The 71,727-nt window shown below is 42.4% G+C and overlaps 7 protein-coding genes and 2 pseudogenes across 7 annotated transcripts; 2 read left to right on the forward strand and 7 right to left on the reverse strand.

The window, feature by feature from the left end:
• Positions 1–18,353: 18,353 nt before the first annotated feature.
• Positions 18,354–22,439, reverse strand: LOC149110069 (uncharacterized; annotated as a pseudogene).
• Positions 22,440–24,287: 1,848 nt separating this feature from the next.
• On the forward strand, positions 24,288–25,200 carry LOC149110070 (uncharacterized). The gene has a single exon (XM_089292608.1). It carries the CDS (start codon positions 24,303–24,305, stop codon positions 25,134–25,136), a length of 834 nt encoding a protein of 277 aa, XP_089148734.1. The 5' UTR covers positions 24,288–24,302; the 3' UTR covers positions 25,137–25,200.
• A 559-nt stretch (positions 25,201–25,759) lies between these two features.
• On the reverse strand, positions 25,760–28,078 carry LOC149110071 (uncharacterized). The gene has a single exon (XM_089292540.1). It carries the CDS (start codon positions 28,074–28,076, stop codon positions 27,579–27,581), a length of 498 nt encoding a protein of 165 aa, XP_089148666.1. The 5' UTR covers positions 28,077–28,078; the 3' UTR covers positions 25,760–27,578.
• A 270-nt stretch (positions 28,079–28,348) lies between these two features.
• On the reverse strand, positions 28,349–29,101 carry LOC149110072 (uncharacterized; annotated as a pseudogene).
• A 2,185-nt stretch (positions 29,102–31,286) lies between these two features.
• On the reverse strand, positions 31,287–32,625 carry LOC149110073 (uncharacterized protein F54H12.2-like). Its single transcript, XM_089290824.1, has one exon. It carries the CDS (start codon positions 32,610–32,612, stop codon positions 31,287–31,289), a length of 1,326 nt encoding a protein of 441 aa, XP_089146950.1. The 5' UTR covers positions 32,613–32,625.
• Positions 32,626–34,979: 2,354 nt separating this feature from the next.
• Positions 34,980–36,385, reverse strand: LOC149110074 (uncharacterized). The gene has a single exon (XM_089292807.1). It carries the CDS (start codon positions 36,281–36,283, stop codon positions 35,192–35,194), a length of 1,092 nt encoding a protein of 363 aa, XP_089148933.1. The 5' UTR covers positions 36,284–36,385; the 3' UTR covers positions 34,980–35,191.
• A 961-nt stretch (positions 36,386–37,346) lies between these two features.
• On the reverse strand, positions 37,347–38,935 carry LOC149110075 (uncharacterized). The gene has a single exon (XM_089292593.1). The coding sequence runs from the start codon at positions 38,637–38,639 to the stop codon at positions 37,818–37,820; it is 822 nt and encodes a 273-aa protein (XP_089148719.1). The 5' UTR covers positions 38,640–38,935; the 3' UTR covers positions 37,347–37,817.
• A 3,166-nt stretch (positions 38,936–42,101) lies between these two features.
• Positions 42,102–42,899, reverse strand: LOC149110076 (uncharacterized). Its single transcript, XM_089292594.1, has one exon. The coding sequence runs from the start codon at positions 42,842–42,844 to the stop codon at positions 42,446–42,448; it is 399 nt and encodes a 132-aa protein (XP_089148720.1). The 5' UTR covers positions 42,845–42,899; the 3' UTR covers positions 42,102–42,445.
• Positions 42,900–44,440: 1,541 nt separating this feature from the next.
• On the forward strand, positions 44,441–48,482 carry LOC149110077 (uncharacterized; the record flags this gene model as incomplete). Its single annotated transcript, XM_089291555.1, has 5 exons — positions 44,441–44,740; positions 44,855–44,969; positions 45,320–45,356; positions 47,113–47,239; positions 47,601–48,482. Coding segments are annotated over 5 exons (1,095 nt in total), but the record flags the coding sequence as incomplete, so codon positions are not given.
• Between the last annotated feature and the right edge of the window lie 23,245 nt (positions 48,483–71,727).

Genomic DNA, 71,727 nt, shown 5'->3' on the forward strand with positions numbered 1-71,727 from the left:
AGCAAGTTGCCGACTTTCCTCGTCTTTCCTCAGGAAACGAACATGTCTACCCATTTTTGTGTTTTCCTCTTGCTGTCTTCTCTGATAGACAGGACCTATTGTTCTTCAGGTAAGATTCTAAAACTTTAGTTGCTTGATAATGTTCAGCTGTTAATGCTTTTAAGCAAGTGATGTGTCCAACACACTCTAAAAAATGTTATAAGAAACGATTTGGAAATACATGAGACAAGAAATATAAGTGATGGAAACCGAGGTTACATAATTAAAGATAAAAAGCAGTTTGTCAAGAGGCTAAGTTGAAGCGAATTTGCATAAAAGAGTACGAAGCTTATTACATGAATACTTTAGCACGAAGAGAGTCAGACTGTACTTTCAGTGCTGGTTTAAGATCTTGAATACAAGGCATTTTATTAACAAGGCAGTCAAATTTGTTCATGCATTTCTTGATTACATTGAAGCGTGCTAAGGAATTGGTCGGAACAGCAGTGTTATGTTCTTTGGAATAATACTTATATTTAGCACCCAAGCATGCATCTTTTATGATTTGTATCACAAGTGTTCCGCCGTTAGTGTGAGAGAAAAGTGTCTTGTATACAATAGAAAACGCGGACTACATTCTTGCTAGTTGCTTGATAGCATTCAACCGTAAAAAAAAAAGTCAAACATATATTAGAAAACACTTTAAAACATAATTCACTGAGAGAGAAAGTTTGTTTTCTTCTTTTTCCTCTTCTCTTTCCAAAACCTCAGAGAGAAAAAGCAATCTTATTTTACATGCCATGTCCGTCGACTCTTTCGAAACATGCAATGCTGGCGCTTAATTACGATTTACGATGTGTAAGCGACTATTAATATCTTTATAAAGGTGAATGAGTATTGCTACCGCTGCAGAAACAACCTAAAGAAACAATCACGAGCGAGGCCACTCTAGCTTAAAGTCTCACCTTTCAGTCCCCGCGCAATACAAGGATTGTAGCAATCTTATTAATTTAAACAAACTTGGTCGTGTGGTCGAGTGATTCCTCTCTTAACACTCCATTAGCTTTCACGAGCCAAACGTTACGTACATACATGTACGTCTAAAAGAACCATACCACCGTGTTCAATATTCCATTTATTTGGAGGAAAGGTGACTCGCCTGCCAACAAGCTTTCCTTGCAAGCTACAAAGTAAGTCACCTGGCCTGGGTTGTTCTAAAGGTGGATAACGCTACCCACCGGATAGATCACTATCCGGTAGATAGTGCGGTTTGTTTTGTTAACACATCGCACTGGATAGCGATTTATCTGGTGAATACCGTCCCTGCTGTTCAAAGGAGGAGGACGAACCTGCTGCTTTGAGACAACTTCCGAAAGCCGACGTTATCAATCGAAGTCACCTGTATAAGAAAAAGTTCCGCTTTCCATTGGAAGCTAATTTGAGCGAGCTAAGATATACTGCAAGGCTGGAATTAACTGAAAAGCACATAAATATACCGTAAAATCACTTTATTATACCGCTGATACAGTGTTGTATACTAGAATTTCGTATAATAATAGAAGCTTCCATTGTCTCACTCGCCAGGCTCGAAAATTATAAACTTAGTACAAGCGAAAAAAATGCCCATCAGCCGTATTAAACAACGTCCTGCTAAATGCAACTTCTCCGCATGGAAAATAAGAAGACTTCAACCTCTGAAACACTCGCAATAACTCACTTTGAAAAAGAGAGATGGCCTGGGACAAGGGTATCCGAGCGGGCGTTTATGGAATTACTTCGGAGACGCCATCAACAAACATCGTGAGACGATTTTTTAGAACTGACTACCGAACTCCAAGAGGAACGTTGAGTGCGAATGTGATAGTGATTTCAGGGTTGATTTTAAGGTACATTTTACGCCTATCGAGAAGAACTGAAGAACACCAATTTATAAACATCACCTTAAGCTTTTCATTTCTGCATATTAATGACACATTTTCGCCAAATTAAAATTGGTTACATAACGGTGTACCTCTTCATATTTAATGAATTATTGTAAGACATTTATTTTGTTTTATTTAACAAACTAGCCACAACAATAGAAACAGCTCTTTGTCTAAATTGCCAATGATGATCGAAATATTAGATAACGGCAAGCGAATATTAAGGTTAAGAGCCGACGTTTCGGCGTCATCGTGACACCATTAAGGGAGCTTAAGCAACGACGACGACGACGCCGAGGACGACGCCTTGTAAAAAATGAATTTATATTTGACCAACGAAGTTTGCAATGGAAATGCGAAAAATTAGCCGTCGCCGTCAACGTTCCTTTGACGCCGCAGAACTTGGCCGTCATTTCACGTTGTTGTTGTTGTTTTTGCAAAGAAATGTACAAAGATTATAATGCACGTGCAGAGCTTTCCAATAATTCTTCTCTGGCCTATTTGTTTCACCGTTCAAAAGGACTTTTCCCACTTAAAGCGCGCAAAATTTTATCGGTGAATTTTTCCGCCGGTGACGTCAATACACATTAACCAATGAACAATCAAGTACTGACTATACGTCATGACGCCGCGCGCGATCAACAACACAACTCGCAGAGCAAATGTCTGCTGAGTTCAAAAATCTTTTTCATTTAGCTTTTGTTCTCGGATATATACTTAAGGATATGAATTTTATGGAAGCAATTGAATATGGTCTATCCAACTTAATTTCAAGTCTTTGAAAGAAGGACAGGGAAAAGCAGTGGAAGGCTATTTATGCGACCAGTACGTGTTTGTTTAATTACGGACGCGATTTGAGCTCCTGCGTGATCCGGATCGTTTGAGAGAATTAACTAAGTTTGGACCTTTCAAAGAAGAAGAGAGCCGTTCCTGCAGTTTGTGTAATTGTTGCACTTTCAGTTAATTTAATGAATGACCAAGTTTCTTCTCTACAAAGAAAGGGCATCACAACAAATTTGCATTGGCCGTTTTACCGACTTAACCATGTTGAAAGCGATCGTCGATGGATGAAAGACTCTTGGGAACAGCGCTTTTATTCTCTCCCGTTCGTTGCGATTTCGATTCTCAACGTTATTTAATCAAGAGAGTTTTACAGAATTAAGGTTCTCCCCGACTTATTCCGCCTTCTTTAGTAAAATCGGATTTTTGTCGGTACAAGCTAGATCTACATGAGTTTGTAGCAATTGTCAGGCAGCTCTCTGTTCGACAGCTGGTTAATCTAGACTAAAATAATTTTCGATCGGTATAAACACGGTTTTGTCTCTTGAGGAGGGGTTACTCAATGGAACAGCTTTTGCCGTTTGTCTGCTGACTACATACTCCACATTACACAAATAAATTTATTTGAGTTAGGGAACAGTACTCGCACTCTCGTAAACTTTTTGATGGGATGCTTTCGCGACGATCGCCCGCGGAGCACATGGAAAGTGAAAAATGTCAATCATGTTTTTCGCGCCAAACATTCACGATCTGATTCACATCCCTACAAGTGAAACAAGTCGACCTCTCGCGACTTACGTCGCTCGCGCTCGCGCTCGCCCTCGCGACTTTGTCGCTCGAAGATTATCCTCTTGCTTCGCTCGAGGGAGATAAATAGTCAAGGATTAAGAAAAGGTCGACTTGTGGCAAGTCTAGCTTTTGTGTTTTTGGCTTCTAATTGCCGGTAGGAGGCGCGGTGGCCTTAGAATGTTTATTTCTCTTTTGTAGATATCTTAATGTAAATTTTCCCTTTCTTTCATAGCTTGGCTATTCTTCTTGTCTCGCAAATATTAATTTTTATGATTAATTGGTCATAAGACTTCGTGTGGTCCAATTCGGACTGTAATCATACTCGTGAGAAACAAATCGGACTCCCGCGGTGCGGTCGTCCGATTTTGTTATCACTCTTTTGATAACAGACCGAAGAAGAGTTCAACCTCCGAAACACTCGCAATAGCTCACTTCAACTGAAAGAGTGATGGCCTGGGACAAGGGCTTCCGAGCGAACGTTTATGGTATAATTTCGGGGAAACCATCCGAACACACATCAATCGTGGGAGGCGAAACTTTTAGGAGGCTACGGAACTTGCAGAGAAACGTTAAATGCGAATGTGATACTGATTTCAGGATTGGTTGTAAGTTGAGAGTACATTAAGAACCGACTTTGACCAGATTTTAAGGTCTGACCGAGGGATAACGCTGGAATTAAGATATGGCGATACATTTTGCTTCACGCCTATTGAGATAAGCTAAAGAATAGAAATTTAGATCATTTGAACCGGCACTTCATCACTGCATATTAATATAAAATTTTACCAAAATTGATTATATAACAGTGTACCTCTTGGCATGATATTTAATGAATTATCATTTGTTTATAAAGACATTTATTTTGTTTTACATAACAAACCAGCCACAACACTAGAAACAGCTCTTTGTCTAAATTACCAATGATGATTGACATATTATCAGCTAAATGATAATTATTGGCGATGTAAAACCTACAGAACTGGAAAATATTCATTCACCAACAAGTTAAAAATTGGCGCAGAGCTGTTTTGCAACTGGAAAGTACAAACACATCGGGTTTTTATTGAAAAGTTACAATTCGTGAACTTTTCTCGCGTGTTGGGGATGCAATTATGGAATTATTTCGGCAAAACAATCATAAAGCACACCACCGAAGGACCTCAGAAATTCAAGAGGAACGTTTAATTCCAAGGCGATTTCAGGGTTGAATAAGAGTTACGATAACATTATAAACCAAAGCTGACCAAATGTTAACGTCTGGTCAAGGAATAACGCTGGAAATAAGCCATGGCGGCGCATTTGTCTTCACTGACACCCGTTTAGGCAAACTGACGAACAGAAATTTATGAATAACAATAGTAATAATAATAACGAAATACTATAATATTCAATGATAATTATTGGCTTAAAGTTTTAAAGGTAGAAATTTTCAAGGTAGAAACATCAACTCGGAAAAGAATTCCGAGTTCCAGATAGGATTTGAACCCACGAGCCTCCGTGATCTAGTCGGATACTCTAACCACTGAGCTACTGGAGACTCTATGGTGGGCAAGGGTGAAATGTGGGTCTTTAACTGGAACCGCATCGCGCAGTCACAGCCAAATGATGTCTTGGCGCATATGAACTCACTAACTGCATCGCGCAGTCACTTTAAGGCGTTTTATTTATCATGTCCACTGCTTCCTTCTATTGTGTTTTTCTCTTGCTGTCTTCTCTGATAACAAGGGCCAATAGTTCCTCAGGTTAGATTCTAGATCTTTAGTCGCTTGACAAAACTCTAATGTTTGAAGACAGATGTTGTGTTCAGTAGCCTTTAGAGTCAAGTTATATATGTGGCAAAGAATATTAGCCTTTTCTACAAGAGAATGCTTTGCTTTGTCTTAATTATGACGAGACTTCGACGCTATACACTTGTCTGTTGAGTCGGTGGAGTCTCTCAGAATCCCTCGGCGAGCTTCGTTCATCAGTTCTGTTTTCAAAGCGCGATGCATTATTAATCTGTTTTTTCTGGTTCAAAGAAGACTGTCACCAACCTGTGTGACTTTTGCATGTTTTCTACTACAAAGTGATCTCGCCCGTTAGTGTGAGAGTAAAGTACCTCGTCTACAGAAAAATACACGAGTTAGATTCTCGCTAGTTGCTTAATTAAAAACAAATGTACAAAGACAGGTGAACTGTTACACAATTCATCAATATATGATTAATGAAAGAATTCTTTTTTCGGAGGTTTGTTTTCTTCTTAAACCTCTTCTCTTAACAAAACCTCAGAGAGAAAGAGCAATCTTACTTTGCATGCGTGTCGGCCGAGTCTTTCGGAACATGCAATGTTGACGCTTGATTATATGATTTCCGATGTTTAAGCGACTATTAAGATCTTTCATAAAGTTGAATGAGAATTCCTATCGCTGCAGTTTCGCTTACGAATGATTGACAGTTGTATTTCATGAGACCCAGAGTAAACTGTTCTGTCTAAAACTAAACAGCCCGGCATGAGGCCACTCTCCGTTCAAAGGCTCGACTTTCGTTTAGGATCAATACAAAGTGCAAACCATTAAATAATACAGACCATCGCGCGTCAAAACATTTTATATTTACGTTTGGCAGAACCATGCCACATATGCTTGGCAAATTAAGAATTAACGATTAAAGGCCTGCTCACGGCAACTTATATTGAAGTAATTCTCTCAGTCTTAAAACAACGCTATGAATAACCCATGGCGGTACATTTGTCTTCACGGTCGATGAGGTTGACTGAAGAACAGAAATTTATTAACATCACCTCAGGTAATTCACACTAGCTCATACTTGATTAACTGACACATCTTACCAAAATTGGTCATGTTAAGATACAGCCCTTGATATCTAATTAATGAGTTTTCACCTGCTTATCAAGACATATGCTGCTTTATTTAACTAACCAGCAACAACACTAGACAACTCTTTGTCTAAACTACCAATGATAACGAAGCATTATCAGTTAAATGATAGTTATCAGCTGAGTATTAAAACCTACGTGAGTGGAAACTTGTCACTGATCCGTTTTTCAATTGGAAACTTCCAGAAACGTATCGTTTTCTTTAAACGTAGCTATTTACTGACTTTAATAATGTTTCCTCAGGAAACAATCATGTCTACCGTTTCCTATTTTTGTGTTTTCCTCCTGCTGTCTTCTCTGATAGCGAGGGCCAATTGCTCTTGAGGTGAGATTTTAAGACTTGAGTTGCTTGATAACGTTTAACTTTAATTCTTTAGGGCAGGTGTTGTGTCCAGCACATTTTAAAGACAAGTTATATAGAAGCGGCTGGGATAAATCCCCTTTGTATGAGAGAATGTCCTATTTTGTCTTAATCACGAAAAGGCTTCGACGAGGGAAATTATCAATGTTATACACTTGTCTGTTGAGCCCTTTGAGTGTTTTTGGAGTCCCTCGGCAGGCGCTGTTAATCGGTCCTGTTTTCAAAGCTAGCATGAAGGAGATAAAGTAAATTAAGAGGAGCTTACTTCAAAGAAACCTGCTACCCACCCAAGCAGGCATCTTGTATTATTTCTACTACAAGTGTTCTACTGTTAGTGCGAGAGAAAAGTGTCTCGTTTACAATAGAATATAAAGGCTATATTCTTGCTAATTGCTTGATGGCATTCAACTGCAAAAAAAGACAAACGAATGTTTAAGGACAGACTATATATGTTTGGCAACACTAAAACATTATTCACCAGGGAGAATCCCTTTTTGAGATTTGTTTTGTTCTAAAACCTCTTCTCTGAACAAAACCTCAGAGAATAAAAGCAATCTTTCTTTACATGTTGCGCTGAGCGGGTCTCAGTTTCGGAATAATGCTGACGCTTATGGTTACGATTCCCGATGTGTAAGCGACTATTAAGATTTTTATAAAGGAGACTGAATGCTGCTACCGCTGCAGATTCGCTTACAAGTGATTCAAGGTTGAAGTTCATGAGATCTAGTCTAAAGTGTCCTGCGTAAAGAAACAACAACGAGGTCACTCTCGCTTAAACTCTAAACTTTCAGTTTCCTGAGCAATACAACAGCATAGCTGTGGCCGATCCATTCCTGTTTCAACGCTCCATTAGCTTTCACGAACCAAAAGTTATGTTGATACGTTTGGCGTGACCATGTCACACATTTTCAATGTTCAGTTAACTTGGGGGAAAGGTGACTTGCCTGTCAATAAGCTTTCCTTGTAAGCAAGGAAGTAACGGTTTCCTGGTAGCTAGGGTTACTGCGAAATAAATTGAGGACTCCATTTTGTTTATAATTTTTCCTTCAGCCTGTAAAAAAACAAACTAAGTGTCGGTTCCAACTAAAACGCCGTTCAAAGGGAAAAGGAACGCTTGGAAAATGTGGTGCTTCAAAGCACTTCGACTATCGACATTATTAATCGAAGTCACCTGTATAACAAAGTTTCGTTTTCCATTGCAAACTAAATTCAGCAATCTAAGGATATACCGCGAGGCTGACAAGGCCGAAATTTGCTAAAAAGGATTTCTTTGCTTGAAAATAAAATACAATGAAATCTCTTTAGTATACCGTTGGGAGAAGATAGTATAAGAATTTCGTATAATAACAGGGACTTCAATGGCGAGATTCAGAAAGTAATAATTTTTGAAGCGGAAATTGTATGACATATGGTAAGATGCTTCCCTCGCCATGCAGGCTCGATAGCTACTTACAAGCAAAAAAAAATACCCAGCCGTACAACGTCCTGCTAAATGCAACTTTTCCGCATGAAAAATGAGAAGAGTTCAACCTCTGAAACACTCGCAACAGCTCACTTCGACTGAAAAAGATTGATGGCCCGGGACAAGGGCATCCGAGCGAGTGTTTATGGTAATATTTCGGGGAAACCATCCGAACACACATCGATCGTGGGAGGCGAAACTTTTAGGAGGCTACGGAACTTGCAGAGGAACGTTAAATGCGAATGTGATACTGATTTCAGGATTGGTTGTAAGTTGAGAGTACATTAAGAACCGACTCTGACAAGATTTTAAGGTCTGACCGAGAGATTGAGATATGGCGGTACATTTTGCTTGACGCCCATTGAGATAAACTAAAGAATAGAAACTGACATCATCTGAAGCACTTCATCACTGCATATTAATAGCACATTTTACCAAAATTGGATATATAACAGTGTACCTCTTGATGTTTAATAAATTGTGATTTGTTTATACAGAAATTTATGTTGTTTTATATAACAAACCTGAGACAACAATTGGAAGAGCTCTTTGTCTAAATTAACAATGATGATCGAAATATTATCAGCTAAATGATAATTATTGGCTAAGTAAAACCTACGGAGCTGGAAAATATTCATTCAACGACGAGTTAAAAATTGGCGCAGAACTGTTTTGCAAATGACAACTTCAAATACATCGAGTTTTCATTGAAAAGTTCCAATTCCTGAACTTGTCTCGCGTGTTAGGGATGCAATTATGGAATTATTTCGGCAAAACAATCATAAAACACACCACAGGACGACTACAGAAATTCAAGAGGAACGTTTAATTCGAATGTGATTCCAGGGTTGAATAAGAGTTTTACGATAACATTAAAAACCAAAGCTGACCAAAATTTTAACGTCTGGTCAAGGAATAACGCTGGAAATAAGCCGTGGCGGGGCATTTGTCTTCACGGACACCCGATTAGGCAAACTGACGAACAGAAATTTATGAACATCACCTCAATATCAATAACACATTTTACCAAATTGGTTGTATATTAACGGTACATCCCTTGATATTTAATGAATTTTCAAAGGCCTGTTTATAAAAACTCGCTCATTTTGTTTTATTTAACTAACCAGTCATAACACCAGACAGCTCTTTGTATAAATTACCAGTAATAACGACACATTATCATATTCAAAGATAATATTGGCTTAAAGTTTTAAAGCCTACGAAATGAATCGTTATTTTGATCATGTCCACTGTTTCCTTCTATTGTGTTTTTCTCTTGCTGTCTTCTCTGATAACAAGGGCCAATTGTTTCTGAGGTTAGATTCTAGATCTTTAGTCGCTTAATAAAACCGGCTCTAATGTTTGAAGCGAATGTTTTGTTCAGTACTCTATAAAGTCAAGTTATATATGTGGCAAAGAATATTAGCGTTTTCTACAAGAGAATGCTTTGCTTTGAATTAATTATGACGAGACTTCGACGCTATACACTTGTCTTGTGAGTCGGTGAAGTCCCCGCTCAGGATCCTTCGGCGAGCTCCGTTAATCAGTCCTGTTTTCAAAGCGCGATGCATTTTTAATCTGTTTTTTCTGGTTGAAAGAAGCCTGCCGCCAACCTGAGTGACTTTTGTCTGTTTTCTACTCTAAAATGATTCACCGTTAGTGTGAGAGTAAAGTATCTTGTCCTCGAAAGAATGTACGGACTAGATTCTCGCTTGTTGCTTAAAAACAAATGTTCAGAGACAGGTGAAGTGTTCTGCAATACATAAATACATGATTCACTAAGGAAGAATACTTTTTTAGGAGGTTTGTTTTCTTCTTAAACCTCTTCTCTTAACAAAACCTCAGCCGGAGAGAAAAAGCAATCTTACTTTGCATGCCGTGTCGGCCGAGTCTTTCGGAATATGCAATGTTGACGCTTGATTACGATTTGCGATGTATAAGCGACTATCAAGATTTTTCATAAAGTTGAATGAGTATTGTTATCACTGCAGTTTCGCCCTATCCTCACTATTATGGTGCCGATAGTAGTTTTAGTAGTTTTACCCATTGGAGGTTTCTTGTAGCAGTCGGCAAATGATCGATTACGCAACGGCAGATCTGGCCATTTTTTTCTGTCGTTTATCAACTTCTTCACTTCACAGAAACGTTCTTTCAGTGCGCATGCTATGGGTTTAGTGTTCACATTTTCACCCACTTCTCTTAGCTCTTCAATAAATTCATTGCTAACTATCTCGTGTTGCAAAACAATAGCAAAACAGTTTTCTCCGCCGTTGCCTAGCGACCTGAGAGCTCACTATGTTCAATAAATGTTTGACGGAAAAGAATATTAATCATGAATGACCAATCATGAACGAAATCTTTATGTACGCATGGCCGCGCGTATAGAACATGACGCGTGCAGTTTCAATTTAGCTAGAAAATTTCCGTCGAGTTTAGTGCAAGTTCCTTTTGTTTAAGTTTCGGCAATGTGAAGATTATTCTGAAGAATCCAAATCCTACTTCGAACCTTTGACTTTTGCCCGGCTAAGATGTTTACTTAAACTTGAGTTTTTTGACTTTGTTTGTTTACATTTTAGCGAATTTTTCCCTGACAATTGTAGAAACCAGACTAAGCGTTTTCGTTAAACTTTTGGTCAACTAATTGTGGCGTGTTAGGATCCTAATAACCTTTGTTTTCCTTCACCGTGCATTGTGAGAACTTTGTAGTCAATCACAAATAAAACATGTTTTGGCGCACAAGTTGTTGTCACCATGTTATAAAAGAATTGATTCATGCTTTTAGCTGTGCGTATATCGAGTTATGGATGCACTTGGGAAGTTTGGTGAACACTCAAGAAGCTAGAGTTGCTTTTGTACTCACCAAACTGCCCGCGTGCATCCATAACTCGATATACGCAAGCTAAGCTTGAACCAATCCTTTACTGTATGTTACAATAAAGAAAATTATGAATGCGCGCAAATTAAAAATTAACGATTAGTAGGCCTGCTCACAGCCACTTATATTGAAGTCATTCTCTCAGTCTTAAAACAACGCTATGAATAACCCATGGCGGTACATTTGTCTTCACGGTCCATTAGGTTGACTGAAGAACAGAACTTTATTAACATTACCTCAGGCAATTTATGCTTGATTAAAAACACATTTTACCAAAATTGGTCATATAACGGTACAGCCCTTGATATCTAATTAAGAGTGCCTGCCTGTAAAAATCAGACAAATTCTTAATTTCGCGGCAAGGGTCGAAAATTCGATTTCGCTAATATTCTTATGGTAGATAGGCTAGGGCATGACAAAAACTACTGGATAGTTTTTTTGGCAAAATATCCTTTTATTTCAAAGAAATATGCAAATTACCAAATTCCGTTAAAATCGTCATTTGACGCACCATTTTATTAAGCAAGTTTGAGAGCCTCGCATGCAAACCACATCATTCTTCCGTCTTTAAAACACTCAAATATTTTTGTGCAATGTTTAAATGTGTACTGGGTTGATTTTAGGGAGTGTTGCGTTGTCTTTTTAGGTGCAATATAATTAAATTTCGAAGACATGTATTTCATTCACTTAAAAGTACTTCGTGAATATAATTAATTTTCACTATGTGCGAAACCTTCAAATGGATCAAGCATCTGGCGGTTGAATTGCAGAAGGATGGTCTACAGATTCCTGTAAAAATTTCTTTGGGCAAATGATTGTGAGCGACGCGAGAGCTTTTCAAAGTACGTCAAAATTGCAAATATTTGACCATCCGTCGTCAAATTTCAATTTACGGGTTAGACGTATATTTTAGCATGTGCCACACGACTTGACCTATAATAAATTGAAATAGACACAGAGCTGATTATTTCGAAATGTTCTAACCTTATTTGTTGTAAAAGGCAGGTCCAAAGCCGATTTGACGTGTTTCTTAGTAGTCGATCTCTCACCATTCGTCGCACTTAAAGCAGAAGTTCGCTTTTGTTTACACAAGGTTAATGTCCGATGTACATCGCCTACTGTCAACCTATTATTGGTCGAATACTATAAATCTGTGACCATCTTTCTGCGCTTATGAACATCACTGCATCTAAGTCTAAAACGGCTGAGTCATTTGTAGATAGTTGCTTGCTTTACGCTTCGCCAAAATATCGCTTTTGATCGATTGCTGACCATTGCTGATAAGCGTGTCGGCGCAGCACAATCTTACAGCCGTTATTTGTTCGTCACGCAATGCTGTCACGGCATATGCTGCACATTTTGATCTATTTTGTACAGAGTACTCTCGGCATAACCGAAACAATTTAATCATTGTTCATCTGTTTGTTCATATATATAATAATATGTGCATATTTATATAATCGCGTTCTATAGTGTACGTGGCGTCGGTCCACATCACGTCTCTTGTACGTTTTGACGTTTCAGACAACAGCTGATAAAGCTAGTGCCTGTACTCACTAGAATTTTAAGAAAATCGCCATAAGCAAATTATAGATCAATGCAGCAAGAACTGGCTGAAATAAAAATAGGAAATCACAACGTGTCTAATTCGTGAGAAAAACAGACTAAATTTAATTAGTAATTACGTGAGTAAATAGCCCTGGCCATGCCATTTTATTTGGCGTATTTTGTTTGCTAGTGGCGAGGCATTGGTATGTTGTTGTCAATACAGTCCAAAATTATCGTCAGTAAAATATTATAGATAAAACACCTATTGACCGGTTACCTCCGCGGCCACCATTTGGTCATTCCGATAAGGGTTTCATTATTGTCTTTACCCCTATTAAGCGGCCACCCAAAATTTAAGAACTTTGTTCTGGAAAGGGCGATGGCAGATAAGAGTCTGAAATTGAAGGTGCATGACGAGTGATAATTCAAACACACGTCTATCATGATTGTCTTGAATGTTCACCAAGTAATTTATAGCCCGACAGTGAAAAATTAAATATTCAAGGTACACCAACCTCTATTTAAGCGGCTAGCCCCATTAAGCGGTCACCATCCATTTCCCCGAGGGTAGCCCACTGTATTACATGTAAACCAAAAATAATTGCATAGCGCGAAAAGACCTAGGTATGAGTTTAGTGTTACAGTATTACGTAGGGCATGTAGGTAGCGGTGGTCGAGTAAAAGATAACAACAGGGGCAATGGTAAACTGTTCATTCTTTTCATTTCTTAATTCAATCTCTTCCTACTCAACGCGATTGTGTGCTCCCAGTGATTCCAAGCCTTACGGAGCCTTATGTATTAGGATAGAAATTGTCTTACCCCTACCCCCTAAAATGGGATGACAACATTGCGTGACGAACAAGGAACCGCTCCAAGCAAAGATTCAAGCCATCAAACCATGATGAACAAACGTAATATTTTGGTGTAGTGCAAAGTAAGCAACTATCTACAAATGACTTAGCCGTTTTAGACTTAGATGCAGTGGTGATCATATATGTCGAAAGAGGGTCACAGATTCTTGGTATTCGACCGTTAAATAAGTTGACAGTTGGCGATGTACATCGGACGTTATGTAAACAAAAGCAAACTTCTCCTTTGTGTGCGACGAATGGTGAGAGAAACACGTCAAATCGGTTTTGCACCTGCCTTTTACAGCAAATGAGGTTAGAACATTTCGAAATTATCAGCTCTGTGTCTATTTCAATTTAACATAGGTCAAATCATGTGTCGCATGCTAAAATATACGTCTAACCCGTAAATTGAAATTTGACGACGGATGGTCAAATATTTGCAATTTTGACGTACTTTGAAAAGCTCTCGCGTCGCTCACAATCATTTGCCCAAAGAAATTTTTACAGGAATCTGTAGACCATCCTTCTGCAATTCAACCGCCAGATGCTTGATCCATTTGAAGGTTTCGCACATAGTGAAAATTAATTATATTCACGAAGTACTTTTAAGTGAATGAAGTACATGTCTTCGAAATTTAATTATTTTGCACCCAAAAAGACAACGCAACATTCCCTAAAATCAACCCAGTACACATTTAAACATTGCACAAAAATATTTGAGTGTTTTAAAGACGGAAGAATGATGTGGTTTGCATGCGAGGCTCTCAAACTTGTGTAATAAAATGGTGCGTTAAATGACGATTTTAACGGAATTTGGTAATTTGCATATTTCTTTGAAATAAAAGGATTTTTTGCCAAAAAAACCATCCAGTAGTTTTTGCCATGTCCTAGCCTATCTACCATGAAAATATGAGCGAAATCGAATTTTTGACCCTTGCCGAGTTATTTTCCATTTTTATGGACAGGGACTCTTAATAAGTTTTCACCTGTTTATTACGACGTATGTTGCTTTATTTAACTAATCAGCCACAACACTAGACAACTCTTTGTCTAAACTACCAATGATAACAAAATATCATCTGTTAAATGATAATTATCGGTTGGGTATTAAAACCTACATGAGTGGAAACTTGTCACTGATCCGTTTTTCAATTGGAAACTGCCACAAACGTGTCGTTTTCTTCAAACGTAGCTATTTGCTGACTTTAATAGTGTTTCCTCAGGAAACAATCATGTCTACCGTTTCCTATTTTTGTGTTTTCCTCCTGTTGTCTTCTCTGGTAGCAAGGGTCAATTGCTCTTCAGGTGAGATTCTAAAACTTAAGATGCTTGATAACGTTATACTCTAATGTTTTTAGGCAGGTGTTGTGTCCGGCACATTTTTAAGTTATATAGAAGCGGCTGGGGATGAATCCCTTTTGTACGAGAGAATGTTGTATTTTGTCTTAATCATGAAGAGGCGTCGACGAGGGAAATTATCAATGTTATACACTTGTCTGTTGAGCCCTTTGAGTGTTTTTGGAGTCCCTCGGCAGGTGCTGTTAATCGGTCCTGTTTTCAAAGCGTGAAGGAGATGAAGTAAATTAAGAGAAGCTTAGTTCAAAGAAACCTGCTACCCACCCAAGCATACATCTTGTATTATTTCTACTACAAGTGTTCTATTGTTAGTGTGAGAGAGAAGTGTCACCGGTTTACAACAAAATATAAAGGCTATGTTCTTGCTAATTGCTTGATGGCATTCAACTGCAAAAAGACAAACAAATGTTTAAGGACAGACTATATATGTTAGGCAATACTAACACATAATTCACTAAGGGAGAATCCCTTTTCGAAGAGGTTTGTTTTGTTCTAAAACCTCTTCTCTTAACAAAACCTCAGAGAATAAAAGCAATCTTTCTTTACATGCTGCACTGAACGAGTCTCAGTTTCGGAATAATGCAGATGCTCGATTACGATTCCCGATGTATAAGCGACTATTAAGATCTTTATAAAGGAAACTGAATGCTGCTACCGCTGCAGATTCGCTTACAAGTGATTCAAGGTTGAAGTTCACGAGATGTAGTGTAAAGTGCCTGCTCAAAGAAACAACAACGAGGCCACGCTCGCTTATTTAATCTATCTAATCTACTCTAAACTTTCAGTTTCTGAGTAATACAACAGTATAGCTGTGGCCGAAAGACTCCTCTTTTGACGCTTCATTAGTTTTCACGACCTAAAAAATATGAAGATACGTTTGGCAGAACCATGTCACACATTTTCAATATTAAGTTTATTTGGGGGAAAGGTGACTCGCCTGTCAACAAGTTTTCCTTGTAAGCTGAGAAGTAAATTCCCTGGTAGCTAGGGTTACTGCGAAATAAATTAAGGACTCCATTTTGTTTATGGTGATTCTTCCATCAGTCTGAAAAAAAAAATTAACGAAGTGTCGGTTCCAACTAAAACGCCGTTCAAAGGGACAAGCAACGCCGGAAAAGTGTGGTGTTTTGATACACTTCGACTATCGACACTATCAATCGAAGTCACCGGTATAACAAAGTGTCGTTTTCCAGTGTAAACTAAATTCAGCAATCTAAGGATATACCGCAAGGCTGACAAGGCCGAAATTTGCTAAAAAGGATTTTGCGTGAAAAAAAAATGTAGTAAAATCACTCTATTTTACCGTTGAAAGAAGACAGTATAAGAATTTTGTATAATAACGGAGGCTTCCATTGCGAGATGCAGAAATAATAATTTTTGACGCGGAAAATTCTTTGATATATGGTAAGATGCCTCACTCGCCATGCAGGCTCGAAAGCTACTTACGAGCGAAAAAATACCCAGCCGTACAACGTCCTGATAAATGCAACTTCTCCGCATGGAAAATCAGAAGAGTTCAACCTCTGAAACACTCGCAATAGCTCACTTCGACTGAAAAAGAGTGATGGCCCGGGACAAGGGCATCCGAGCGAGTGTTTATCGTAATATTTCGGGGAAACCATCCGAACACACATCGATCGTGGGAGGCGAAACTTTTAGGAGGCTGCGGAGCTTGCAGAGGAACGTTAAATGCGAATGTGATACTGATTTCAGGATTGGTTGTAAGTTGAGAGTACATTAAGAACCGACTCTGACAAGATTTTAAGGTCTGACCGAGAGATTGAGATATGGCGGTACATTTTGCTTGACGCCCATTGAGATAAACTAAAGAATAGAAACTGACATCATCTGAAGCACTTCATCACTGCATATTAATAGCACATTTTACCAAAATTGGATATATAACAGTGTACCTCTTGATGTTTAATAAATTGTGATTTGTTTATACAGAAATTTATGTTGTTTTATATAACAAACCTGAGACAACAATTGGAAGAGCTCTTTGTCTAAATTAACAATGATGATCGAAATATTATCAGCTAAATGATAATTATTGGCTAAGTAAAACCTACGGAGCTGGAAAATATTCATTCAACGACGAGTTAAAAATTGGCGCAGAACTGTTTTGCAAATGACAACTTCAAATACATCGAGTTTTCATTGAAAAGTTCCAATTCCTGAACTTGTCTCGCGTGTTAGGGATGCAATTATGGAATTATTTCGGCAAAACAATCATAAAACACACCACAGGACGACTACAGAAATTCAAGAGGAACGTTTAATTCGAATGTGATTCCAGGGTTGAATAAGAGTTTTAAGATAACATTAAAAACCAAAGCTGACCAAAATTTTAACGTCTGGTCAAGGAATAACGCTGGAAATAAGCCGTGGCGGGGCATTTGTCTTCACGGACACCCGATTAGGCAAACTGACGAACAGAAATTTATGAACATCACCTCAATATCAATAACACATTTTACCAAATTGGTTGTATATTAACGGTACATCCCTTGATATTTAATGAATTTTCAAAGGCCTGTTTATAAAAACTCGCTCATTTTGTTTTATTTAACTAACCAGCCATAACACCAGACAGCTCTTTGTATATATTACCAGTAATAACGACACATTATCATATTCAAAGATAATATTGGCTTAAAGTTTTAAAGCCTACGAAATGAATCGTTTTATTGATCATGTCCACTGTTTCCTTCTATTGTGTTTTTCTCTTGCTGTCTTCTCTGATAACAAGGGCCAATTGTTTCTGAGGTTAGATTCTAGATCTTTAGTCGCTTAATAAAACCGGCTCTAATGTTTGAAGCGAATGTTTTGTTCAGTACTCTATAAAGTCAAGTTATATATGTGGCAAAGAATATTAGCGTTTTCTACAAGAGAATGCTTTGCTTTGAATTAATTATGACGAGACTTCGACGCTATACACTTGTCTTGTGAGTCGGTGATGTCCCCGCTCAGGATCCTTCGGCGAGCTCCGTTAATCAGTCCTGTTTTCAAAGCGCGATGCATTTTTAATCTGTTTTTTCTGGTTGAAAGAAGCCTGCCGCCAACCTGAGTGACTTTTGTCTGTTTTCTACTCTAAAATGATTCACCGTTAGTGTGAGAGTTAAGTATCTTGTCCTCGAAAGAATGTACGGACTAGATTCTCGCTTGTTGCTTAAAAACAAATGTTCAGAGACAGGTGAAGTGTTCTGCAATACATAAATACATGATTCACTAAGGAAGAATACTCTTTTAGTATTTTTGTTTTCTTCTTAAACCTCTTCTCTTAACAAAACCTCAGCCGGAGAGAAAAAGCAATCTTACTTTGCATGAGTAGTCATATACGCTTGTTGGGGCCGTAACCAATCAGCGTGCAGGGATTATACCACGTGACCACTTTTTTCCCATACATTCTCTTAAATTTGGAAATCCAAGATGGCCGCCAGGTAGGCAAAACATGGCGCCCGTGACGTCACAGGTCACGTGCATGCCCAAATAAGGAGATAGACAGGAAGTGAGTTTCAAAATTGATTTTTATTGACTACAGGAAGTAAAAATTACATTGGTGTGTATCCGTATGGAAACGACATGAAAGTGTTCGTGTCAACGACGCGTTTGTCGAAGACGCGTCCGTAGCGTTTAGTCCGTGTGATGACTTTGAGATGTTTGGTGGCTGGGTTTCTCCAGAAGAAGTTGGGGTTGACGACATTGATGTTGCGTCGTTCATCCTCGAGAGGTTGTGTGAGTTCGTCGAGTAGATTTTGTCGCATGACATCATAATTGAGTTGGCGTGATCCTCGTACATTGAGTGAGAAGCCTCGGACTTTGCAGCAGACTTTGCCTTGGTGGGTTCTGTAACCGTAATTTTTGGGTCCAGCGGCAGTGAAATCGACGATGAAATCGCCGTCGTCGAGTTCGTTGGTCATCTCGCCCAGGTAATCGCCTAACGGAACATCGGCTTGACCTGGTTTGTGCGAGTAGATGACGGAGTCGGTGTCAAAGTAGTGAACTTGTTGTTTTAACAGTTCCAGGTAGCTGTATAATTTGAGCCGAGCCCAGCAGGTGGTGAAAGCGGCGACGAAGATGTTGATTCGTCCGTTATCGGGTTGATTGTCTTTGAGTTCGGCGTGGACGACTTCTAGGGCTTCGTCGTTGGCGATTCTGACTTGTCGTATGTCGTTGAGGGGATTGGAAACGAGTTCGAAGAGTTGCGCTGCGCTGTAGACGACTTGGGTGGTGGGTTTGTGTAGGTTTTCGCCGAACTTGCCCCAGAAGGAGTTGAGCATGAGTTTGGCGGTGGCTTTGCGTCCTGGATTCTTCTGGATCATGGTCGGATCGAGAGCGATGCCTTCTTTCTGTTGGTATTGTTGCACGTAGCGTGCCTTGTCTTCGGGGGTGTGACACCAGTTCGGGTAGCCAGCGGATTCCTGTTTAATTTTTAGCCAGGTATTCACGTAATCGGCGAAGAGTCCTTTACGGCGTTGTTCTGGCGGGAAATGGTGGACTTCGTGTATTTTGTTGAGCGTGTATCCCACGGCAACGGCTTTCTGGATTTCGGGTGTGCACCAGGTCCCTCGTAGCGTGCGTTGCTCGGCCGTGTGAGGGCAACGATGCGATTTCTCTAGGAGTGGTTTGGTCATTTCGTGTTCCACGCACGATCGGCAGAGTGGGAAGGTGAGTTTACCTCCGTGCCTGAGGGGTAGAACGGGATGGTAAAGTTCGTGAGGTGGTAGTATGTCTACTTTGGCCATTCCGAAGTAGTGGTGGATGTCTTGATCTTCGGGGTTGACAATGACTTGCGGGTGTCCTACGGGGTATTCGCCTTCCTTGTTGGCCCAGGGGTAGAGCGACGTCACGTCGACGTACTTGGTTTTTTCTCCTTGGGCCACGTCGGTCACGTGATGCAGTTTGATGGCGTTCGTGCGCCCTCCGAAGAAGGCTTCTCTGGGTTGGAGCGGTTCGACGATTTCGAACGTGTCTAGAAACCGGCGGAGATCTGGGTCGGTTTTGACCTCCATGTCCCAGTCGCATTCCCACTTGACGCAGAGCTGGTAGCCTTGGCGACTGAGAAGGTCGTGTTTGCGTAGTGTGGATTCGTAGACTTCGTGTAGGGTTCTATCGGTGTGACAGATGGGATATCTATCTCGTTTGATCGGAAAACAGCGAGGACATCCGTGCCATAGACATCCGTGGAATTCGTAGACGGTTCGAGTGGTTGGATCGTATCCGTCCACGAGTTGATTGGCTAGTCGGATTTCACCTCCGTTTCGCACGGTGCGTATACGATCGCCTTGGTCGGTGTGTTGTAACGAGTGTTCTTGCCAGGCTAGCCATTTCAGGGCTTTGACGGACTGATTGGATCGGGCGCCGTGCCATCCTCGAGGGGGTCTGGAGGCGATGGTGTTGAGCGGGACGAGTTTCTTGCGCCAGAATCGGTTGCAGGCGGAGGCGATGGTGACGCATTTCTCCATGGGGTCAAAGTCCGCTTTTTGTTTGAACTCTTGCCGGAACTTTTGACAGCCTGCTTTGAGGAGTTTGACGTCCGACTCGCAGTAGGCTTCCATTTCTTGTCTTAGTACGAAATGGTAGTTGTCGTTGACTTTCTATTGGTACCAGTGTTCGAATTCGGCTTTCTTTTTGGCGGACATGCCGTCGGGATCGTACATGTCTCGCGGCGGCATGGGTCCTTCGTACTCTTGATTGTCTAGGGTGTTGAATTTGTGCGGGAAGAATCCTTTGCACAGTTCGTGGATTCCGAAGGTGGCTGGAAAGTTGGCCAGCGGGAACGGGAGAAAGCACAGGGAATCTTTGAAAGTCAGTCTGTCGGATTTTAGGGACAGTATCTTGGTGCCTACGGTGATTTGGTCTGTGACTTCTCGATGCGTGGCGTAACAGTGTTGCAGGATGAACATCCCGTCGTAGCCTTTGAGATTGTGAAAGAGGACGATGACGTTCCGATCGTCTCCGTCCACGTCGACGGCGAGGGATTCGAGGGGGTCGAACATGTCGGCGGTGCAGTTGGGACCGTAGAAGGAGCAGAATTGCTCCTCTTCATCGTCTTCCAGGCAGAGTAGAATGGGTGTCTGATTCCCTTCGGCGTCGGTGATGGCTTCGTAGTCGCAGTACACTTGAAGGGGCGGATCTCTGGCTACCCAGACTCGCGTGTCTGGATCATTGGGTTCGGGTTCTTCGAAGGGTCGCCCTTTGACTTCGTCGCGCGACACGCGTTTCTTTTTGGGCTCGTCTTCGTCTTCGGGGATGCGTTGGATGTAACATCGGTGCGTCGGCAGAAAGACTTTCTTTTCGCAGATGTGGCATTCGCCCCATCCGCACTTGTGATCGGGGGTACGACGGTCACCTCCTCGTCCAGTCCTGTGTTTTGATTCGTAGACGTGGCAACAGTCTGGGCACTTTTTGTAAGTGTCGCAGATGGATGGGATGTTGAGGCTCCGGCGTTGCAGGTGGTAGTTGTAGCATTGGGCTCCGGAGAATTTTCTGTGGCACAATCGACAGATCGAGGTGGGTGCAGGAAACTTGCCTCGTGCTAGGGGTCGTTTTTTTTCGATGAAATCGGGGCAGTCTTTTTGTTTGCAGGCGGTGCACCATTTACCGTTGCAGGAATGATTTTGAAAGTCATCGTGATCGTAGCCTCGATTGCATTCGTCGCAGAAGTAGGATTTGCTTAGGAACCCTTTAAACGAGTTACATCCGTCGTAGTGACTGTCTTCTTTGATGAGACGGATGATCTTGTCCGAGGGTTCGGGTCCCGCGTAGATGAGCATGTGTGGCGGATCGATGGAAAGGACTTTGAGTTGGTACCCAGGTAACGCGGCCTGAAACTGTTGCAGTTCGGGAATGCCACAAGGTCCTTCGGGGACGTTGGCTAGCCGGTGGAGTTCTTTGGCCAATCGCTCTTGGACGGGCCGCCCCTGTTTCAGATTGTGGTAATCTTGGTCTCGCGGATTCATGTCAGCGTCTACCAGGGCTTTCATGGTGACGATAGCGCGAGCGCAGCATAGATTGTCTTTGTTTTGGATGGTCACGCGCGACCGTTTGACGATTCCCCGTACGGCGGCACAACTCGGTTTGTATCGTTTTCCGTTCCCACGCCCACGACCCGGGGTGCGTATGAAGGTGGTTTCCATGGTAAACGTGTCGTCGGGGGTGAATTCTTCGTTGGAGTTGAGTTTGGCCGCTAGAGACTGGAGATAAGTGTCTAGTCTTTCACTCCCTTCTTCGAATTCTCGCACGGTGAAAGTGGTGGATTGAAAGGCGTGTGTGAAGGCACTGGACTGCATGGTGAAATGGACCGTGGAGTTGGGTGTCAGGGTAGGATCCTGAGCGATTTGTTGCTCGACGGATCGTTGAAGGGCCTGAGTCAATTCTTGGCCTAGATTGTCCGTGGGAGTCACGTCTCTGTGTTGTCTGAGCGTGGCTTCGAACCGTTGTTTGTTGAGGACGTTTCGCCAGTTACGTCGAGCGCCTACGGGTCTTAATTCAAATTCTAGGAGGGGTCTTGTACTACCACCTCCGGTTTGGATCATCACTCGGTCGAGAGCCGGATCGAAGATCCAGTCGTCATCGTCATCGTCGAATGGGAAGGCTTCGTCGTGGGTCCGTCTGTTCTGTGAAGACAATGAACACAACGTTTTTTATTGGTCAGTTTTTTACTGCCAGGTTTCCAAGCAAAGTGTCTGACAATAACGCTTTTTTACCTTCTAAGAGACAGAACACGTTTATGAAACTAAATCCTAAATAGAGTCTCCTTTTCTCGTTACGCTTGTTGACATAATAACCATAGAAAGCCGAGAAATGAGATCTGCCTCCGTAATTTGATCTACATGTGTATTTCTGTCTTTTAATTTGTATGTGGCCGTAGCCCCATTGTCTTTTCAGTTCGGCATAATCCAAGATTCTTCTGTGAAGTCGACTCAATGGTTTATTGTTCCTTCGATCGCGTACACACTGCCAGGTTGCTAGGTCAATCACGTAACACTTTAGTTCTTCCGGTAGCCTATCCCAGTGACTCTGTAAGAGAGTGGGAACGCTTTCTTAACCACCTATTATGAGCATACTTAGTGGAGCGATCAGGGTAGAGGAAAGTCTTTTCTATGGGGCCGCGTCTCTTGGCCTCTTTTATAGAGTCGGATAAAAACGTTTTTTTGGGTTTATCGTCAATGTCAATGTAACATCCGTATATTTTCATATATCTGCAATCACCTTCTCGACATTGAACTATCTTAATGTGCCCTATGCCCCATTGTTCTTTCAGTTTGCCGTATTCTACTATTTCCTTGAGAAGACGTCGTGAATTTTTTCTTCTTCTTCGCTCGAATAGGATTTGATTCCTGGCTAGACGCATGATGTAGCACTGTAGTTCAGGAGGTAGTCGATCCCAGTGACTCTAAAAGAGTGAAAGTCTCTTAACGTCATCGATGCGGTAGTAAGCACCGTTAAAACTGTATCCTAAAAAAATTTTTCGCTTGACATTTTGGGCGTCTCTGTAGAAACCCGACACGATCATATGCTTTTTTTGATGTGTCCCTGGAACCAGGGCTTGAGGGCAATGCTTCAGTTTACATGTCTCTAGTTTGACTTGGAGTGCCCCTAGTCCCCATCTAGCTTGGACCTTAGCAAAGGTTCGTATCTCGTTACAAAGCTCTCTCCACGATTCACGTTCGCGCCTCTCGATGAGGGACTGGGACTCCCGAAGTCGAACGATATGGGTCTGTATCTCAGTGGGGAGACGATCCCAGTGGCTCTGTAATCGGAAATGAGAGGTAGGGTATCAATCATGAGTTGCTTGAACGGGACGGGTCTCGGTCTCTCCAACCATTGGGAGAGTCTCATTTCTCTTTTGATTTCCATTATCCATTCACGGGTAAGTTGCGACTCCGCGAGTGAGATTATGTACACTTCGATCTCGGGCGGTAACCAATCCCAGTAACTCTGTGAACAAAGGCGTGACAAAAAAGATGCCGTCAGTTGTCTAGGGAAGCCACGAACGCACTTAGCATACACGGAGTGTGACAGATCTGGCAGTACAACTTTTCCTGGGTCGCGCCCTTGTTCACCATCTGATCATCGAGTGCCTGGACATAGCAATCGTAATGCACATATTAACGACAGCACTTGGTAAGGGCGCAGGTTTCGGTTCTGAGGATGACTTTCTTACATAGGGTACACGTTATACTCACTGCTTCTTCATGTTGATCCATCTGTTGGTTCATCTCCTCGTCGGTCAGCTCTTGTGCCATGATTTTTTCCAGCGCTCGATACAAGTCAAAAACTCAGAGTGACGTGAACGGTTCGAACCGATCTTTTTATACTTACGGTAAAACTGGATCCCAGGTTGCACTCGACCCGGACCCAGTCTCCGACCGGGAGGGGGGATACCCCCTATCCCCCTGGTCTGCCCTGTACACGTGATGTCGGCCTTTTTCGTTTGATTGGTGCATCATGGACATAAAGCGAGATGCGCATTTGGCATTTTTCGGTTTTTGGTGATGGAGACTGAATCCGGGCACATCAGTCGCCGCCGAACTCGAAGTCAGTCTCCCGAAGGATCACCGAGACGAGTACGTCGTCGGCGTCGTGCCCGATCACACGATGACGATGAACCACCGAGACGCAGTCGTCGCCTTCGGGGTCAGATACCCGACGAAACACCGATTCAACAAGTGTGTTTTATTTGTCAGAGAGACATTCACATTGATTCTCTGGCATCGTGCCAGCGTACTCCTTGCTGCGGCGTGTTCATGCATCGGCGATGCTACCGGGAGATGGAGAGACGGGTTCTGACCTGTGGCAACTGCCGACGCGTGATCGACGATATTCAGCCTGAGGTCGTGTTGGAAACCGACGAGGAAATGGAGGAAGATGATAACGATGAGGAGTACCAGTTAACGGCAGGTGCGAATGCTCGTTTAGTTAGAATGGATCGAGAGTTGGAGCGATATCGCAGTGAGGGTAGACCTTATCACTGCCATCACGAGGGCTCGTATTTGTGGAATGATTTGCCGTATGCCATTGACCCTGGCATTTGGACACGTTATTATACCTTTATCAGGAATTTCGTGACTCTGTATCGGGATCGAGACCTGTACATTCACGGTTGTGTGCGTCTCCCCGTGGAACCGACCCGAGAGATTAGAAGTTATCTGTACCGTCTGTTCATTTACAACACTCCTTACTATACGTATAACCTGATCCGAATTCAAAGGTTCAGACTCTACTTCAGGCGCGTGGAGGGACAAAGGGATATTGAGATTCGAGAGCTGTGTCTCTTACCCTTTCCCGGTGGTCCCTCGTTTTACCACGAGGACGGACTATGGACCTGACACTGTCTTTTTTCATTTTTTTACAGTGGACACTCATCGCAGAATGATTCACGACGCCTTTACCTATATGAGAGACAATGGAAAATCCTTTGAGACGCACAATTCCTTGACGCGATCGTGGAATCATTTACCTTATCCCCTTCCTGTCACAGTGTGGTTCCAGTACTATCGCGAGGTGGAGGCCTTTGTGCGATCCTCGGAGTTCCGAAGTCCCATGTACATTCACGGCACCGTGTTTTTTCCCTTCAATGTCATTTCGTACGATCATATACGCATGGAGGTGTATCGCATGTTTTATTTCAACACCCCTTTCTTGGTGTTCGAATTCACCTCCAGAATTAGGTTTCGGTTGTTATTCATCTCTTCGTCGACGTTCGGGGACCAAATAAGGTTCGAACGTTTGTTTGTGACATCGAATGCCTCGGATACTCTGTACCACAATGGCATGACGTGCGAGACTTGAAGAAAAACAAAAGAGACTCTTTTTTGAAAAAACAACAAAGCGTGTAACTTTAATTACAACAATAAAGTTTACAATTTCCAACGTTTTTTTCTTGTCTTAGGTAGAGTCATATTTCAGTCCCTTTCTCCAAGGTTCGAAATCTTCCCATCCTTCTTGTAACTTTTGTGCTTCTGTCTTCTTGGCCTTCTTGTACGTCTTGCCCTTGCCCTTGCCTTTGGGACTGTAACCACCGTCGTCGTCTATGTATTTCTCGGCGACACCGATGGATCTTAAGAACTCTTTTTGCGCGTCGGTCATGAGTTTACCTGGGGCTGATTTGGCAGTTGGTTTGGGTGGCACGGGTGGCTTCTTGCTTGTGGATGGTTTGGTATATTTAAACTCCTTTTTGAAACCTGACGTGGAAGGTGTAGCGGGTTCTTGTTTGATGACCACGGGGGCTGCGGAGGGTTGGTTGACGCCCTTGATGATCTGTTTCAACAGACGTTCGACGGGTGCGTCGGCCATGCCTTCGGGTTCTACCGTTCCTTGGTACGTGGGAGTGCCGCGTATACCCGTCCGTATACGTTTCACCAGTTTGACTTCTTCGTTTGCCATGGGTTTGGTCATCTTGACGGCCATGCTGGCGGGGATACGTTTGTCTTTCAGGATGAGATCTTCTTCGGCGGCCAAACGTCCCGCTTTGGTCAACAAGGCGCTCTGGGTGATCTTACCCTTGTAATAATCTTGCAAACGATTGAATTCTTGAACGGGTACCATCATGACTTCGTTCATGCCTTCGGCTGACTCAGGGTCGTGTCAGGAAATTCGGACAATTCTCTCAAGGCCGTCTCGTAACAGTCTTGCCAGTACCGTATGGATTCGTCTTTCTTTTCCAACTCGAGTTCAAGACTTTGAACGGTTCGCTTGCCTTTACCGCACTCCCTGCACAACTCGATGCACCCACCGAGCGGTGTGGTATCTCGTTTCGTTTGACAGGTTTGGCAGAAGTCACCGAACTTTAAAGCCATGTACTCTTGATACAGGTCGTGGTACCTCTTGTTCAAGTGATCGTACGAGTCTTTCCATCGGGCTTCGCGACGATTGGCGTCTTGCAACAACTGCACGAGTTTAGGAATGGTATTGGACTCGTCTTCTCTCGGCGGGAAATTGGGTATGACGTCGACCCCCTCCAGCGGGTAACCGTCTTCGCCGCGTCCTTTCACCGTACACAACATGCTTTGAAACAACCGTGTAATCCGCTCCAGAACCCCGCTCCGTTTTGGGTGAGGAGATGCTCTCTTCGGCGCTTGAGAGAGTTTTTGCGTCTACCCACTTCGCGCAGAACCTTTTTATGTCTTTTCAGTTTCCCATAAGTCGTTGCGTCGATGGGGATCCTCCTTTTCAGCAAATTGAGAACCATCTCGCTGATGGCGTTGATCTGATCTCTGTCGGCGTAATGCAACATCCGTTGACGTTTATTTCGATTGGCTTCTTTCAGGACGCTCGTCAAGAAACGACGTTGTCGTCGCAACCGCTTCATCGTTCACGTCTAACGTCCGGTTGGTCCGTCCCGCTCTTTTATTCACAACTCTTCGAGAAGGCCCAACACCGTCTTGGCCACGGTGCTGACAATTTTACCAAGACCCTTTCCCCTTTGGACCCTCCTTCTTCCTACTCCTACTCGACGTAATCCCACTCGTCGTCTCCTTCGCCTTCTCACCACCATGTTGTGTTCTGACACGCACGCACGCACTTTAACACTGGAATGACGTAGACAGGTGATCACGTGTCCTTTTTATAGAGTCTCTCTCTACACCGCTCTGCTTCTTCTTTGAACGTCTGAATACAACTTCCATGCTTTTTTAAAACCGTCGAAAAAACCTTTTCCCGTTTGGACCTTCCTTCTACGTATTCCCACTCGCCGTCGTCTCCTTCGACCTCTCCTCACCATGTCGGGTTTCCACCTTGAATGATTCACGAAGGGGATCGCGTGTCCATTTTTATAGAGGCTCGTGAACGAATCGTGTTTCGTAGTCTCGAAAGTATCGGTCGTACGTGGGAGGTGTGAAATCCGTCACCACGTCGTCCAACGTTTGCATCTTGATCAAAAACCCATCCAATTCCTCCACACCGCCCAGAGCGTAGTTCCTCAGTTCGGTCAACGTCTTTTCGTACGTCGTGTATGCGAATTGGGTCATGTCCATCTTGAGCGAATACTTCTTTAAATCGTTCCATCCCTTCAGGGCGGCGGCGAAAGCCGTCAATCCTACCGCCACGTACCCGTCTTTCCACACGGATCCCACGACGATGCTCGCTGCCGCAGTCAGTAAGGCCAGTCCGTTGAGAATGGCGTTGCACAATTTGTAGTAACCGAACATCTGCCTTCGACACCACCAATACTTGTGGTAGAAAGCGTACAGTCCATCCAAACGTCTCAACACGTCCAAATCCACCACAGAGGTAAAAGGTTCATCCAATAAACAGACCGAAGTACTCATGACTCTTTTCCAACCAGTGCCAAACGTAGTCTGACTTTCTGTCGGGACGTTCGATCCTTTTAGCTTGTTGCTTGTATTCCCAGATCTCGTCCTTGAAGGCGGTTTCTACGGATTGGTTCAGGATATCCTGGACTTGTCTGTAACTATCGCAATCGTCCGCGACACGTTTCATGTCTTCGTGATCCATGCTGGTCGCATCCCAGTAAGAGCGGGAGCATCGACATAGATGCAGGAAGTAGGGGAACCACTCGACTTCGCTTCTCAACATGTTCTCAGTTTCGTACACTGGTCGAATTGCGAGTCACTGTAGGACGTTGTCCGTTCTTATAGGTAGTCGTGATCGTATTCGTGGTCGTGATGCCTGCGATTCGTCGACCCGCCGCCGTTTGTTGTTGTTGGCGCAAAATCTCTTCCAATTGTTGCTGCATCTGGGCTTGGTCGAGAACACGGGCGCCTCGACTTCTTCTTCTTCCTCCTCGACCCGATCGAATCGACGAAGGCGGTGTGGAGTCACCACCACTTCCGCCTCCGCCTCCGCCTCCGCCTCCACCTCCGCCTCCACCTCCGCCTCTGCCTCTGCCTCTACCTCTGCCTCTTCCACCGCTACCACTAGCGCTACTTCTTCTGCGGCTTCCGGAATCACTGGAGGACGTCGGTGTATTTTAACGTGGGACGCGTCTCGGTCGTTTCCCTCCTCGAACAGCGTGTGCCAAAGGTGTGGCGGATGTTATCCTGGGTGCCCCGACACCTGCCGTGACATTGGCGCGCGACACGGATCCAGCACTACCGACACCCACCGTGACGTTGGTCTGTGGCACACCCGCGCCAGGAGTGCCTACTCCGACGGGCGAGACATTGGGCAGGGGTGGTGTCGCCAGTGACGATAGCGGTGAAGGAGGAGTGTTCAGACTCGCACCCACACCCGCTGCAGACGGAATGGGTGTACTCGTTCGAGTCAATGGAGTCCAAGGCGAATAATCTTCCAGAGCCGAGAGGTTGAAATCGTCACTACCATAAGAGCTCATTTTTATCCATTCCCCTCTCTCTTTCTATCTTCTTCTCGGCGAGTTCTCGTTGCTTATGAACCAAATAATCGAAACCCTCACCATTATATGCGTTTATGACGGACCGTACTTGACGATAACTCTCGCATTCTGTGACCTGTCTCATCGGTTCGTAGTCCAGCTCATGGGGATTCATGCAGTATTTGAGTCTGGTCTTGCATAGGACGATGAAAAGCGGAAACCACTCGACTTCGCTCCTCAACATGACGGGGTTGCAAACTGATGGCATCGTACGAATCCTTCGTCTTTTAACACGTGGCTGAGAACGCGTTGATCGTCCTGACTGGCTGGATGAAGATCCAATAGCATGTATCCGTAAGGTCGATCGGTGACCTTTCGAAACGTGTCCAACACCTCCTGCCATTGCGTGGGAAACGATTGCAGAAGTAAATTTCGTATCCCCAACTGATCCCGAGGGTTCTTGAAAGCCGCGATGTAATGAGCGTTGCGGGAAATGGTCTTGGCGAATTTTCCGTTGGGGAATAGATCCTGACACAGGTAAATCACCGTGATGTTCCGATGATGCGAATGTTTGGTGAAGAGATCCAACACGCGCTTGTCGTTACCACCCTCGTCCATCAGGTCGTCCAATACCAACACACCCCCTCCAGGAAACCATCGGGGTAACTGCTCGCTGTCGGGGATGCCTTCGTAAAACTTGACCCCGCCCTTCTTGAGCTTTTGGAACCCGTTTTGCCACGATCCGTAGCAGTAATGAATACTCTTCGGTGTTTGTTGGAACAAGTCGCCGTTCTCCAAGAGCAGTTTGGTGGTGAACACCGTCTTGCCGCACCCCGACGGACCCGCTATCAACAAACTCGACGGAGTGTGAAATTGAAACGCTTTGCGTCGTTCCATGATCTTGAAATGGTCCAGGGTTTCGAGACGCTCCGTTTTTTATCCGAACAACTTGGCCAATGGGGTCTTGACGGCTGGGATGCGTCTCAACAGACCCAATAGGGTGACTCTACGATTGAAACAGATGGGCTTTTTCTTGGATCGACTCTTGGCGGGGGCTCCCTGTGGTTTCGCAAATTTCCCCACTTGGAATTTCCTGGCGTACCACGCTTTTCCCCTCTTGATCTTGGTCATGGCTCTCTCGGCCGCGGCTCTCTTGGGACGCTTGGCAGGCGCCGATCTCTTTTTTCGAGGTTTCTTGGCGAATTTACTCAAGTCTCCGAACTTGTCTTCGTACCAATGCCTCTTTTTCATTCTTCTTTTCCTATCTTCTTTCACGGAAAGCTTCGGCTTGGCGGGCGCTCTCTTGGGTTTCCTACGGGTGGTCACCGTCGCTGGTAATGCACCGGTGTCAAGGACAGACGGCGGTTGAAAAGACACTTGTCTTCTGGCGGGTTGAAGTATTTTCAGATTGAGCTGTCGTTTTGGCGGTTGGTTTTTCTTGAAATGAGCCTCACTGGGTTGAGGCGCCTTTCCACCCGCTTTTCCATAGCGTTTTTCCAACCTGGCTATCACGTCGTCCAAATCTCTATGCCCTTGAAACTGAAGAGCCATGACCACCACACAACCTCTTTTTCAAAAATGAACACTTTTTATTCGAACAGCTTACTTTATAACAAATGACGCACTCCTCTGGAAGAACCACACGTGTCCTGGTGACACGGGGTTTTACAAATCTTGAGCCAATCCAACTCGTCCACGATCAGACGTTCTAACATCTGTCCTACTTTACGATCGTTCTCCACAAACTCGTTTTTCTTAAAACGATTCAAGAACGCGTTCATGTCACGACCTTCGGCTCGGTCGATCAGGAACATCAGGGCGTAACCGCCGCAACTCTGACTGAATAGGGACTGCAGACTCTTGCCGTTGTGAATCTGGTACTTGAAATGACGGTCCAACCAGGCTCGGATCGGTCCGGCGGTGACGTACGTGTCCAACGGCAGACCGTAACTGTCCAGGATTTCGCACTTGTTCTTGTCGGCCCACAAAGCGATCCAATGAAATCCCGGTTTATCGTGAGGGTCCGTGTTCACGATGTAAGCGGTCGGTCCTTCTTGAGGTACTGTCCTTGGAAGCCGATCGCAAGGGACCGTGCCGTGAAAAACACAGCAGAGTGACGGATTCGTCCGTGCCAAATAATCCAATTGTAAATTATTCAAGGCCACTTTCTCCATTTTTTTTCTTCTCATTGGTACACGTCGTAGAGGACGACTCGGTTCTCGTTGATCTCCAGCATGTTCTCGAATTCGCCGTACAACAAGATGGTCAGGTTTGATCCCGGATTGGCTCCGAAATCGATCACCAGACGCAGTTCACCTTCCTGCTTGGGGTTCAACACTGGACTGTCCAAACATCCATTGGCTGTGTTATCAAATACAAACAGGTTGCATCTCTTGTCTTGCCCCCAGTCCTCTTTCCGGACCATGTTTCCTTTTCCTCTGCACAAGACTCCCGAGGCTTTGAGGAATCTTTGGTAACCTCTCAGATCTTTACTGGTATCATCGTGTTTGAGCTCCAAGGTCTCGTAGGGGTACTCTTCACCTCTCACCAATTGTTTGATGGAAGAGATATTGAATTGTTCAAAACTGAACGGATTGACCGTCACAGTTCCATTGAAGGCTGTTTGTTTCATCAACACCACCACTAACCGATTAGGTAGCTTATTGTGGAAAGGATTGCTGCACTCGAAATGACGGTTGTCATTGGGATGAGAGTAAGTGCGAATTTCACCTCTCACCGTGGGGTAAGTGGCCACTCTTCCGCCTTTCATGCTGGTCATGAGTTCTCGGTACACCGAGGGAGTCACTCTCACTTGAGACAGGAACAATCTCACTTTCACGTCGGCTTCAGTCAGTCTGAGAGTATCGGCACCGGCCCATTGGACTGTCCACATAGTGGGGGCATTGAAGTACATGTCGATCTGGATCTGTACACCAGGTACCAGTAACTTGCTGAGATAAAACACTTCCAGGTAAGGTTTGAACCTCAAGGTCACTCTCTTTCCACCAAAAAACTGAATTCGACTTTGAACCATGTTCTTGAGATCTTGGGGTAAGGCAGCATAATCGGCGTGAGCAGGATCCAACTTATTGCCTGTCATTACATCCGCCTCTCCGCGACTGGGTACACTGAGACAATTGTACCAACCCTCTGGTGTCAGGATCGATTCACCGTCGTCTCGGTCGTGGTTCAACAGCGCTTCGAGGTAGGCTTTGTAGTGGTAAGTATCGGTTTGGGGGCTGATGAGAGTGCCATTCAATCTCACATTGATCTGTTTGAAGAGGGTGTGGGCCAGATTGTTGGCGAGTCCAACGGTAGTCGCTTGCGCTATATTACCTCCGCCAGCTGTCTTGACGACCAACTCCACTTCGAAGAAACTCTCGTTCATGTCGATGAAGTCTTCTTGAGGATCGATTTGGAAGGTCACCGGGTTGATCCCCGTATTGAACGGATTGATTCTCACCTCACGTCGCGACGACATGCTGAGATCCGTGGGAGGAGTGGTGAACATGTCCAGGCGGGGATTACGAACTCCGCCGACCTAGCGTGAGCCACGAGGTCCGTCATCGTCGTCTACGGCGTCTTTTTCGTCGTTGCACGCTTCTCAGTGCTGACTTTACCCAACGGTAGTCTGGGAGTTTTGAGCGTCTCTGGAAGAGCGAACCCCCTTTATACGTGCGTATCCCTCCGGGGAGACGTCTCACGCGTCTCGAGTAGATGGGAATCATGATCCAAACAGGTCTCTTCTTTTTCTTGTACTACCCAAAAAGCGTTGGAACTCTTCCGTCGCTTTACGTTTCCCGGAGCGAATGGCTCCCCGCTTTAACCCAGCGAGTGCACCTTTCCAATTGGGCTTTCCTCCCGTGCCACCCGATTTTAAACCTTTCAGACCCTCGATGGCCGTCTCCTTCAGAACGTCCTTGAGAATGCCGGGAGCTCGTTTCTTGAAGCCTTTCCAAGCCTGGCCGAATATGCCAGACCCCGATTGGTATCCGTCGGGATGAAACCGTATCAAGGTTCCACCGATCATGATTTCTTAAAGTGTAACGTCGCGATCGTATTGCCGGCTCCAAAGTTCGTCAGTTCTCCAGTTGCCTCGGCCACTTGCACTTCCATAATGTCCAGCACCTCTTTGCGCACGGGAATATATTGAATGTGAGCGGGTTCGAAGTACTGAACACCGGCGCCTCTTCGAATCAAGTTGACCTCTCTCAGTAAATCCGTGACTTGATTTCCCACCACGCTACCTCCTCCCACGTTAGAGTACACGAGCAAGGAACGCGAACTGCTTCCGATCACACTCTCAAACGCTCTGTTCAGGTTCAGAAAACGCCAATTGCAAAAGACGCTGAGTTCCAAGAATTCAGTATTTTTGATGGGGTTTTTCACGACATGGAAAAAAAGACGATTTCCACTCGAATCCTGTATGTCTCCTCTGGTTCGAATGTCTGGAATGACATCATCGAAAAATTCGATTCGCAAGTTTGGACCCAGCACGTAACTATTTCCCTTCCTCAGCAACCATCCCATTTTCAAAGCCAGATCGACGTCAAATTGTAATTCAGGTGGTTCCCTTCTGGGACGGTAGACGTTTTTGTTATCCGTGACCAGGTCTTCGCCTTCCCACTTGAACGCGACGTAGGTTCTTCTCCCATCATTCGTGACATACTTCGAGTTCACTCTCGGTCCCGAATTACTGAAGATGCGTTGCCTTTCGAAGTAGCTGATAATGGATTTCATGAATTCAACACCGTTCACGTTGCTGAACACATCTTTGACATTTTCGGTGTCGAAGAACGCTTCTCCAAACGTATACCCATTGGATGTTTCAGGTTCAATGCGTCTCCAGGCGGTATAGGCCAAGGTGACTTTACCTTCAGAATCGGTGAAGGAAGGCAGCGTCACGTGCGCATCTGGCATGGCGATGCTGAACAACCCCACTTTCCATCCATGTCCCTCCAGGCGTATGGGATTGGGTAACCTGATCTTGAAACTGTTGGCCTTGTTCTCCGGAAACTCGCTCTTACTGCTGTGACTGGGCAATGTGATGTAAAAATCACTCATCCTTTCTTGAAATGCAACGTGATCGTGGTCACGCCCGACGCAAAGTCCACCAAACGTCCGTCGTTCTCAGATACCTGCGTCTCGACAATGTCCAACACGGCCGTGCGCACCGGTAGATATAGGATGTGTCTCGGTTGAAGGTCGACCACGTCCGGATCGTAACGAACCTGTTTCAACATGTCGGTGACTTGATTTCCCGTCACCATACTCTGTCTCACATTCGAATACACGAACAAGGAACGACGCTCGTGACCGAACGCCTCTTCGTAACTGCGATCCAAATCCGTGAACACCCAATTGATGAAACAACTCAAATGTAAGGTGTCCGGGTCGATCTTGTAAAATAGTTCGTCCCCGTCATTCTGACCTATGATCAAGTCCGTGGCCGTGGGTACGACTTCCTTGGGAAATTCCTTCCTCAAGTGGGGTCCCAAGACGTAACCCGGTCGACCGTTTTGCAAGGTTCCCATCTTGACCCATTTCATCTTCTTTGCCAATTCGATGCCGATGTTCATTTGCGGGAAGACGCGTTTACCGTTGATCAGGAGGCTGATGCACGTTCTCGAATTGTCCAGGACGCATTCTCCATGCTCGGCCCGAGGCATGACCGTGTACAGCAATTCGGTGGGATCGTCGGGTTTGCTCTTTTTCTTGTACATCGTCACGTCGTCATCCGTTCGATCTCTCAACCTACGCATGTATCGATCTCGTATCGCGTTCATCAACTCGGTACCGGTCCTCGGCGTGAATTCCAAATCGCCCTCTCGCGTCACTGAAGAGACCCGGCGGTATATGTTTCGATCCGCGTCCACCATATTGATCCACCAGATTTCAAACAGAAGAGAATCCTTCAAGTCCATCTTACGCGTCGCGGACGGAAACGAGAGGTCGCTGATACCCACTTTCCATCCCGACTCTCTCAACTGCAACGGGTTCGGCAGACGGTTCTTGAAACTGTGGGCCTTGTTGTCCGGGAACTCGCTCGTGCTGGCGTTGCTCATCAGTTGTACGTAAAAGTCGTCAGACTCATTCATCCTTAAAGTGTAATGTCACCGAGGTCACGCCCGAGGTAAAGTCCACCAGTCTTCCGTCGTTCTCGGCCAATTGCACCTCCACTATATCCAAAACGTTGCTGCGCACGGGTTTATATTGAATCTGAGTCGGTTCGTACGTCGTCTTGAGCGAGTCGTGGGGGACTTCTCTCAAGAGATCCGTGACTCGATTCCCCGTGATGGTGCTACGACCCACATTCGAATACAGGTACATGGGACTGCGAGGCGGAGGGAGGTCCGGATGAACGACGACTCCGCGATAGGTCTTGGCGTATTCCTCGTCCAAGTAACTGAAGCGCCAGTTGCAATAGGGACTGAGCTGTAACGACCCAGTGCTGAGCATACTCCAAAATTCGCGAGATCGATTGTCGCTATGGTCGGTCCAGTCTTTCTTGAAATCAGACGGGACTTTGTCGTTGGGAAAGATCTTGATGATATTCACGTCCAAGTGAACGGAGTAATACGATTCCTCGCGAATCAAACCCAACTTCTTGACCAGTTTAGGACCAAAAAACACTCTGGGACGTTTTCTGTCTCCGGACTCGTCGAGGAACGTGTCGGTGTTGTCGATAATCAAATCGTTCCCCTCCCATCGGAACACGGGGTAGTATTTTTTCCCGTCCGGCGCTCGTAGACTTTCACCCTCATGATCCATGTAATGATACAGGCGTTCGTGAAAACGATTGATGAGGTATTGCATGAGAGATCTTCCGCTCGTCACTTTGTGTCGGACGCGGTTCAGTTCCTTCCCGTAGACGTCAAATGTCACCGGGTAACGATATGGACTACACGTAATCCCGTCGTCTAGCAACCTGAACGTTTCAATGGTCCACTCCATACCGAACACGTGGTCGTCGTCGTCAAAGTCGTGCGTTTGAGGGACTGGTACTTGATGCGGTCGTGCAGGCGGGATCGGGTAAGACACGCTCGCCAATCCCACTTTCCATTCCTTGTCGGATTCAAACAGGAGCGGATAAGGCAGACGGTTCTTGAAACTGTTGGCCTTGTTGTCCGTGAACTCGCTCGTGCTGGCATTGCTCATCAACTGCACGTAAAAGTCTTTCATTTTTTCGTCTTGGGCTTTTGGGTCACGTACAAGCCTTTTTTATCCACCCAACTGTCGTACTTGACTGGCCAACCTTTCCAACGCACCAAGACTTTATCCCCCTTTCGTTTGACGATCTTGTCGATGCGGAACAGATCGTCGTCTTTCACATTCACCTTTTGCAAATCTTGCGCGTAAAACGTGCCTTCGACCGCCGTGCCGTCCCATTCTTCCACCTTGTACGTGGTGACCTTCCCAGGACGCACCCTCCGTATCACAAACACCTCTTCGGTCCAACCGGGTAAATACCCTTTCTTGAACTGTCGGAACTTCTTGTTCAGTCTCACACGATCCCCGACTTTCAGTGGAGGTCGTCTCGATTTCTTTCCCTTTTTCTTCCCGTAAAGAGTCTCCCACACGTCCTCGCTATTGGCTAAAGTCACTTGATCGGGAGCCATCTTGATACTGCGATGATACGATCGATTGTACCCTCGGACCAGATCTTGTAACACGGGCACAAACGTCATCGTATTCTTCACGGTGAAGTATCGGTACAAACGTTCTTTCAGGGTCCGATTAAACCGTTCCACCACACTGGATTTCGTATCCCCGCGCGTCGAAAAATGATGAATGCCTTTCTGCTTCATCAAATCCTGAAACGTCTTGTTGTAGAATTCCTTCCCGTCGTCCGTCTGGAGATTGATGGGTTTTCTACCTCCTTTCAAGATCTTAGCCATGGCTTCCGTCACCGCTTTACCCGTCTTGCTCTTCAAGGGCTGGACCCAGGCGTGCTTGGAAAACACGTCCACCACCGTCAAGAGATAACGATACCCTCGATTGTACCTTGAAATATTGATCACCTCGATCAGGTCGGCCGTCCACTGCTCGTCGATGCCGAACACCACCACCGGGACCGTGGGAAAACGACGACGTCTGGGTTTGTGCAGCGTGTACCCCAAATCCCGTTGCAGGACCTCGCGAGCACGTCGTACCGAGATCTTATTGGCCTGGGCGAATCGCGTCAGACCGCCCAGACTACCGGGTCTGGACGGATCCCGGTACCGTCCCAGTAACGTTTCGGTCGAAAGCGGCTTTTGCTTCTTCTTTTGACCTTTCTTCATAGTCGATAAAGTTTGTACACGCACTGTCTCCACAACTCGAAACGCTGCTCCCGTACCTCGAGATACTTCTTAAATGAATCGGGTTGCCGTTTCAACCACAAGATATAAACGACAAAACGCATCACGTTGGGTTCGACGTCGGTATAGTCAAACACCTCCAAGGGCGAATCGCTGAAATTGTAGGGGATGGGTTCACCCTTACCGTATCGCTCGTAGACACTAGCGCACTTGGAACACAAGGTCGTCCAACACCATCGATCGGCCATGGTCGTACACACTCTCGAGATCAACCAACTCAAGGCATGAGACATAATGATTTGAACTCAATTTTTTATTTCGACTTTCTTATATGTACAAAAACGTCGTGCCTGATTGGTTCTTACGTAAAATCGACTCTGATTGGATAAAACGAAAAAAGAAGGCGAAAAAAAGACTTAGTCCGAATCTGAAAAGTATCGAGAATAGTCCGTGTTCTTACAATCTTGACCGTACTCATTATCACAGTCTTCCTCATAGGTATCCATGGCATAATATTTACAATTTCTCCAATCACATTTACCGGGTCTCCACTTCAGGGCTTCCTCCTCGTCCCCCTTCACATAGAATGCTCGACGCATACTCTCTCTACACTCACCACACAGGTCATCCTCATCCGCTTCAAGGGCACGGAAGAAAAACCGATCCTTCCACATATCACGCTGACGCATGATATCGTAGATCAACTCTTCCAACTTCAGACACGTTTCCTTGTGAGCGCACCTGTTGAAAGTCAGTATCTCCTCCACCTTGGGACTCTTGTCGGACTCCAACACCCGTCGTGACAGGTCTCGAGCGAACCGCAAGGGTTCAAACAGGTCACGGATGGCATCGCTCATCATGTACGTGAGGTGATCCGTGGCGATCAAACAGGCACGCTCGGCGTCCAGGGCGGGATCCCGACAATGAATGAATTTGAATTGACCGCTACCACTTCTGTACATCACGCGACACCACTCACCGCAGAAAAGGTACACCTTTTCGTTCCTCTTCATCATCTCCAAAATCGTACCACCCCAGTCAGGACGACGTCTCATCAAGAGCTCAAAAGACCACAGACTATCGGGTATTTGACCTAACGGTTCGAAGAGATTGTCAAAAATGTACATGTCCACTCTGGCATCCGGAATGGCATCGAGATCTCTTAAAGTGTGTACCTTCTGATCCACGATCTGCTCCACTAGGTCCCGAATCTGGTTCGAGTTGCTATAGTAAGTCATCTTGAAACCCACCCTCAGACAAACTCGTTAAACTTCTTTCCTTCTCGATCCGCTCGCTTCGTGATCTCCAAGCCCGACAAATGAGGATAGCAACTACGGTCGCCCCAGTCAATCAAGTGCCTCTGGAGCCTATAGTACAAAGGGGAGACAAGACGTAACTCCAAGTCAATTATCTTCCCATGTAACGGTCTTTCGCCTTCTTTTTCGATTGAATCCAAAACGTCAGAAGCTCGATTCAACTGCTGTCTCAGATCTTCAAGGATCTCCTGCACGGCTCTCTCATCCAAAATCCTATAGGTCATCACCGCGTCAAGAGCATGTCGAGAATGATTCGCTGCGTCCAACGGGCTCCTTTTATACCCGCGCCGCGGATCCACTTTCACTCCGTACTTTCCCGGATCACGCGCCCTTTTTCAGATCCACCAATCGGAACGAAGACCGTCACATGATCCCATCACACCACACGTCACCGATTGGTTGTCAAAAACGTCCATAAAGTCGAACCATGCATTCCATCACGAGTCACTTTTCTCAACAGTCGTCATGGATTCACACGTCGAACCCGACAGGAAAAAGAAAAAATCATCCAAAAAGAAGGAGGCGCGTAAGAAACTGAAACTGCTCCTACCCAAGAGAGTGGAAGGAGAAGGTAAACTACAATCCACCTTAGATAGATGGTTATTCAAAAAACCTCGTTCCAGACTACGTTTCAACGAACGCGTCCTCTTCAAAGAGATCACCCCGGACTCGGTCAGTTGGACCACCGTCCCTCTCAAAGGCTTCTCGCGACCGTGGAGCGCCTTTTCGATCCAACGTCAAGAATGTAGAAGCCGAATGAAAAGTAACCATGACAAGCGAAGGCAAAGACTGACCCCCAAGAACGTGCGAAAGACCAGTCACATCCTAGAAACCATGCGACGTGAAAACACCTTGTTGGGATACTAACTCAATCTCTATCTTCACAGACTCAAAGCTACCTGCCATTCAAGGCGGATGCATGACCGTGATCAGAGACTCACCTCCTCGAACCATGCAAGTCCTGCAAGTACTGGAACCCCTGGGACTCGGCAAATTCAAGAAAGACAACCTCGTAGAAGTGCCACCTGAAGTGGATGACCTAGGAGAATCCACCGAAGTACAAGTGTTGGAGGAATTCGACCCCGATCAGTTCCTGAACCAACTGAAACCACAAGATCCCACCTGCCCGCGTTGCATGGTACCCATGGAATATGGAAGCGTGCGAACCCCAGACGGTGGCACCTGGGAGTATTACCGATGCCCCTCTTCCAGATTCTACACCAAGTGTTATGTGACCTGCGGCGTCAAAGAGGTGGGCACCTACCTGAGACGCGTCGAAGAACAGACCCACCCCTGCTACAGGAACATCGACCCGGCTCGTTTCCGATGTCTATGCAGCAAGTCCCTGGTCTTAGCCACCTCCCACTCCCAGTCCAACCCAGACAGGCTCTATCTCAAGTGTCCCAAGCGTACCTGCAAGTTCTTCCAATGGATCGACGAATACCCACGAGGAGTCGCCGAAGCCATACTGATCAATGGACAGGACCCAAACTAAGAAAAAGACAGACACAGTTTTTTCGTATAAACACACTCCGATTTTTATTTCACAATATTTTACACGTTTGGTAATTTATCCTCCGCGTCGATCATCGCTCGCATCGTTACTTGAGTACATTTGTTAAAAGTACTATAATAAAAGTGAATTGTGAGGATATAGCGTCTCGCTGTCTTCTTCTGTCTCTTAGTCCACGTGGACTGAAAGGGCTCAAAACCGTAACACAACATAAGTCGGTGAAACGTGATCCGGTCCACGGGCGGCTTCACTTTCACGTCCCATACAAGGTTCTTGCGTATGGTCAGGATCGAGTTAAACAAAGTTCTCCCGAAACACTTCTCGATTCTCAGGTACCTGCTATGACTTCGGGTCCAGTTTTCCCTCTGCTCGTCCGTGAAAAACAGGATTTGGTGGAGCATCACCTCGAGCTGACTAGAATCTTTGAGTTGTGTCAGCCATCGTCGGCCCACCAACAAATCCCGGATGGGAAAGTTCATATCCTCATAGAATCTGGTCCAGGGTGCCTCCATTTGGTCAATGGCTTCCTCATAGGTAACCCCAGGCTTTCTCGGCACATGGTTTTGTAGACCAATCTCTCTAAGGGCCATGATAGCGCTCAATACAAGTTCAAAACTCAGAGTGAAAATCGGGGGCAGCGCGGATTCGCTTTATGAAGATCCGTCCAGCCAATCACAGATCGAGACGAAGTCACGTGTTACCCAGACCCAGGGGATAGGGGGGTATCCCCCTACCACACCCACTCACGGTAGGAGACTGGACACCATTATAACGTGTGTATAAAATAAGCGAGTTGGACCGATCACTTTCACTCTGAGTTTTTTTCAACTTGTATGAGCGCCCATTACAGAAGACTGTGGATACTCTCGTTAGTGTGGCTTCTCAAAGTACCAAGTGAGTATGGAAGTATTAGAGCAGTGTAACGTAGAGTTGACTACCTGGGAAAAGCGGGTGAGAGAGTGGATGAACGACGAAGAAGAAGAGACCCCTTTGTACAGGGACCTAGAACAACTTTTAGGTTTTATCGAGGTGGCCCTGGACCAACTAGATCTTTTGTTCCTGGAAGAGAGGTTGGGGGTCCTTGACGAGGACGATACCAATGATTTAGTCATTCACGTAGACTTTGTCCGCAACACTTACAGACAATTGCTTCATTTTTAGCTATGGAACCACCCCTCCACTGCCACGTGTGCAAACAACTGAGACCCTGCTGCCGCCAACCCATACTAGAATTGAGCAGAAATGGGACCCACACCAAATTCGTACGAGCAATCTCGGGACCACTCAGAAAAGAATGGGGACTAGGGTGCGTCTACGCCACCTGTTGCGGTGTCATCTATGGCATGTACCACAATATGGAAACCAACTGTTACGAACCCGTCTTCCTGGGAAACGGTTACAACCAGGCCCTGTCACGTGTCAATCACGTCAAATCGTTCCTTGATTGTTATCCCGAGGAAAAAGAGGGCGCCGGTCAATAGGACCGTGCACACGTCCCACCCTGTAAACCAAGTAGAATGACCAATAAAAAGTTGTTTTTGTTCTATTTTCAGACTCCATGTCTCGATTTCCTAAACCCGAATGTATATGGTGTAAGGAAGGATACACTCCCAATCACAGTATCCAAGACTACTTCCTGACACCCTGTTGCGACCAATTCTTTCACGGATCCTGTAAAGCCCTCCACACCTGGTGGTTGAAACCCTCCCAAAGACGCTGCCCTCATTGCAATACCGTGAATTTCGGACTACCTCCCGATGACAACCCCAAAACCAAGTCCTAAAGAGGTAAGCGCTTCGATGGTCTAATGGTTAAGACGTTGAGTTGTGGCCTCAAAGACCCAGATTCGATTCCTGGTCGGGGCATTAAAATTCTTTTTTCTTTTTTAGAGACCCCTGGCCTGTAAAATCCGTTTGGACGAACCCCACCCCGACGAAGATGTCATGCTCCTTTTCCTCACCCAACATTTTCCCTACCCCTGGTAAATGCGAAGAGACCTCTCCAAAGTTTGGCCCTTCGGACGCGTGTTCGAATCCTCCTCAGGCCTTCACGGAGAATTTCTCACCCCGCAGACCATGATGCTAGCCCTCGTGCATCTAGGAACCAATGACGTGCAAGCCCTAGAGACGAAGAAAAAAAATCACACAACAAACCATGTACATTCTCTCTTTAAAGGTTTTTTATTAGTTACAAGCATAAAATAAAAAATGTTTTTTCACTCCTCTGGTGACGTCATCGTTTCGATAAAGGCTGCGTACGCCAACTCTTCTCTGTCACCCCAACCACTCTTCCACTCTTTCCATCCGGCCTCAAAACTCTCCGGCAACCTCTCCAAACGCACAGGTTCCTTTTTATCCAGAGACTCGTCCTCCAACATCTTCCTTGACATGGCCTGTCTGAACTTGATCACCTCATCCGCCAGCTTCGTCATCTCTTTCTTCAGGAGGTTATCCGTACTGTCCCTAACGGAGCTTTTCATAATCTTTCCAAGAATACTATCCTTCACGGCATCCAACACTCTCGCTGCAAACTCCTCTCTCGGAATGTCCTTTGGCAACGTCCCCGCAGGAATACTAATCACCTCCACCTTCGTCTTGCTCTCCTCCGAAGTCATCCTTTTTCGCGTCGATCTCCAAACAACAATGCCAAACTCAACAACTCAACACCTTTTTATTCGCACACGAACGTCGATTTCATGTTTACCTTATTTGGACATGCACGTGACCTGTGACGTCACGGGCGCCATGTTTTGCCTACCTGGCGGCCATCTTGGATTTCCAAATTTAAGAGAATGTATGGGAAAAAAGTGGTCACGTGGTTTAATCCCTGCACGCTGATTGGTTACGGCCCCAACAAGCGTATATGACTACTTGCATGCCGTGTCGGCCGAGTCTTTCGGAACATGCAATGTTGACGCTTGATTACGATTTGCGATGTATAAGCGACTATCAAGATTTTTCATAAAGTTGAATGAGTATTGCTATCGCTGCAGTTTCGCTTACGAATGATTGACAGTTGTATTTCATGAGATCTAGAGTAAACTGTTCTGCCTAAAACTAAACAACCACGAGAGCGCTCTCCGTTCAAAACGCTCTACTTTCGTTTAGGATCAATACAGAGTGCAAACCATTAAATACAAACCATCACGCGTCAAAACATTTGGTATTTACGTTTGGCAGAACCATTCCATACATGCTTAGAGGCGAGGTGACTCGCCTGCCGACAAGCTCTTTTCGATTCGCGGGCTACACAATGACTTACCTAGCAAGGTTATTTGTGAAACAAATTAACGACCTCGTGTTAGGTTAAAACTACATTCATAAGGATCCTTCTACCTTCCCTCTACCGGAGTGTCTTCAGTTTATTTTTCTTCTGGGGTTATTACTCCACATCTGCTTATAAGTTAAAGGCTTCCATTAGTTTTAAGGTATCTTTTCTTTCGGCTCGGACGAAAGCAAAATGCTACAAAATTAAATCTAGACTAAATGCTTCGAGGTGCGCGATAGAAACTGAAACTACGCTTCGAGAAGCAGGCAGGAAGTCAGCCAGCCAGGTTGCACTTGAGAGCAAAGGCAGCATCAGGCTTAATACGGCCAAGTTGAGAAAGAACACAAATTTCAACAGCATTACATTGTTACATTTTTACTTACCAACCGCAAAACAAAAGAAGGTGAGTTTTATATTGTAACCTGAAACCTCTGAACCATAGGTGAATCCTGATAATAGCCAAAACTTAGGTACACTGTAGGAAACACATTGTTTTAAAAAATTGGATAAAAAACCCACAAACGACTAAAATATTGCTTCCCAAGATAAATACACGTTGACAAGAGTATTCCATAGCAGTTAACATTTTTCACGCGTCGACTTTTCTTCAGCCAGTTATCTGCCAGCTTCTGCCATTAAAATAATTTAGTTCCCTAATTTGTAGTTAAAACCTAAATGATTTCTATTTTACCACTGTCACGTATGTTTTAAAATTGGACAACAAGATGCTTTTTTATATACCTGAAAGCTTTACTCCGCTCAAACTGGTAACAAAGCTTTTGAATTGTCCTAAATGTTAATGATTTGTAGACTAATTACTCACGTAATCTGCGTTTATGATAGTTTTCTAATAGCGCGCTTTTAGGGCCGGGTAAAACAACGAACGTGATCTGAGCTCTATTCACTTGTTTGCTAGTAATAATGCACATATATTATCGTTCTTTCCCCAGGAACAAATGCTTTTCAACCAGATGGCACTTCTATCAGTCAGACTTTTCAACAGCGTCAGTTCTTAAAGGACGAGTTCCATTATCTGAATGTGACTCGAGTTGGAACATTTACTGTGTACGACATCTTTGATTGCATCTTTGAATGCCTCAGCAGTCCCTCGTGCCTTTCTTTTAACTTGGCCGCCTCCAAAGGAGAAGATGGAAACATTTGGTGCGATCTGCTTTCTTCTGATAGGTACAGAAACTTCAGAGAGTACAATGAAAACACGACTTCGCATCACTTTTTCACTATGGTAGGGCCTGGTTTCTGATACATGGGTTTCTTTACCACATTGACATTGCTACTTTACTCCAAATCATCAAACCAAGTTTCTTTTTTAACCATGAATTATTTCTTCTTATTTTAGTCACCATGTTCTTCCATGCCGTGTCAAAACGGAGGTACCTGTGTGACGAATTACAAGTATGACACCTTTGAATGCCATTGTGATAAAGGATTCATTGGCGAATATTGTGAGAAAGGTAGACTGCCAACTTTATTCAATTAGATTTGTTTCATTTGTACTGTTTTAAGGTGTTCACCTCCATGCGATAGCTACGAACGTTGACATTGCGCCAGAATTGGTTGAACGACTACATCCGACTACCAGTGTGCATATGACCGCTTCAATCGCTGCAGAATAAAAATACTGCCTGAGAGAGCCTGGATCAACCAACGATCGCTACGTTTGCCAGAGAATTGTTTCCATATGGTCCGCGCAATGATCAGCTTAACTTTTTTCAGTGATCGTAGCAATCATTTGCCTGATATGGGAACCAACTAGTAAGCATCATTCGTTCTAATAATTAAATATCGTATTTTTTGTTTGCAGCTGTGACGTCATGCAAAGAACTGTACAACGTGTACAAGTAAGCCAAAATTTTAAATGTTAGACATTTTAAAGAAGTTCTTGTAATTACCATTGGTCAAGAGTCCTTATTTTAGTTCTTATTTTCCTTATTTCCATTCCAACTAACCGTATGAATGCGTGTTCAATTAAGCATTTACACTACGAGTGATTCGAAAATTCTCTCAAAATTGTGCGAGCCTTCAGGCGAATACAGTTTGTAAGAATTTTGAAATATATCACGAGTAGCCAGAGTAAATCCTTCTGATTACTAATGCTTTCATACGATTCCTTATTTATTATCTGACTAAGAAAAGTTCTAACTCGAGCGCGTTTATTTGCTCTCCTGCGGGGCAAATTAAAAGTTTACGATAGATTGACCTGCTATCAGCCAATCACGATTAACTAATTTTCTAGTCAAGTAACAACGATCGAATTTGAAGGTGGTTGTTAAGCACTACGTTTTATACCTAACTGTTAATTGTTCCTAATAAGAGCGTTGAGGTAAACTTTGAAAACAGCCCTAAAAACAGACCAGATTTCACAAAACGTGGCCACCTATCAAGCAAATTATTTTGTATTTATTGTTTGCAACTTTCTCAGGACGAAAACAAAAGGTAGAATGATCTAGATACCGGTCTAGAAGGGAAAATCTAGACTGCGGTCATTACCGATTTAAGCCAATCATATTCGCACCCCGTGAATTTGATAGTTTCCAGTCCTTGCGAGACACGGCTATATGATAATAATACGTTTTTTAGACGAAGGACCATAGTTAATAGAGGGGACTGGTTATGAAGCCCAGCAAACATCAAAAGAGCAAACAGAGATGCCAAGATTTATGTTGGAAAGTCCACGATCGTACATAATCTTTTGTTTTGCGCTTGTACACTATGAATGAATTACGTAACCAACACGTTTCTATTGGTTAGTTCCTCAGTGCGGAATAAACAACTATTGTGTTTTTTGCACGGTCAAAAAAGGTCAAAAAAGGCCAAAAAAGTGAAAAAAAACATACAAGAAAGAACTTTGTCGTTTTTCATAACCATTCCCCTCTATTAACTATGGAAGGACTAACGATTTAAACATCAGCGTAACTAATTCGCTCCCTTTATCAACTTCAAATTCAGATAAATGAACTTTAAATTTGTATTACTCACTCACTCACTCATGCCCTTTACGCCTAAGTGGCATGTAGGGCAGCAATATGTTCCCTCCCCATCTGTCGGTCCCTTGCCATAAACTTGATGCCTTCCCAGGTCTTCCCCGTCTGCTTGATTTCCTTCTCCACCGTCCGCCGCCATGTGATCTTAGGGCGGCCTCTCTTGCGTTTTCCTTCTGGCGTCCAATGCAAAGCAGTTTTCGCAATTGAGGCTTCTTGGCGAGCGACGTGGCCAATCCACCTCCAACGTCTCCTCATCAGGACGGTAGCCATTGGTTCAATTCCACACCGTTCAAAGAGATCATTATTTGAGATGACATTAGGCCAAAAGATGCGTAGGATACGCCGAAGGCTCTTGGTGTGAAATGTAGAGAGCTTTGATAAATCCTTCTCCGTTAAGCGCCAACATTCTGAACCATACAGGAGAGTTTCAAATTAAATTTGTATTGCCGCCGTCATATTTACACGAGTTCTCAGACAAAACAAGCAAACTATCTATTTAAGCTCTAAATATTATATTAACAAGTAAACAGTGTTGAAACCAGTGAACATTTATTTCAACTCGATCTCAAGTTTCTTTAATTCAATAGCTTTTGTTATTATTCACATCCAACAGGTCCAGCGTAAGTCAGCTGGTTACGCTCCACATTGACTCAAAACCAATTTCTATTCTCTGTCACATGGGAGATTTTGGATGTGGAGATGGGAGATGGACACCGGTCATGAAGATTGACGGCAACAAGGTATCACATTAAATCAACTCTCTACTCGTACACGCAAAGAAACATTATCTGTAAAACTTAAATGGCTACTTTTAAGTGGAATGAAATGAACTCGATATTCTTGATGGGATATAGCACGAGTAACTCAGCTCAGTTAGTCGAGATTCTCAACATAATGTTTGATGTTTCACGCAATCCTTTGGTTTTGCGGATTCGTTTGGATCAGAAAATTGTTTACAACAAGATGTTATGTTTACGAAGTCACCAAAACAGTACTCTGTAAGAATTCCAAAGTTAGATGATTAAATGAGCATTATTCTTTATATACGAGAGGCAATTCATATTTTAAAATGAGCAGAACGTTTTTACTTTTTCTCTTCAGAGTACATTTCATTATAACGAGGGGTACTGGAGTAATAAAACTGAATACAACCTTCCTGGAGGGGAGACTGGGTTTGACTCACAAGAGACCAAGTTACCGACCTACTGGAATACATCCTTCTCCAAGATCTGTCTTGGTATGAGGATCGGCCAACAGATCAACTTCATTGCCATCAACAAGAAAGCCAAATCTCTGTACTCACTGATCGCTGACGCGCAATACCGCAACACCTCACTGGGTCGTAACACGTGGAAGAAGCTGATTGGTTCACAAGCCTCTTTGCAGCTCAACTGTAACAAGGAGGGATTCAATGTTGAGACTACCGTATGGGATAACAGAGCAAGAATAGGTATCATTAGTAACGACGCAAACGACTGCTTGAGTTGTAACTCCAGAATCGGGTTTGGTACAGGAGGGCATCCTGATGACTCCAACACCTGTGGAAACGAAGCTTTATGGTCACCAGATACTGGCGACAAACACATCAAAGCCATTGGTTACATATTAGTGCAGTAAGAAGGAACTGATGAAATGAAGTCAATATCCACAACCTAAATCAATATACTCGAAACACATTAAAGTCACGTCAGTTCCATATTTTTAACCCTATTTAGCATGAACTTTAGTTTCGTCCGTGAGCCTGAAGGGGTGGGGCTCTTTTAGCCGACCATATGTATTTCCAAAAGAGTGCACTCAATAGGCTTGTAGGGCATCCGAACTTGCAAATAATCACGTCTCATTTTCGACGTCATACACCTTAGTGACGTCATGTTTAAAAATATCCGCCATCTTGGATCCGCCATGTTAGATTTAGATTAGATTTTTGACTTCTTTATTTCCACACTAAAGAAGAGAATAAATTGTTCAATTAAAAAAAAAAAATTTGGTTTCAATAATTTTTTCAGAAATGCAAGAGCAACTGAAAAACTGATATAGACAAATCCAAAAAGCATATGAAGATTCAACAAATTGGAAAGATTTGATCATTAAAATCGCTACAAAATCTAAAGTCTCTCCAGAACATAGCTTTAAAATTTTGAAACCCCAAACTTGGATATAACACTGCTTACCATGGACACGTGAGGTTACATGGGGATTAGCCAAATAGTTTAAAAACACATTTTTGGGCATTACTTGCTGCCACTGTTGTTTTGGGAGTCGTCGTGGCCTCATGGTTAGAGCACTTGTCTCCGGATCGAGCAGTCCGGGTTCGAGCCCTAGCCGGGGGCATTGCGTTGTGTTCTTGATGAAAACACTACTCTTACAATGCCACCCTCCACCCAGGTGTATAAATGGGTAGCAGCGAATTTTATTGCTGGGGGTAACCCTGCAATGGACTAGCATCTCATCCAGGGGGGAGTAGAAATACTCCTAATCACTTCAGGCTACTGAAACAGGAGATAAGCTCCGGCCTGATGAGTCACGTGGCTTTATCTACCTACCTACCTATCTACCTACCTTAATTGTTGAAAAATAATTGTAGTATATACCTTATTCCAAAATGGCTGCCATTTTAGTGTTCCTTTGTGTACCTTCAAATTACCCCTTGTTGCCTCGTTCTTAAACTGGAAATCCAAAAGAATTTTATCCCTTGAACGAGGCAGCAAGGGCTAATTTGGAAGCAAACGAAAGAACACTAAAATGGCGGCCATTTTGGAATAAGATAGAAGTGCTGAAAATGCTGGAAACTGTTGCCAGCAACCTTAAATACTGTATATAAGCTAAGAAGACTGAACAGTTTATTGGGAGACGTATGAAACGTTCGCCATTTTTATTAAAGAAAATAACCTTATTATTGTCCGTTTTAAGACATAAACCTCAGTCGAAATAAGGAGGTTTTCATTTTCTACATTAGCTATTCATTTGGTGGTTTCTTTGACTTACTAAAACGCAAGATGAGTACCTTGTGCATTTGACATTTCTGTCATAGTATTTGCCGTAGTTTCCAATCCAACAGCTACTTGAAAAACAGGCATGATGTCCACATGTGGACAAAGACTACGAAAAAAAATAATATTCCTAAATAGTCATTGTAAGTGAGAGAAATACCTCTATAGATACCTTCAGTTATTTGTAATTCATAACAGCATATTTAGCGGAATATGTGTTACCATACGACTAAGAAAGATCAGGATCACAAGCTTGATGTCCGATGAAAACTGTTTGTGCTTTCTAATAAGTATTCAACTGCAACGGATAATTAAAAGCAGTGCAAAGAGCATTTGATTGACATTAACGAAATAGGAAACGTTTTCCATGTTTTATCGAGTTCTAGTAGAATTCTACTTGTACACTAAGTTCCACAAATGGAACAATCAGGTTGGCTGAGCTATCCTATAATATCATCTTTTGATAATTCTAAAACATAATTTAAGGAAAAAAGGCCGACTCCAGAAATCTAGAGTCTCCCTTTTATTTGAACAATCCATGCTTGAATTTGTTACATAACAAGCTTTGGTCTAAGTTTTTCTGTATATATGTTAACATAATTTATGATCTGTGTACGCAATATTTTATATTGCTCTTGTCGTTTTATTTTGGCCGTTAATTTTGGAACCATAGCGAAAATTTGGAAAGTAAATGGTTTCGCCTCTGTTTCTTCGATCGAGAGAAATAAGTCAAATGAGATTTTTGCGCATGCGTGATTCCGCATAAAGTGAACTGCGCAAGTCTTTGCGTGGACATGGTTTTCTAGCTCGTGATGGTTTGACAATCGATTGATGGTTCCAATGCGGTCATCATAAAAGAACGCAAGCAGAGTTTCTGAGTCAAAATTGTGAGTGTTAGTGACCATATAGAATCCAAGAGTTTGTTGAAACAATAAAGCTTTTCAATCTACTTTGCGAGTTACTGGTGAGACTTGTTTGTGCACGTGGTAAATAGAAAGCAAGCTAATTCCCCATGAATTTTTTCTTTGGAAATGTCCATTATGATCTTGATCTTCGCCGAGAAGAACTTTCTGTTCTGTGAGGGCACCTTTTCTTATAAGAGACGCCGAGAAGTTGCCGACATTTCACGAGCACACTACTAGTCAATACCCAACGCTGACACTTCTATAATTAAATTCAATTCGCACAATGTTTCGCCGGTTGATTTAACAAATAGAGAAGCCTAAGCCGTGTATTACTTAAGAAATAGAAAACATGTACCGTGTTTCTATCGAGTTATAGAAACACGAGTGGAAGTTTGGGAGAACGAGAAATGTTGTGGGAACACGAGCTGCAGGCACAGGGAGCCGTCACATCCGTTTAGAATATGAATAAAAAATTAGCCTACCTTTATCGCGCGTGTTTTGTGTTTTGTGGCGGCCATTTTGAATTTTTACGCGGTCTACTAGTGCGAAGTCTGGAACCGAAATTACGGAAGTTTGGGACAGGCGGGAAAATTCGCAAATTCTCGGAGGTAGCCGATCGCTTACCGAGGATGATAAAGCGACAAGGGATGAAACTTCTGACTAGCTTTCGTCGTATGTCTCTGCTAGTTGGGGGGAACGGAAATAAGATGTGAAAGAGAGACCGGAAGTCAAAACTGCGAGTTTCGTGACGCGCGTTTAAAGTGCTGCAACATGGCGGATCTAATGGCGTCCACTTCGTCCTCTCGAAAAGACGATTGTTACAAATTTTTTTTAAGAATTATTGAGCTGGTCGTCGCTGCAGAGGAAGTGATATGTGAAAGAATCAACATTGAGTCGACAAACAAATTTAAGATAACGGCATGGTGAGTACAAAAGTTGAAGTAAGGCATGGTGTACGTGGCAGTCAGGCAGTGAAAAATGTTCCTCGACTTAAGGTCGGCACACACGAGGGGACTAGTCATTGCGACTAGGATAGTCTCTGCAACTAGTCCCCTAAAGAGTTTACAGTAGATGCGAGTACATTTGGTCGTGTGATTATAAAGGTCTTCTTAAATGTCGCGGAAACCAAACGAAGAACTGAAAGAGGGATCCCCTTGTCTGCGATTCTTGTCCATGGTTAAAATCAAATGCTAGTGCCAATGGAGTAGAATTCATTACAGTTGTTCCTTAATACTCGCTACTTTACTAAGTAATGACGGTCAACTGAAGTAAAACCAAAACCAAAAACATAAGTCAGTGCCTGATTACTTTCGACACTCAATTGAAAGCTGCTCTAAATAATTAATTAAATAATTGTACTCGTAGTGCAATTACCTACACTGATAAATAAATACAGTTGAACCTGCGGTTGCACCCACCTCTTGTAAGAGATCACCTCTCCTCAGCGACCAGTTTTCCAAAATACCAAAAGTTTTGCAATCAAATTTTTTGGAACCTCTTGTAAGTAACCACCTCTCGTAAGCGACCACGACAACTTTGAGAGCTAAAAGGTTGAAATTTCCTTTTGTCTTTAACCTCCCGTTAGCGACCACTTGACAGATAATATAGCATAAATTGGATAATAAGGTGTCGTAACGTTATCGCATTCCTGAGTAGTACACGAGATGGAAATTTCTCAGTGGGAAGAACTAGATTTTTTCCCGAAATTGACTCTTCACATGAATAAAACATTCAAAACATGGGGTAAATCTCTGCAGTTACCATATGCTAATGAGGCAAAATTTTGACTCAGTATGGTCCAAGCTCTCACAAGTTACCATCTCCCGTAAGCGAACACCTAGGCTTGACATTTTGGGTGGTCGCTTACGGGTGGTTTGAATGTATCTCCTCCCCAATGTGGCTTTAATTTTCAGGAAATGTTTCAATTTGCAAATTCAAATTTCAGCGGCAGCCAGGAATTCTGAAACCCTGAACATGCATATTGCAAAAGTCCCAAATAATGTATTAGCAATATAGCATTCTGCATTGAGTATATACCAAGAGGATATTAAAAGTCATAAGTCATGTGACAGAAATGGATAGTTTGCCAATTTCATAGTAATTTGATTAAACCATGATTTATTGGCAAGAAATAAATAATAGAGCAGTTTTCAATTGAGTGTCATAAAACCAAAACCAAAGCATAGTAATTGCCTGATTAAAAAACCGGTCTAAAGTTCTAATGAAGTTATAAATGAGTACTAACAAAAGTATTTCAAAATGCTATTTATTTTTAATCACAATCATATTCTGTTGTCATTAGGAATAAATAACATTGAGAAGACCTCCGAAAATGAGACATCAAGAAATTTGTTACTGCATGGAAAGCCAGTGTACTGGTCCAACATCTCAAAGAAGCCATGGAACCAGAATAACCCATCTCTTACATTATCTATGAGAAACTGAAGGAAGAAGGGATCACTTCAGATTGGGTTGTGCAACATGAATGCAAAATCACTCGTCTGGAAATGTGCTGAATGATAAAATGTTGGTTCAGATATCATTACTAATACATGTATCATTACTAATACATGTAGTTGAATTGTCCAAACTTGTATCCTAACTGACTAACAAAGTGATTAAACTCAATTTTATGCCCTTTCATTTCTTAACATTCACACTATTTCTTTTCTTTGAGTGGTTAAGGGGATGACTAACTATTAATATGACTGAGAAAATTGGGTTGCATTTATGTTTGAGATTTTGTAGTGATCAGAAACTTTGGCGTTTAAAGAATGCTCTCTGGTGAAATTCTCCTGAGATAATGATATCAAAGCTTTGCAACTCCAACAAACATCCAATCACTACACACTAGTAGGTCATGCTTTATATAACCACAGAAAGTAATTTTAATTAAAGTAAATTTTTTTTTTTGCATCAAACAACCCTGATTGAACTTAAGATTTAACTGTTTCTGATTTCGCAAAATGTTTGTTTTTATGAAAATTGTAGGATAGAATGCATTCCCCAGCATGACCAGCATTTTAGTGTAACTCCACTGCTGTATGCAAGCACCAAAGCCATGACAGGTTCATTGAAAACAGGAGACTTCTGAAGTCTGAAGTGGATTGAAGATTGGGAGGTTAAGAAGTCAGTAGAAGAGGAGACCTAAGTGCATCAGACAGAAACAAATATATTTTTTTGTCTGACAAACTCTTATTTGATTTGAGGTCCACTTGATTATTGGCTTTGAACAGATTTGAAGCATTTCATTTCAGCTGAATCCCGGTTGTGTCTTTAATCTTTAATCTTTAATCTTTGATAAAAATTCCAAATTACATTTCATTGATCAATCAAATGAACCATTCAATCCAGTGAATTTGAGGACAGCTTAAAACAGAACACAAGATTCCTTAATATAAGCCGCCTTAGTGTATCATTGTATGATTGTATACCTAGTTAAAAATTACTCTAAACTCATATTAAAAAATAAGATAATCACGATAAAAAATTAGCACTGAACTAAGTCAATGTTTAAGTCAATGTTTGAAAACAGTGGCCCAGTAGAATACATTTTTTGCCAGGTTAGGGGAGGCAACGGGCAAAAATAGCAACCTTTTACCTACTGTCGGTATGGAACCACCATCAAGATCATTCTTTTGGGACAGACATGCTCCACTTCCAAGTTTAACACTAGTCAAACTTCAAGCTTCTCATTTCCCAAACCAGAAAGGAATAAAACGGGTTTTGTGTAAAATAGCGATAGATTTATCGTTTGTGATGAATGCATTTCTGTACATTTACTCTTTTTTCAAACCTGCTCCGCGAAAATTTGAAAGACTCCGTGGAACCGCCGGCCACTTTTAAACGATCAACATTTTCATCCATCATCCTCGGCAATTGAAGTCGCTAAAGCAAGAAGCTGAATGAAAATGAAAATGATTGAGTTACAAAATTCTACAACAAATATGTATTGCTAAAAAAGAAGCTTTGATGGTTTAGCGAGTTTCATCCATCATGACGTTGTATGAAAATGTTTGGTCATTGCGAAAGCCGACAGACCGGCATAAGATTCCTCGTTAGCTCGTTACACTTACCGCTTTCTTTGTGCGCTCAGAAATTTGCTTTAGGAAAGGACTTTCCACTACCGGGGGCTCCCGCAATAAAAGTATTGTGGCCAGCCAAAACGATATCCAGCACTTGCTTCTGACAGTCGAAGTCAAACCACTTGTGGCAAACGAACATCAATCTAATTTTCAAGCTCTTTCTGAATCGCATGACCGAAAAGGTCCCCAATTAACGAGAACCTCGTCGTCTCATATCACAAACTTACCTTAGCATTAACATCGGCAAAATTTTCTCCTACTATACTTACCTCTTATTGTCAGGAGAAACAAAATTTCTTGACATAACGGTCATAAAATTTCTGAATTCTTCCAAATACGAAATGACAATTCTTTCGGCCTTGAAGCAGCATTCTATTTCCGGAATAAAATCATCAAACTTCCGGAATTAAAACTGACCAATCAGAACAAGCACCACTATCACTTCCGCTTCGATTCTGGCAATCAACGTTTCGCATTTCTCACTTAAGTGGCCCCCAACTGGCAGAGACATAGTGCGAAAGCGAGTAGTTTAAAACAACGCCAAAATATCGCAGACCTTCTAGATGTTTGGGCTAAGTGAGCGTAGATATATTTAGTTTAATGCTTCTTCTTCCCACAGAGTAATTTTCGGTTATAGTGAGCGGTACGATGAGTGGCGGTCGTGCGGTACCGATGACATTCTTTTCCAGCGGATGGAACCTCTTTTTATTCCTTCTGCTCCTTCTTTTGACGACCGTGCGGAATTATTTCACGCAGAGCTATATCGTGAAATAAAAAGAAAGTTGTATTCTGGCCGAAAGGACGATCCAGCTACTCGCATTGAAATTAGAATTGCTCAGGATGTGTTTGATAGAGGGCTTGCATCAGCAGGGAAATCAAGGAAAGAACGAGGAAAGACTGTGTATCGAATTAATTCAAACCAGGCCTTAGACCGTTTTCTGGGAGTCAAATGGGATGAAAATGGTAATTTCGCGTTTCCTATTGAAGGAACTATGCGGCACTTTCGTCGTTGGGTTCCTCAACAGGCTTCCTCGACAGAGAATATATGAGATAGCTGATTAAAAAATTAAAAAAAAAAAATAAAGAAATCATTTCGATGAAAAAACAAAACATTAACAAAATGAAACGGGTTTGAATTAACGCATTTTTACTTAACTGCTTATTTCGTAAGTAAACCGAGGCAATTTATCCCCTTGTGGAGAACTGGTTTCCTCGCCAAAATCGTTTTGTGCATCTACCGCCACCGCAAAAAGAGCCAGCGAGGACAAAATCACCAGCGCGTAAACTTCGAGTCCCATTTCCCGAACCCAAACAATAATTAAACCTCATGTATTATACATCAAATTGCGCCAAATTTATTCTTCTTTTCGTATTTCGCGGTAATGACCAGTTTTGTGCATGCACCTTAGAGTTCTAGCCCCAGACTCTACGGCCAGTACTTGCATGTGGCATGAACGTCTCTTCGACGTGTCCGAATCGCTAACCAAAAGTCTAAAACAACCCGAACGAAATATTTTAATGATTGCCTTCAAATGCAGTGGTATAGAAAGCTTATATATGTTAGTTTTATAAAACTGAAGGTAAGAAAGATAGCAATCCAAATGGAATACACGAAAAAGAAGAAAATGTTCGAAAATTAGCGTGTTTTTGACTGACCCCAGACTGCGTGACATGTCACGAAAATCTGTAGAGGTAGATGTTACGCGTAAGTTTGATATGTTATATCTCGCTGAACCTCTTCCCGCAAAAAACCTGAAACGGCATCTGCCACGGAGGCCGGGCTACGTAAATGTCTACCGGTACTTCTTCTTATTCGGAGCTGCTTTAAATTCTAACATTTGCTTTCCTTCTCCATAGACCTCAATTATGATTTTTTTCTCTCTCTCTCTTTCTGGTAGGTCTTCCTCTAGTTGCGCCTGCCTGTACGCTGCTACTAAGCTGCTGAGCTTCCAACAAAAAGGAAACGGCCCGGGGGGAGGGGTTCGCCCTTATATGAGCTATATAGGTATGTGCGGCCCCAAAGCGTATGGTTTTTCAGCCGTTTTGGTCATAAATAGGGTATCGATTTTCGCTGATTTTGGCTATTTTGGTCATATATAGGATAAGGGTTTTGGGAAGCGGGGCGCACACCCCAACCCAACTTTTCTGGGAATATCCCCCCGGGGAAAACGCTTTTGGCACTTGACGATGAACGGGAAACAGCAGTCCGGGATTTCTTTGCCTAAACATGAGTTTATTCAACTTTTTTGCCCGCTGACTTGAAACCTACTTACATTAGGAGGAATCTTCAAGTTTGTCTATTTTTCTCTTCTTTACGCGCTGCACGCGTGGACACTTGCTGCCAAGATCTCGCGACAACGTCTGCTTTTACTCGGCTGCCGTCGGTTACTGAGCTAAACCATGCCTGAGGAGGCGTTCAACTGTCGACAAACCTAGGCTGGCTTACTTTTGATTTTGCGACTATTTACCGAGGTTTGCTACTGTGATTACACGATTAAAAATTTCACTTCACTAAAGTTAAAACAAAACCAACGTAAACATCTCTCGTGAAAATACGGGTTTGCATGTTAAGTAAGGAAAATTGCGAATGCGCGCGCGTCAATTTCAACTGCAGGGCAGATTAAACATTAACGATTAATAGGCTTGCTCGCAGCCACTTAATTGAAGTCATTCTCTCAGTCGTAATATAACGCTATGAATACCCCATGACGGTACATTTGTCTTCACGGTCGATAAGATTAACTGAAGAAAAGAAATTGATGAACATCATCTCAGGAAATTCATACTTGAGAAATAACACGTTTTACCAAAATTGGTCATATAACGGTACAGCTCATGATATCTAATTAGTGAGTTTTCACCTGTTTATAAAGACATATGTTGCCTTATTTAACTAACCAGCTACAAAACTACAGACAGATATAAATTACCAATGATAATCGAAACATTGTCAGCTAAATGATAATTATTGGCTCAGTAAAACCTACGTAAGCGGAAGCTCATTCACAAACACGTTAAAATTGATACTATCTGTTTGACTCAAAGAGATCAGTGTCAATTTTAACGTGTTTGTGAATAAGCTTCCGCTTATCACAGTTTCGTCCAACGTAGCAATTTGCCGACTTTCCTCGTGCTTCCTCAGGAAACGAACATGTCTACCTATTTTTGTGTTTTCCTCTTGCTGTCTTCTCTGATAGACAGGACCTATTGTTCTTCAGGTAAGATTCTAAAACTGTAGTTGCTTGATAATGTTTAGTTGTCTGAGTGCGAATTTTTCTAATTAGCAAACATAGCGCGGCAGAAGTTGAAAAATCGATTTTTCTCTCTTTTCGTCCACAAATAGCCCTTAGGTAGATATGAAACATGAAATAGTTTTTTGGAGCTCGAAGCGCTTTAAATTCGAGAAAATCGAGGAATCGAAAACGATTTTCGCCTCGACGGTCGCCAAAATAGCCGATCGCAAAGGCTCAAAATTAGTAATCTGAATTTGATTTGCGTTCGCGTGTAAAGAAGAACCAACACTTATCGATACTCTTTCTTGAAAGACAAAGTATTCAGCTATCCAAACCAGGTTAGAACTTGACTTGAGCGCCATTTGAGAATAAACACACAATTTCTAAAAAAATCTCTTTCAGTTACTAGGTCGAATTCTTTATTTACAAATAAAATTCAGAGATATTTTTCGACATGTGCCATAACTCCAAATTCCTTGAAACTTCGCCTTTGGAGCACCTTTATGTTGTTGTAAAACATGTATTAAAATCAGCTTGGGTTATTCTTCGAGGGCTTTTTGAGGCCCGGCTGAAAAACCCTGATTTTACCTAAAAGATCACGAAAATTAAACAATGAACTTCTGCGCGTTGATCGGAGGGCAAGCGGGTACAGGCATTTTAAAGGTCCTTATATTATGAGTTCTCGTATAGTAATAAGCAAATTGTTTGCTTGCGCCTGTAATATAACGGTAAAACAGTTCAATCTCAACGCCAAAGTGACTTTATTTAATCCGAGTATGTTTTATCGCTTCGAATGCCAGATATTTGTGACGAAATGTCGATTTCACACCAAGGCGAAACAGGAAGTTAAAAGCGGTTTACTACGCGGCGTTCCAATAATTAATTTAAGATAACTAGTCGCTAAAGGAGATATTTACTGAATTAAAGCTTAAAAGAGTTGCCTTTTCTGTAAGCTATCAAGTTTGTTCGCAAAAAGTTATTTCAGAGTCATTTCAGGACTGGCAATACAGGTTAAATTTGGTAAAGAAATCTTCAGTTTCATTGTTTATTTTGATTGCAAGTCACGGTTTCATTCCCGGCCGTGGAGTTTACTATGTCCCACAGAGTGCGTTGTTTTACAAAAAGGAGGCCGTTTATTTCCGAAGTAAAACATGTTTCCAATAGTCTTTTGTACTTTTGTCAATATATAGATTAGTTAAAATTGGTATCTACTAACAAATCGGAGTACGAATTCCAATGAAAAGTTCGGTCAGAAATATTACCCGCCAAAGCGAAGTGTTTTTTACAATTTTTTTTTTTTTTTTTTTTTTTACGGCATATGCTTTATTTCAAAATACAAACATTATTTACAACATGGTGTGTCTGTCAAGTACAAACTACTTACAAGACCAAAAAACATTGCAATTCAGTTCTGATCTATTTAAATGTTCCAATGTCATTATGTATACCACCTACACAAGGGAAAAGAGATATTTACCCTTAAAACACTAAATTAATAAAACTAACTAATTAGACTAGAACGGTGCCCTTGAAGGAGCATCTTCTTTATGATATTTAACTATTAGATGAATTTTAATCTATGTTTTCAACATTATATTTTGTGTTTAATTTATTGACAAAATCAGAGAGAGTAATTGATCTATTGTGGAGTTTGCTGGTGTATATGTAATAGCGCATATACAGCATGGTATCTTACACTGCTACTAAGCTACTGAGCTTCTAACAGAAAGGAAATGGCCCGGGGGGTGGTACTCTCGTGTAAGGGATGCGATTATGGAATTATTTTGGGAAAACAATCATAAAACACACCATAGGACGACTACAGAAATTCACGAGGAACGTTTAATTCTAATGTGATTCCAGGGTTGAATAAAAGTTACGATAACATTATAAACCAACTCTGACAAAATTTTAACGTCTGGTCAAAGAATGACGCTGGAAAAGAGCCATGGCGGCGCATTTGTCTTCACTGACTTTAGCTTGCATTTATGTATGTCTTTCTTCTTTCATGATAACAATATCGTCTTTAATGTAAATATTAATTTAAATTAACTTAGAATGCGGCCAACGCCAACTTTTATCTACATGACAGTGACGTCCAACTCGAAAGCTCATAGGCTACTTTGGTCACTGTACACAATTAAATATTGTTTCTTCTAGTTAATTTCTATCTGTATTTATTTTTCCTATATCATTGTAAACCATCTTACGTCAAGTTGTTTTTCTGTAAATAGTGTGCGATAATAAAAAACTGAACTGAAAACTGAAACTGAAACTGACACCCGACTAGGCAAACTGACGAACAGACATTGATGAACATCATCTCAGGAAATTCATACTCGAGAAATAATACATTTTACCAAAATTGATCATATAACGGTACAGCCCATGATATCTAATTAGTGCGTTTTCACCTGTTTATAAAGACATATGTTGCCTTATTTAACTAACCAGCCACAACACTACAGACAGATATAAATTACCAATGATAATCGAAACATTGTCAGCTAAATGATAATTATTGCCTCAGGAAAACACAAACTTATCGCAGTTCCGTCCAACGTCCGACTTTCCTCGTGTTTCCTCAGGAAACGATCATGTCTACCTATTTTTGTGTTTTCCTCTTGCTGTCTTCTCTGATAGACAGGACCTATTGTTCTTCAGGTAAGATTCTAAAACTTTAGTTGCTTGATAATGTTCAGCTGTTAATGCTTTTAAGCAGGTGATGTGTCCAACACACTTTAAAAACAAGTTATATAGAAATATTATAAGAAACGATTTGGAAATACATGAGACAAGAAATATAAGTGATAGAAACCGACGTTTCGGTGCATCTTGCCCCATTATCAAGGTTACATAATTAAAGATAAAAAGCGGTTTGTCAAGAGGCTAAGTTGAAGCGAATTTGCATAAAAGAGTACGAAGCTAATTACATGAATACTTTAGCACAAAGAGAGTCAGACTGTACTTTCAGTGCTGGTTTAAGATCTTGAATACACAGCATTTTATTAACAAAGCAGTCAAATTTCTTCATGCATTTCTTGATTACATTGAAGCGTGCTAAGAAATTGGTCGGAACAGCAGTGTTATGTTCTTTGGAATAATACTTATATTTAGCACCCAAGCATGCATCTTTTATGATTTGTATTACAAGTGTTCCGCCGTTAGTGTGAGAGAAAAGTGTCGAAAGTGTCTTGTTTACAATAGAAAAGGCGGACTACATTCTTGCTAGTTACTTGATAGCATTCAACTGTAAAAAAGTCAAACATATATTAGACAATACTTTAAAACATAATTCACTGAGAGAGAAAGTTTGCTTTCTTCTTTTTCCTCTTCTCTTTTCAAAACCTCAGAGAGAAAAAGCAATCTTATTTTACACGTCATGTCCGTCGACTCTTTCGGAACATGCAATGCTGGCGCTTAATTACGATTTACGATGCGTAAGCGACTATTAAGATCTTTATAAAGGTGAATGAGTATTGCTACCGCTGCAGAAACAACCTAAAGAAACAATCACGAGCGAGGCCACTCTCGCTTTAAGTCTCACCTTTCAGTCCCCGCGCAATACAAAGATTGTAGCAATCTTATTAATTTAAACAACCTTGGTCGTGTGGTCGAGTGATTCCTCTCTTAACACTCCATTAGCTTTCACGAGCCAAACGTTACGTACATACATGTACGTCTAAAAGAACCATACCACCGTGATCAATATTCCGTTTATTTGGAGGAAAGGTGACTCGCCTGCCAACAAGGTTTCCTTGCAAGCTACAAAGTAAGTCACCTGGCCTGGGTTGTTCTAAAGGTGGATAACGCTACCCACCGGATAGATCACTATCCGGTAGATAGTGCGGTTTGTTTTGTTAACACATCCCATTGGATAGCGATTTATCTGGTGAATATCGTCCCTGCTGTTCAAAGGAGGAGGACGAACCTGCTGCTTTGAGACAACTCCCAAAAACCGGCGTTATCAATCGAAGTCACCTGTATAAGAAAAAGTTCCGCTTTCCATTGGAAGCTAATTCAAACGAGCTAAGATATACTGCAAGGCTGGAATTAACTGAAAAGGACATAAATATACCGTAAAATCACCTTATTATAACGCTGGTACAGTATTGTATACTAGAATTTCGTATAATGATAGAAGCTTACATTTTCTCACTCGCCAGACTCGAAAATTATAAACTTAATACAAGCGAAAAAAAATGCCCATCAGCCGTATTAAACAACGTCCTGCTAAATGCAACTTCTCCGCATGGAAAATAAGAAGACTTCAACCTCTGAAACACTCGCAATAGCTCACTTTGAAAAAGAGAGATGGCCTGGGACAAGGGTATCCGAGCGAGCGTTTATGGAATTACTTCGGAGACGCCATCAACAAACATCGTGAGACGATTTTTTAGAACTGACTACCGAACTCCAAGAGGAACGTTGAGTGCGAATGTGATAGTGATTTCAGGGTTGATTTTAGGGTACATTTTACGCCTATCGAGAAGAACTGAAGAACACCAATTTATAAACATCACCTTAAGCACTTCACCTCTGCATATTGGTGACACATTTTCGCCAAATTAAAATTGGTTACATAACGGTGTACCTCTTCATATTTAATGAATTATTGTAAGACATTTATTTTGTTTTATTTAACAAACCAGCCACAACAATAGAAACAGCTCTTGTCTAAATTGCCAATGATGATCGAAATATTAGATAACGGCAAGCGAATATTAAGGTTAAGAGCCGACGTTTCGGCGTCATCGTGGCACCATTAAGGGAGCTTAAGCAACGACGACGTCGACGCCGAGGACGACGCCTTGTAAAAAATGAATTTATATTTGACCAACGAAATTTGCGATTGTCTAGATCTTTTTAGCAAGCAAATGATTCTAAAAACGTGCTTAGGCTAACTATGCAGCGACAGCGGTCAATTCCAAATTAAAATGCGAAAAATTAGCCGTCGTCGTCAACGTTCCTTGGACGCCGCAGAACTTGGCCGTCATTTCACGTTGTTGTTGTTGTTTTTGCAAAGAATTGAACAAAGATTATAACGCACGTGCAGAGCTTTCCAATAATTCTTCTCTGGCCTGTTTGTTTCGCCGTTGGAAAGGACTTTTCCCACTTGCAGGACGCAAAATTTTACCGGTGGATTTTTCCGCCGGTGACGTCAATACACATTAACCAATGAACAACCAAGTACTGACTATACGTCATGACGTCGCGCGCGATCAACAACACAACTCGCAGAGCAAATGTCTGCTGAGTTCAAAAATCTTTTTCAGTTAGCTTTAGCTTTTGTTCTCGGATATACACTTAAGGATATGAATTTTATGGAAGCAATTGAATATGGTCTATCCAACTTAATTTCAAGTCTTTGAAAGAAGGACAGGGAAAAGCAGTGGAAGGCTATTTATGCGACCAATACGTGTTTGTTTAATTACGGACGCGATTTGAGCTCCTGCGTGATCCGGATCGTTTCAGAGAATTAACTAAGTTTGGACCTTTCAAAGAAGAACAGAGCCGTTCCTGCAGTTTGTGTAATTGTTGCACTTTTAGTTGATTTAATGAATGACCAAGTTTCTTCTCTACAAAGAAAGGGCATCACAACAAATTTGCATCGGCCGTTTTACCGACTTTACCGTATTGAAAGCGATCGTCGATGGATGAAAGACTCTTGGGAACAGTGCTTTTATTCTCTCCCGTTCGTTGCGATTTCGATTCTCAACGTTATTTAATCAAGAGAGTTTTACAGAATTAAGGTTGTCCCCGACTTATTCCGCCTTCTTTAGTAAAATCGGATTCTTGTCGGTACAAGCTACATCTACATGAGTTTGTAGCAATTGTCAGGCAGCTCTCTGTTCGACAGCTGGTTAATCTAGACTAAAATAATTCTCGATCGGTATAAACACGGTTTTGTCTCTTGAGGAGGGGTTACTCAATGGAACAGCTTTTGCCGTTTGTCTGCTGACTACATACTCCACTTTACACAAATAAATTTATTTGAGTTAGGGAACAGTACTCGTACTCTCGTAAACTTTTTGATGGGATGCTTTCGCGACGATCGCGCGCGGTGCACATGGAAAGTGAAAAATGTCAATCATGTTTTTCGCGCCAAACATTTACGCTCTGATTCACATTCCTGCAAGTGAAACAAGTCGACCTCTCGCGACTTACGTCGCTCGCGCTCGCCCTCACGACTTTGTCGCTCGAAGATTATCCTCTTGCTTCGCTCGAGGGAGATAAATAGTCAAGGATTAAGAAAAGGTCGACTTGTGGCAAGTCTAGCTTTTGTGTTTTTGGCTTCTAATTGCCGGTAGGAGGCGCGGTGGCCTTAGAATGTTTATTTCTCTTTTGTAGATATCTTAATGCAAATTTTCCCTTTCTTTCATAGCTTGGCTATTCTTCTTGTCTCGCAAATATTAATTTTTATGATTAATTGGTCATAAGACTTCGTGTGGTCCAATTCGAACTGTAATCATACTCGTGATAAACAAATCGGACTCCAGCTGTGCGGTCGTCCGATTTTGTTATCACTCTTTTGATAACAGACCGAAGAAGAGTTCAACCTCCGAAACACTCGCAATAGCTCACTTCAACTGAAAGAGTGATGGCCTGGGACAAGGGCTTCCGAGCGACCGTTTATGGTATAATTTCGGGGAAACCATCCGAACACACATCGATCGTGGGAGGCGAAACTTTTAGGAGGCTACGGAACTTGCAGAGAAACGTTAAATGCGAATTTGATACTGATTTCAGGATTGGTTATAAGTTGAGAGTACATTAAGAACCGACTCTGACCAGATTTTAAGGTCTGACCGAGGGATAACGCAGGAATTAAGATATGGCGATACATTTTGCTTCACGCCTATTGAGATAAGCTAAAGAATAGAAATTTAGATCATTTGAACTGGCACTTCATCACTGCATATTATTATAAAATTTTACCAAAATTGATTATATAACAGTGTACCTCTTGGCATGATATTTAATGAATTATCATTTGTTTATAAAGACATTTATTTTGTTTTACATAACAAACCAGCCACAACACTAGAAACAGCTCTTTGTCTAAATTACCAATAATGATTGACATATTATCAGCTAAATGATAATTATTGGCGAAGTAAAACCTACGGAACTGGAAAATATTCATTCACCAACAAGTTAAAAATTGGCGCAGAGCTGTTTTGCAACTGGAAACTACAAACACATCGGGTTTTTATTGAAAAATTACAATTCGTGAACTTTTCTCGCGTGTTGGGGATGTAATTATGGAATTGTTTCGGCAAAACAATCATAAAGCACACCACCGAAGGACTTCAGAAATTCAAGAGGAACGTTTAATTCGAAGGTGATTTCAGGGTTGAATAAGAGTTACGATAACATTATAAACCAAAGCTGACCAAATGTTAACGTCTGGTCAAGGAATAACGCTGGAAATAAGCCATGGCGGCGCATTTGTCTTCACTGACACCCGTTTAGGCAAACTGACGAACAGAAATTTATGAATAACAATAGTAATAATAATAACGAAATACTATCATATTCAATGATAATTATTGGCTTAAAGTTTTAAAGGTAGAAATTTTCAAGGTAGAAACATCAACTCGGAAAAGAATTCCGAGTTCCAGATAGGATTTGAACCCACGAGCCTCCGTGATCTAGTCGGATACTCTAACCACTGAGCTACTGGAGACTCTATGGTGGGCAAGGGTGAAATGTGGGTCTTTAACTGGAACCGCATCGCGCAGTCACACAGCCAAATGATGTCTTGGCGCATATGAACTCACTAACTACATCGCGCAGTCACTTTAAGGCGTTTTATTTATCATGTCCACTGCTTCCTTCTATTGTGTTTTTCTCTTGCTGTAATTTTTTTAAAGTAAAACCAGTGAGCAGCACGTCTGCGAACTACTTGAGTTGTAAAACTTTTTTATTTTCTCCTACGCGTTTCGTGTGACTAGCGCACACTTCTTCAGGGAGTTTAACAATACAATCAAGTATACCTGTATATATACCTAGATACAATTCTGCATTTCGCAAAAAACGACACCTGCGGATTTGCGTATACAAACCGCTCGGTAATGCGTCTAGGAAACAGGCGTAAAAATATTATTAAGGTGTGACATATTTTAAGTGTGACATAACTATTTGGGGCCCACAGTTTTAGCTAAAACTGTGAGCCCCAAATAGTTATGTCACACTTAAAATATGTCACACCTTAATAATATTTTTACGCCTGTTTCCTAGACGCATTACCGAGCGGTTTGTATACGCAAATCCGCAGGTGTCGTTTTTTGCGAAATGCAGAATTGTATCTAGGTATATATACAGGTATACTTGATTGTATTGTTAAACTCCCTGAAGAAGTGTGCGCTAGTCACACGAAACGCGTAGGAGAAAATAAAAAAGTTTTACAACTCAAGTAGTTCGCAGACGTGCTGCTCACTGGTTTTACTTTAAAGAATTTTTTTAAAAAATAACAAGGGCCAATAGTTCCTCAGGTTAGATTCTAGATCTTTAGTCGCTTGACAAAACTCTAATGTTTAAAGACAGATGTTGTGTTCAGTAGCCTTTAGAGTCAAGTTATATATGTGGCAAAGAATATTAGCCTTTTCTACAAGAGAATGCTTTGCTTTGTCTTAATTATGACGAGACTTCGACGCTATACACTTGTCTGTTGAGTCCGTGAAGTCTCTCAGAATCCCTCGGCGAGCTTCGTTCATCAGTTCTGTTTTCAAAGCGCGATGCATTATTAATCTGTTTTTTCTGGTTCAAAGAAGACTGTCACCAACCTGTGTGACTTTTGCATGTTTTCTACTACAAAGTGATCTCGCCCGTTAGTGTGAGAGTAAAGTACCTCGTCTACAGAAAAATACACGGGTTAGATTCTCGCTAGTTGCTTAATTAAAAACAAATGTACAAAGACAGGTGAACTGTTACACAATTCATCAATATATGATTAATGAAAGAATTCTTTTTTCGGAGGTTTGTTTTCTTCTTAAACCTCTTCTCTTAACAAAACCTCAGAGAGAAAGAGCAGTCTTACTTTGCATGCCGTGTCGGCCGAGTCTTTCGGAACATGCAATGTTGACGCTTGATTAGGATTTCCGATGTTTAAGCGACTATTAAGATCTTTCATAAAGTTGAATGAGTATTGCTATCGCAGCAGTTTCGCTTACGAATGATTGACAGTTGTATTTCATGAGACCCAGAGTAAACTGTTCTGTCTAAAACTAAACAGCCATGAGGCCACTCTCCGTTCAAAGGCTCGACTTTCGTTCAGGATCAATACAAAGTGCAAACCATTAAATAATACAGACCATCGCGCGTCAAAACATTTGATATTTACGTTTGGCAGAACCATGCCATACATGCTTGGCAAATTAAGAATTAACGATTAAAGGCCTGCTCACGGCAACTCATATTGAAGTAATTTTCTCAGTCTTAAAACAACGCTATGAATAACCCATGGCGGTACATTTGTCTTCACGGTCGATGAGGTTGACTGAAGAACAGAAATTTATTAACATCATCTCAGGTAATTCACACTAGCTCATACTTGATTAACTGACACATCTTACCAAAATTGGTCATGTTAAGATACAGCCCTTGATATCTAATTAATGAGTTTACACCTGTTTATTAAGACATATGCTGCTTTATTTAACTAACCAGCAACAACACTAGACAACTCTTTGTCTAAACTACCAACGATAACGAAGCATTATCAGTTAAATGATAGTTATCAGCTGAGTATTAAAACCTACGTGAGTGGAAACTTGTCACTGATCCGTTTTTCAATTGGAAACTTCCAGAAACGTATCGTTTTGTTCAAACGTAGCTATTTACTGACGTTAATAGTGTTTCCTCAGGAAACAATCATGTCTACCGTTTCCTATTTTTGTGTTTTCCTCCTGCTGTCTTCTCTGATAGCGAGGGCCAATTGCTCTTGAGGTGAGATTTTAAGACTTAAGTTGCTTGATAACGTTTAACTCTAATGCTTTAAGGCAGGTGTTGTGTCCAGCACATTTTAAAGACAAGTTATATAGAAGCGGTTGGGATAAATCCCCTTTGTACGAGAGAATGTCCTATTTTGTCTTAATCACGAAAAGGCTTCGACGAGGGAAATTATCAATGTTTTGCACTTGTCTGTTGAGCCCTTTGAGTGTTTTTGGAGTCCCTCGGCAGGCGCTGTTAATCGGTCCTGTTTTTAAAGCTAGCATGAAGGAGATAAAGTAAATTAAGAGGAGCTTACTTCAAAGAAACCTGCTACCCACCCAAGCAGGCATCTTGTATTATTTCTACTACAAGTGTTCTACTGTTAGTGCGAGAGAAAAGTGTCTCGTTTACAATAGAATATAAAGGCTATATTCTTGCTAATTGCTTGATGGCATTCAACTGCAAAAAAAGACAAACGAATGTTTAAGGACAGACTATATATGCTTGGCAACACTAAAACATTATTCACCAGGGAGAATCCCTTTTTGAGATTTGTTTTGTTCTAAAACCTCTTCTCTGAACAAAACCTCAGAGAATAAAAGCAATCTTTCTTTACATGTTGCGCTGAGCGGGTCTCAGTTTCGGAATAATGCTGACGCTTATGGTTACGATTCCCGATGTGTAAGCGACTATTAAGATTTTTATAAAGGAGACTGAATGCTGCTACCGCTGCAGATTCGCTTACAAGTGATTCAAGGTTGAAGTTCATGAGATCTAGTCTAAGGTGTCCTGCGTAAAGAAACAACAACGAGGTCACTCTCGCTTAAACTCTAAACTTTCAGTTTCCTGAGCAATACAACAGCATAGCTGTGGCCGATCCATTCCTGTTTCAACGCTCCATTAGCTTTCACGAACCAAAAGTTATGTTGATACGTTTGGCATGACCATGTCACACATTTTCAATGTTCAGTTAACTTGGGGGAAAGGTGACTTGCCTGTCAATAAGCTTTCTTTATAAGCAAGGAAGTAACGGTTTCCTGGTAGCTAGGGTTACTGCGAAATAAATTGAGGACTCCATTTTGTTTATAATTTTTCCTTCAGCCTGCAAAAAAACAAACTAAGTGTCGGTTCCAACTAAAACGCCGTTCAAAGGGAAAAGGAACGCTTGGAAAATGTGGTGCTTCAAAGCACTTCGACTATCGACATTATCAATCGAAGTCACCTGTACAATAAAGTTTCGTTTTCTATTGCAAACTAAATTCAGCAATCTAAGGATATACCGCGAGGCTGACAAGGCCGAAATTTGCTAAAAAGGATTTCTTTGCTTGAAAATAAAATACAGTGAAACCTCTTCAGTATACCGTTGAGAGAAGATAGTATAAGAATTTCGTATAATAACAGGGACTTCCATGGCGAGATTCAGAAAGTAATAATTTTTGATGCGGAAATTGTATGATATATGGTAAGATGCTTCCCTCGCCATGCAGGCTCGAAAGCTACTTACAAGCAAAAAAAAATACCCAGCCGTACAACGTCCTGCTAAATGCAACTTTTCCGCATGAAAAATGAGAAGAGTTCAACCTCTGAAACACTCGCGTTATCTCACTTCGACTGAAAAAGAGTGATGGCCCGGGACAAGGGCATCCGAGCGAGTGTTTATGGTATTATTTCGGGAAACCATCCGAACACACATCGATCGTGGGAGGCGAAACTTTTAGGAGGCTACGGAACTTGCAGAGGAACCTTAAATGCGAATGTGATACTAATTTCAGGATTGGTTGTAAGTTGAGAGTACATTAAGAACCGACTTTGACCAGATTTAAAGGTGTGACCGAGGGATAACGCGGGAATTAAGATATGCTGGTACGTTTTGCGTCACGCCTAAAGAATAGAAATTGACATCATCTGAAGCGCTTCATCACTGCATATTAATAGCACATTTTACCAAAATTGTAACAGTGTACCTCTTGATATTTAATAAATTATCATTTGTTTATACAGAAATTTCTTTTGTTTTATATAGCAAACCACTTGTCAGCCACAACACTCGGACATCTCTTTGTCTAAATTAACAATGATGATCGAAATATTATCAGCTAAATGATAATTATTGGCTAAGTAAAACCTACAGAACTGGAAAATATTCATTTACCAACGAGTTTAAAATTGGCGCAGAACAGTTTTGCAAATGGAAACTACAAATACATCGGGTTTTTGTTGAAAAGTTACGATTCGTGAACTTTTCTCGAGTTAGGGATGCGATTATGGAATTATTTTGGCAAACAATCATAAAGCACACCACAGGACGACTACAGAAATTCAAGAGGAACGTTTAATTCGAAGGTGATTTCAGGGTTCAATAAGAGTTACGATAACATTAAAAACCAAAGCTGACGTCTGGTCAAGGAATAACGCTGGAAATAAGCCATGGTGGCACATCTGCCTTCACTGACACCCCATTAGACAAACGGACGAACAGAAATTTATCATGAACGTCACCTCAATATCAATAACACATTTTACCAAATTGGTTGTATATGAACGGTACATCCCTTGATATTTAATTAATTTTCAAAGGCCTGTTTATAAGAACTCGCTCATTTTGTTTTATTTAACTAACCAGTCATAACACTAGACAGCTCTTTGTATAAATTACCAGTAATAACGAAACATTATCTTATTCAATGATAATTATTGGCTTAAAGTTTTAAAGGCTACGAAATGAATCGTTTTATTGTCATGTCCACTGTTTCCTTCTATATTGTTTTCTCTTGTTGTCTTCTCTGATAACAAGGGCCAATTGTTTAGATGCTAGAGCTTTAGTCGCTTAATAAAACTCTAATGTTTGAAGACAGATGTTGTGTTCAGTACTCTATAAAGTCAAGTTATATATGTGGCAAAGAATATTAGCTTTTTCTACAAGAGAATGCTTTGCTTTGAATTAATTATGACAAGACTCCGACGCTATACACTTGTCTTGTGAGTCGGTGAAGTCTCCGCTCAGGATCCTTCGGCGAGCTCCTTTAATCAGTCCTGTTTTCAAAGCGCGATGCATTTTTAATTTGATTTTTCTGGTGGAAAGAAGCCTGCCGCCAACCTGAGTGACTTTTGTATGTTTTCTACTCTAAAGTGATCCACCGTTAGTGTGAGAGTAAAGTATCTTGTCCTCGAAAGAATGCACGTACTAGATTCTCGCTAGTTGCTTAAAAACAAATGTTCAGAGACAGGTGAAGTGTTATGCAATACATAAATACATGATTTACTAGGGAAGAACACTTTTTTAGAAGGTTTGTTTTTCTCTTAAACCTCTTCTCTTAACAAAACCTCAGCCGGAGAGAAAAAGCAATCTTACTTTGCATGCCGTGTCGGCCGAGTCTTTCGGAACATGCAATGTTGACGCTTGATTACGATTTCCGATGTGTAAGCGACTATGAAGATTTTTCATAAAGTTGAATGAGTATTGCTATCGCTGCAGTTTCGCTTACGAATGATTGACAGTTGTATTTCATGAGATCTAGAGTAAACTGTTCTGCCTAAAACTAAACAACCACGAGACCGCTCTCCGTTCAAACGCTCAACTTTCGTTTAGGATCAATACAGAGTGCAAACCATCATAAATACAAACCATCGCGCGTCGAAACATTTGGTAGTTACGTTTGGCAGAACCATGCCATACATGCTTGGAGGCGAGGTGACTCGCCTGCCAACGAGCTCTTTTCGATTCGCGGGCTACACAATGACTCACCTAGAAAGGTTATTCGTGAAACAAATGAACGACTTCATGTTACGATAAAACTGCATTCATAAGGATTCTTCTACCTTTCATCTACCGGAGTGTCTTCAGTTTATTTTTCTTCTGGGGTTATTACTCCACATCTGCTAATAAGTTAAAGACTTCCCTTATTTTTAAGGTAACTTTTCTTTCGGCTCGGACGAAAGCAAAATGCTACAAAATTTAAGCTAGACTAAATGCTTCGAGGCGCGCGAGAGAAACTGAAACTGCGCTTCGAGAAGCAGGCAGGAAGGCAGCCAGCCAGGCTGCACTTGACAGCAAAGGCAACATCAGGCTTAATACGGAC

This window comes from Orbicella faveolata, unplaced genomic scaffold (assembly GCF_042242905.1).
Source record: "Orbicella faveolata isolate gen_17 unplaced genomic scaffold, um_ofav_v1 contig_24, whole genome shotgun sequence".
NCBI classification, from domain to species: domain Eukaryota; kingdom Metazoa; phylum Cnidaria; class Anthozoa; order Scleractinia; family Merulinidae; genus Orbicella; species Orbicella faveolata.

What these genes read in the sequence shown, in the direction of transcription:
- LOC149110070 (XM_089292608.1), top strand. Translation starts at nt 24,303, where the DNA reads ATGGAGACTGAATCCGGGCACATCAGTCGCCGCCGAACTCGAAGTCAG.
- LOC149110071 (XM_089292540.1), bottom strand. Translation starts at nt 28,076, where the DNA reads ATGAGTACTTCGGTCTGTTTATTGGATGAACCTTTTACCTCTGTGGTG.
- LOC149110073 (XM_089290824.1), bottom strand. Translation starts at nt 32,612, where the DNA reads ATGTTCACCACTCCTCCCACGGATCTCAGCATGTCGTCGCGACGTGAG.
- LOC149110074 (XM_089292807.1), bottom strand. Translation starts at nt 36,283, where the DNA reads ATGAAAGACTTTTACGTGCAGTTGATGAGCAATGCCAGCACGAGCGAG.
- LOC149110075 (XM_089292593.1), bottom strand. Translation starts at nt 38,639, where the DNA reads ATGACTTACTATAGCAACTCGAACCAGATTCGGGACCTAGTGGAGCAG.
- LOC149110076 (XM_089292594.1), bottom strand. Translation starts at nt 42,844, where the DNA reads ATGACTTCGGAGGAGAGCAAGACGAAGGTGGAGGTGATTAGTATTCCT.